Below are 52,514 nucleotides of genomic sequence, written 5' to 3' on the forward strand. Positions count from 1 at the left end.
ATGCATTCACTATTGTTACCCAAAATAAGCATATCATCAACATATAAACAGATAATAATAATTGAGCTACTATCTATTTTACTGTAGACACATTTGTCCACATCATGAATTTTAAAGCCATTATGTACCAGAGAACTATCAAATTTTTCATGCCATTGCTTAGGGGCTTGCTTTAATCCATATAAGGATTTCTTAAGTTTACAAACTTTGCGCTCTTGCCCTAGCACTACAAAACCTTCAGATTGCTCTATATATATCTCTTCATCTAATTCTCTATTCAAAAATGTCGTTTTCACGTCCATTTGATGAATTTGAAGCTTATATATGGCAGCCATGGCAATCAGAATTTTAATAGTAGATATTCTAGTTACAAGAGCAAAAATATCAAAATAATCAATACCTTCTTTTTGTTTAAAGCCTTTTGCAACCCAACGAGCTTTAAATTTATCAATTGTGCCATCAGCTTTTAATTTCTTTTTGAAAATCCATTTGCAGCCAATAGTTTTGCAACCAATAGGTAAATCCACTAATTTCCAAACATTGTTAGACATAATTGATTCTATTTCATCATTAATAGCTTCTCTCTAAAAGGCAGCATCTTGAGAAGACATTGCCTCTTGAAAAGACACAGGATCATTCTTAATTAAAAATGTATAAAAGTCAGAACCAAAATTAGTTGGTTTTCTAATGCGTTTACTGTGTCTAACTTCAGTTTCTGGTTCATCAGCACAATCATTAGAATATTCAATCATGTCATTAACAGGATAATCATCTACTATAATCCGGCTTCCATCAAGGAGAGAATCAAATGCATTTTTATGTTCTATGAAAGATGCATCTCTAGATTCTACAATAACATCATTAACAATGTCCAGAAATCTATATGCTTTACTATGTTCAACATACCCAACAAATGCACATTTAAATGCTTTAGGTCCAACCTTCTTCCTTTTATTTTCTGGAATTTTAACATATGCTAAACAACCCCAAACACGAAAATAACTAAGATTAGGTTTCTTACCAAAACACAATTCATAAGGTGATTTATCAGATTTGGAATAAGGAACTCGATTAAGAATATAACAAGCAGAAAGTATAGCCTCTCCCCATAAGTTGGAATGCAAACCCGTATTAAGCAGCATAGCATTCATCATTTCTAGAAGTGTTCTGTTTTTCCTTTCTGCTACTCCATTCTGTTCAGGAGTTCTAGGAGCTGACGTTTGATGGATAATACCATTATCTTCACAGAATTTATCAAATTCTTCACCTAAGTATTCACCTCCTCTATCTGTTCTTAAATGTACAATCTTTGTTTTAAATCTATTTTGTACTTCAGCTAGATGAAGAAGAAATTTGAAAAATGCTTCAGATTTATGTTTCAACAAATAAACATAACAAAATTTTGAGTAATCATCTATAAAGGTAATAAAGTACCTATTGCCACCACGACTCAAAACATTATCCATTGTACACACATCAGAATGCACTAATTCAAGCAATTTATAATTCTTTTCTACACTAGGAAACGAGAGTCTAGTTAGCTTAGTTTGAATGCATGTCTCACACTTATTTTTATGTTCTATTCTATCATGACACGGAAGAAGACCAAAGTTATTCATATTATGAATGCAACGAGATTTTATATATCCTAATCGTGAATGCCAAAGAAAATAGGAGTCAACCATATAAACAGAAGTAGTAGCTTCATTTACGCTCATCTTGAACATACCACCAGTGGCAAACCCTTTTCCTACAAAGATTTTTCCTTTGGTCACAGTTACAATCCCAGACTCAATAACAATCTTTAAACCATTTCGTGACAGGAGATCTGCAGAGATTAAATTTTTTCGAACTTCTGGAGCATAGTGGACATTCTCAAGTGTTAGGACTTTCCCGGAGGTGAACTTAATTTTCACACTCCCTTTTCCCAACACTTTAGTTGAGGAAGAGTTTCCCATAAAGAGATTGCATCCCTCCCCCACTACTTCATATGACTTGAACAAGTTCCTGTCGTTTGCCACATGAACAGTGCTTCCAGTATTTAGGTACCGGTCCTTATTTGCAGCCACCATAAAGGTTTCAGAGATTACAGCAACAAGCCTCTCTTTTGACTCATTTGGCTTAAGACCAGTCCTCTTCTGTTCTCTGCATTCTCTAGCAAAATGGCCAAACTTGCCACAAACATAGCAACTAATTTTCTTTTTATCAGTTGGCTTTTTCCCTTTCACAAAATTCTTTTTGATTTTCTGGGTTTTCATGATTTTGCCACCCTTGTTACTAACAAAATTCACTTTAGGATAACCTTCTTTAGGACTCAAATTCTTTTTGTCACGAAGACGAGTCTCTTCCTCAATTTGGATGTCCTTAAGAAGGCCATCTAAAGTATTTTTCTCATTTTTATGTTTTAGGTGATTCCTATATTCTTTCTAGGAATTCGGTAGCTTCCCAATGATGACAACAACTTAGAAGTCATCATCAAGATACATACCTTCTCCTTTAATCTTATAGGCCAGTATTTGCATCTCATGAATTTGAGCAAGTATAGGCTTATCATCAACAATAGAAAAATTAACATACTGATCTACGATAAACCTTTTGTTACCAGCATCTTCTGCATTGTACTTGATCTCGAGAGCATTCCACAACTCTCCAGCCGACTCCAATGGTGAATACAAGTCAAAGAACGAATTGACTAAACTGTTCAGGATATGCCCTTTGCATCGGTAGTTGTCAGTAAACCACTTCTCTCGCTCTTTCTTCTGTTATTCTGTCTCAACTTCTCCAGCAGCGACAGTGGGACAGAGCTTTTTGAGAACATAGTCAATATGCAACTCTGATAGCAAGAAAGAGACCTTTGATTGCCACAGCTTGAAGTTTGACCCATCAAATCGATCGAGTTTTTCAAGGTCACGGCTAAGCAGATTGATGGAGTTGGATGTCGAACCAGAGGTCATATTGAAGTTCTAAAATTGTTACTCCAACCTTGTGAAAATGGATTTCAGAAAAGAGATCTCAAGCCTAGAGGCACGTTCTTAAGATCGCTATCTTTAGAACTTCAATCGCCCCACTCCGGGAAGTCTGAAGATGCGAAAAGGGGTTTATGCGACTGAGTTCCTAGGATACAACTAGGCTTGAACCTCCAGAGAGTCACTGCTTCGCAAGAACAGATGATCTTTACCACACTTGTACTCTGCAAGCCAAATCGAGAAGAAGGAAGAAGAAGATTTTGGAGAGTCAGAAAATTCTTGTCTCTCAAAAGACGAAAATAGAAGATATTTATAAACTTTTAGAGAGGCCAAAACGTTTTGCGATAAATGAGATTAATGGCCATAAATCTGACGGTTTGAAAATAGGACGAAAAAGTACCTGAACGGTCACCCACCTTTGATTGTCAATCAAAGACCTCCAAAACCGTCCAACAGTCACAATGCAACATTAACTTGATATACATGCAACTTAAAGCTTTTCAAACGGCCAGATAACTCAAAACCGAAAAGTCAAAACGGATATTTGCACCTCAATCAAGTGCAAAGTGCGCCATTAAAATGCCACATTGCACCTCAAGCGCTCTTGCGCACGCACGCGCACGCGTGTGTGCGTGAACGTTGTGTCTGTTGCTGCACGATGCGCAGCAACGTCCGCAATCCACCTAAAAACTCAAGGCTTACCAAAGTAAAGAATAGATGACAAACTCTCTATTTAAACCTCTTGAAAAACTTTTCTCTCTTAGATATGAGACTAAACTTTTTCAAAACACTTTTTGGTAGTAATCATTAATATTTTAAAACTTTCCTAACACAAATTCCAAAAATTATAGGTTGGTAGTAAAAGAACCTGAACCTTTCGAAGGTTGATCTTTACCTGGCAACCGCATTCAGGAATTTTATGTCCTAGAGATTAAATCCAAAATAATTGGAGTCCACATTCAAGCCATCTCAATCATATTTTGTGTCATCCCTTGACAATTAAGGGGTATCCCTTAAAGTTTAGTGATCCATTCACTATGGCTACTTCAACTGCATATAGGTTTAATTTGTAGTAGGAATATGAGCTCCTGAATCATAGGGTTGGCAGATGATTCACTATATGAGAGAGAGAGAGAGAGAGAGAGAGAGAGAGAGAGAGAGAGAGATGGCAGCTTTCTTGTGATGTGATTCATGTCATATCACATCACGTCAGCCTCCTGGAGCTTCTTTCAATATCTACTTTTTGAGTCCTCCGAGGATCGGACAGTTTATTTTTAGTCCCCTTGGGCCTATAAGGGGTAATGCTCACGGGAGTAGAACCTTAACTGTTCGTCTGACAGCTGAGGCCCGCTTCAACTATGCAAAGTTGCAAACCCCATTGAGGTATACTTTTCATAGTTATTTACAAAAAAAAAAAAAAAAAAGAAGACAAACAGTGATTTTTCATAGCAGATTTTGGTAAGGAAAGCACTTCAACAAACTGCAATCTTATTATCATAATATCTCATAAGGACACTTGTGAGGTTAAACAACAGAAGCATCTCAAGCTTCTTTATGAGCTTATTATTATTCATGTGAACGTGGACCATTTATTTGCAGCATAGATGAACACGTGTTCCATCGTCGTCATCATTATTATGGAGTGAGAGCCGAAGGAGGTACTCGTTTGCAAAAGCATTTGCAGCATTTTCCTGGAGGAGGAGGTGCACAGCAGACGCATGCTGGGCAGATGAGCCTTGAATCTACATGTTCTGCATGATTTTTTAAACAAAAACAAATTATGGGTAAGGAAACCAATATTTTTCTACTTGATCAAATTTCAGAAACACACTACTTCCAATGTGTGGATCATGCATATATCATAAGCTCCAAAATTACATGTATATATTGTTATGACAAAGTTTTCAGACGAAGCAGGTAATCTCGGGGTGGGGTCACCGACACCAAGTCCTTACGGAGCTCATCCGTGAAAGGCACCCACACACCCGGCGGAAGTCGAACCTGAGACAATGGATACATATATATGCTGCAAGTGATTAGTTAAACTTTGAAGACTATATATATCTATATGTACCTTGGGTGAGGGTACGAGCAGCATCAGCAACAGGTAGAGGAGAGGCGATGAGACAGAAAAGCAAAGCTGAAAGCAGAGTGACAGAGGCAACCCTCTTTGCTGCCATCTTGCAGAATTTGCTTAGTTGGGCTCTTTTCTTGCCTTCTACTTCTTGCTTTTCCTTGTGATTTTTGTGCAAGATGAAGCGTGTATAAATAGGCCCCAAACACAGGTTCACAAGTGAGGTAAAGATGATGCGAATTCCTCAGATTCAGCCTTGTTTGAAGATGTGAGTGTCAACATCTCGCTTGGTGGGTGTTGACCGCCGGCCGTCCATGGCAGCCACACACACTCGAGATCTGATCCATCAATTTGGGATTGGTGAAGGCGGCTGGCGTGGCCGACTATGCTTGTTCTACCATCCGCTTTTCTACTTGGAAATACTGTTTCGGACTGACCAAATCTTCTCTTTAAATCCGACTGCAAACATCGTCATCAATTATCAGATGTACTGAACTGATTTAAACCCGACCCGACCTGACGTTAATTAATAGACTTGTGGGTTCAGGTGGAGTCTAAAAAATAGTCTCGACTCAGAAACGGGTTGGTTTTCACTAAGAAAATATTTGGATCCATTATATATTCACCACAGGAAAAAAAAAAAGTTTTACTGCGCAATAATATCGCCAGTGAAAATCTTTGCTGACGCAAACTTATGCCAGAAGTAGCGCCAGTAAAGATCTTACCGGTAATACAGGCACAGTTTTACATTTGCCAGTTAAATGGGTTTATACTGTCACAAATTATGCGCTAGTAAAAAGTTTTTCCTAGCGCAGATTTAAGCCAGTGAAGATTCTCTAAGGACCGCGGACCAGTTTTCACTGGCACATATTTGCACCAGTGAAAAGTTTTTACTGGCACGATTTGCACCAGTGAAAATATTGTTGAAAATGTTTTCATTGGCGAAGATTTGCACTAGTGAAAATTCACTTCATTGGTGCAGATTTGAAAGTGTGATGTACTTTTTATAGATTTTTCTCATCTCACATCTATAATTTCTAATACTCACCCCATCTCTCTTGAAGTTTGGAATATCATACTTTTGCTGCAGATGAAATCAAACAATTAAATCAATATTACATTCATGTTTAAATATTGTACAAAATCTAAGAAAATATAGAAAACAAACTAACACAAGATGCGACGCATCATCCTTGTAACCTTGAGGTAATGACTTTCAATTAAAAAAAATAAGTGGCATTTTTTCTAGGTTTCTTGACAATGTTTCCAGATAAGAAGTCAAAAATTGAGCCTCAAGACCTATGGGCTGCCCATATTGTTTTATGGAGACATGGTGTTTCATGCCTGGAGGCAACACTGTCGTCACAAGAGCACGAGTTGGGCTACTTTTACTTTTCCTAGGTTGAATTGTAATCAATTAACAAAAACATGTTATGCAATGGATAGACAATACAAACTTCAATTAGCATAAATGTATGGTGCACATAAATGATACATATTCATAAGCATTGGATCCTTTCACATTTCTTTGTTTAGAAGACATCTATTGTTTTATAATGATCTAGATAGGAAGATAAAAGTTATGACTAAATTAAGCTGCTTACCTATGTTATTTTCATTTTGTCATCGTGACTAGGGCAATGCGATAATTGTATCGTCAATAGATATTTCAGGCACATCTATCCTAACTTACAGTACATCAACATCAATATTTTCTAAAGTTTGAATGTTGTATGGCTTATTTTTAATATAATTATGACTAGTATCTCCATGTAGGATTAGCTTGTTGTTTACCAATCTCAAAAAAATCCCTAGGCCTTATCCTAATAACAATTTACCAGTCTTCATCGATGTAATCTTGCACATAAAAGACTTGTTCAACTTGAGATGCAAATATGAAAGGTTCATCTTTCATGCATCTATATTTAGAATTCATAAGTGTGAAATCAAAATCATCTTCTTTAATGCCCTTGGCACGTCAACTGAGGACATCAAACCATTCACATTTGAATAAAGAAAACCTTACGTCTACACAATATTCTGTTTTGATGATGTCTAAAACAGTTTCATAATATGTAACATCATCAACTACAGGAGTTCTATAATGGGCACTTGAATAACTAGATGTTTGTGCATTAACAACAACAACAATATTTTGAGTCCTCATTCCTTCTTCTCTTTGTTTTGTGCAAAAATGAAACCTATTTATCAAAAAGGTTTTATATTTTCTTAAATCCTTGTGAGAATACTAAGAAAGCCACATAAGCTCATTGATAATCTCTTTACTCTCACTGCCTTCATGTAGTTGATGAATGTATAACAACAACAACAACAACAACAACAACAACAACAACGCCTTGATCCCAAAATAATTGGGGTCGGCGATATGAACCAAAAAGGAAAATCATTATAAGTCTTCCACATGAATCCTTCTCCTCCAATCATTTCTATCCAATGCCATTTCCTTAGTAAGGTTCAAAGCATTCATATCCTTTCCTATCACCTTCATCCATGTCTTCCTAGGCCTACCCCGACCTCTTTTAACTAATATATTTTCCCATTTCTCCATCCTTCTATCTGGAGCATCATTAGGCCTTCGCCGAATATGTCCAAACCACCGTAAACGATTCTCTCTCATCTTATTTTCAATGGGTGCAATGCCTACCTTCTTACGTATCTCCTCTTTCTGAATCTTATCTTTTATTGTATTTCTACACATCCATCTCAGCATACGCATCTCAACTACACTCATTTTTTGAATATGATGTCTCTTGGCAGTCCAACATTCCGTACCATATAATAAAGCAGGCCTAATAGTCGCCCTATAAAACTTTCCCTTCAACCGCAATGGCATTCTACGATCACACAACACTCCAGTTGCACTTTTCCATTTCATCCACCCAACCTTTATCCTATGATTTACATCTCCATCAATTTCTCCATACTTTTGAATGATAGATCCCAAATATTTGAAACAATCATCCACCTGTATTTCTTGCTCACCAAGCTTCACTACACTCCCATCACTACTTCATTGCTTACTAAACTGACATTCCATGTATTCTGTCTTACTCTTACTCAACTTAAAACCTCTTGCTTCCAATGTCTGTCTCCATAATTCTAACTTAGCATTAACCCCAGCTCTAGACTCATCAATCAAAACAATATCATCAGCAAACAACATACACCACGAAACATTTTCTTGAATTGATCTCGTAAGCTCACCCATCACTATAGCAAATAGGAAAGGGCTTAAAGAGGATCCTTGATGTAACCCAACCGTTATAGGAAAATTGGTTGTCACCCCTCCACAAGTGCAGACATTGGTTACTATCGTACATATCTTTAATTATACTAATATACTTGAGAGAAACACCTTTCTTCATCATTGTCCACCAGATAACATCCCTAGGTACTCTATCGTATGCCTTCTCCAAATCAATAAAAACCATATGCAAATCTTTATTTCTCTCTCTATTTCTCTCGATAAGTTGTCTAAGAAGATGTATAGCTTTCATAGTTGATCTTCCAGGCATAAAACCAAATTGATTCTCCGATATCATGACAACCTTCGTCAAACTAGACTCAATCACCCTCTCCTAAAGTTTCATAGTATGACTCATGAGTTTTATACCACGATAGTTTGTGCAATCTTGTATATCACTCTTATTCCTATATAGAGGCACCAAAGTACTCTTCCTCCACTCATTAGGCATCTTATTTGTCCGCCAAATCTTGTTAAAAAGATTTGTCAACCATTCTAAACCTTTCTCTCCCAAGAATTTTCAAGCCTCGATAGGTATACCATATGGGCCAACTGCCCTCCTTGATTTCATTTTCTTCAAAGCCTCTGCAATTTCTTTCTTTTGAATCTTGCGCATGAAGTCACGATTCATCTCATGAAAAGGAATAGAGAAGTCTCCAAGATCTTGAGCATGACTTTCATTAAATAGCTTATCAAAATAATCTTTCCATCTCTCCTTAATCTCCTCATCATTCCCAAACAAGATGGATTTGGTGAATTCATGACCGGAATTTTAAAACGCTCCCAAACAGACAAGCTGGAAATGTCAATTCCATGATATTTGTGTATTTTGCAGTTGCCTAACCAACTGTCTCCGATTGCTGGCTCCCAAACAGAGCCTAAGCCGAATGAGAATTAAGTCTCTTTCGAATAGCTGCACTTTTGATTATGAAACTAGAATGTCACCAATCTCACAAATTCCATATAGCTTTTGATTGAGTTAGATTTTGGAATCTGGTTGAGAAAAGCTCAAACTGTAGACTTTAAATTGTTACTCCAACCTTGTGAAAATGGATTTCAGAAAAGAGATCTCAAGCCTAGAGGCACGTTCTTAAGATCGCTATCTTTAGAACTTCAATCGCCCCACTCCGGGAAGTCCGAAGATGTGAAAAGGGGTTTATGCAACTGAGTTCCCAGGATACAACTAGGCTTGAACCTCCAGAGAGTCACTGCTTCGCAAGAACAGATGATCTCTACCACACTTGTACTCTGCAAGCCAAATCGAGAAGAAGGAAGAAGAAGATTTTGGAAAGTCAGAAAATTCTTGTCTCTCAAAAGACGAAAATAGAAGATATTTATAAACTTTTAGAGAGGCCAAAACATTTTACGATAAATGAGATTAATGGCCATAAATCTGACGGTTTGAAAATAGGACGAAAAAGTACCTGAACGGTCACCCACCTTTGACTGTCAATCAAAGGCCTCCAAAACATTCCAACAGTCACAATACAACATTAACTCGATATACATGCAACTTAAAGCTTTTCAAACGACCAGATAACTCAAAATTGAAAAGTCAAAACAGATATTTGCACCTCGCACCGCTGCGAGTGTGCGAAGTGCAAAGTGCGCCATCAAAACGCCACATTGCGCCTCAAGCGCCCTTGCGCATGCACGTGCGCGTGCGTGTGCGCGAACGGCGTGTTCGTTGCTGCACGATGCGCAGCAACGTCCGCAATCCACCTAAAGACTCAAGGCTTACCAAAGTAAAGAATAGATGACAAACTCTCTATTTAAACCTCTTGAAAAACTTTTCTCTCATAGATATGGGACTAAACTTTTTCAAAACACTTTTGGTAGTAATCATTAATATTTTAGAACTTTCCTAACAATCCCCCACTAGTTTTAAAATATACTTGGCTTGCATAGAAACTTATGCATCAGTGAGAGTGTCTACATGACTTGAACCCCCACTATTTGAAAGAAAACCTAAATTAACCAAGGTGCTAAGTGGACTTACCTTGAACTTAGCTCCTTATATTGTTAACGGAGTTTTCAATCATACATAGGTTTCCAAAAGTTCGATTGTGTGGATTTCATGTTGGCACATTTAGAGCCTTGTGCTTTCCTGGATTCATGAGTACTCTAGAGAATTGCCAATTCTCATAAGAAATGACTCACATTTCTACACTCATATAGGTGAGTTTGTCTAAGTGTACTGTAACACACACCCTAGCCTTAAGGCCTACAAACTCATTAAGAGATATTAGCTCAACCTTCATATTAGTTACAACTCATGAGCACGCATGAGTAATGGGCTTACATAAATATGCTCAATATCTGTCATTCACCAATTTGTTTCCCATTGAACCTATGCATGTGGGATCTCCAACACTCTAGGTTGAGTATCCTTAGGTGATGACTTAATTAGCTTAATTCCCATTCCCCTCGATGTTTTATTGATGACATCTCTCGAAAGGCCTTTCGTAAATGGGTCTGCCAAATTTTGACATGACTCCACATATTTCAATGAAATAATATTGTCATTAATCATTTATCTTATAAAACTGTGTCTTAGACTAATATGTATAGACTTCCCATTGTATTTCATATTACCTGCTTTACATATAGCTGATTGGCTATCACAAAACATTGAAATAGCAGATATAGGCTTCTCACCTAGTGGAATATCTACTAGCATATTCTTAAGCCATTCAGCTTCTCTACAAGCAGATGCCAAAGCAATAAACTCATATTCCATTGTAGAATGAGTTATACAGGTCTGTTTCTTAGACCCCCATGCAACTGCTTCTCCACCCCATCCACTTATAGACTTGGAATCTTCAAAGTCGGTATTCCAACTTGCATCACTATACCCTTCAATAATAGCAGGAAACTCGGTATAGTGAATTCCATAGTCTAAAGTATGTTTTAGATATCTAAGAATCTTGTTCACTGCATTCCAATGTTGATGACCAGGATTATTAGTGTATCTACACACTTTACTCATTGCATAGGCAATATCAGGCCTTGTGCAGTTCATTGCATACATAAGGCTATCTACAATACTGGCATATTTTAATTGTTGAACACTTGCACCAACATTAGGGGTCAATTTCATATTTGGATCATATGGGGTGCATGCTGGTGAACTATTCATATATCCATACTTTGTGAGAATTTTCTCAATATAATGTGATTAACATAATACAATGCCATTTTTATTTCTTATAATTTTGATTTCTAAAATAACATCTGCAAAACCCAAGCCTTTCATACAAAACAAGGGAGATAAAAAACTTTTTGTTTGATTTATGCATTCACTATTGTTACCCAAAATAAGCATATCATCAACATATAAACAGATAATAATAATTGAGCTACTATCTATTTTACTGTAGACACATTTGTCCACATCATGAATTTTAAAGCCATTATGTACCAGAGAACTATCAAATTTTTCATGCCATTGCTTAGGGGCTTGCTTTAATCCATATAAGGATTTCTTAAGTTTACAAACTTTGCGCTCTTGCCCTAGCACTACAAAACCTTCAGATTGCTCTATATATATCTCTTCATCTAATTCTCTATTCAAAAATGTCGTTTTCACATCCATTTGATGAATTTGAAGCTTATATATGGCAGCCATGGCAATCAGAATTTTAATAGTAGATATTCTAGTTACAAGAGCAAAAATATCAAAATAATCAATACCTTCTTTTTGTTTAAAGCCTTTTGCAACCCAACGAGCTTTAAATTTATCAATTGTGCCATCAGCTTTTAATTTCTTTTTGAAAATCCATTTGCAGCCAATAGTTTTGCAACCAATAGGTAAATCCACTAATTTCCAAACATTGTTAGACATAATTGATTCTATTTCATCATTAATAGCTTCTCTCTAAAAGGCAGCATCTTGAGAAGACATTGCCTCTTGAAAAGACACAGGATCATTCTTAATTAAAAATGTATAAAAGTCAGAACCAAAATTAGTTGGTTTTCTAATGCGTTTACTGTGTCTAACTTCAGTTTCTGGTTCATCAGCACAATCATTAGAATATTCAATCATGTCATTAACAGGATAATCATCTACTATAATCCGGCTTCCATCAAGGAGAGAATCAAATGCATTTTTATGTTCTATGAAAGATGCATCTCTAGATTCTACAATAACATCATTAACAATGTCCAGAAATCTATATGCTTTACTATGTTCAACATACCCAACAAATGCACATTTAAATGCTTTAGGTCCAACCTTCTTCCTTTTATTTTCTGGAATTTTAACATATGCTAAACAACTCCAAACACGAAAATAACTAAGATTAGGTTTCTTACCAAAACACAATTCATAAGGTGATTTATCAGATTTGGAATAAGGAACTCGATTAAGAATATAACAAGCAGAAAGTATAGCCTCTCCCAATAAGTTGGAATGCAAACCCGTATTAAGCAGCATAGCATTCATCATTTCTAGAAGTGTTCTGTTTTTCCTTTCTGCTACTCCATTCTGTTCAGGAGTTGTAGGAGCTGACGTTTGATGGATAATACCATTATCTTCACAGAATTTATCAAATTCTTCACCTAAGTATTCACCTCCTCTATCTGTTCTTAAATGTACAATCTTTGTTTTAAATCTATTTTGTACTTCAGCTAGATGAAGAAGAAATTTGAAAAATGCTTCAGATTTATGTTTCAACAAATAAACATAACAAAATTTTGAGTAATCATCTATAAAGGTAATAAAGTACCTATTGCCACCACGACTCAAAACATTATCCATTGTACACACATCAGAATGCACTAATTCAAGCAATTTATAATTCTTTTCTACACTAGGAAACGAGAGTCTAGTTAGCTTAGTTTGAATGCATGTCTCACACTTATTTTTATGTTCTATTCTATCATGACACGGAAGAAGACCAAAGTTATTCATATTATGAATGCAACGAGATTTTATATATCCTAATCGTGAATGCCAAAGAAAATAGGAGTCAACCATATAAACAGAAGTAGTAGCTTCATTTACGCTCATCTTGAACATACCACCAGTGGCAAACCCTTTTCCTACAAAGATTTTTCCTTTGGTCACAGTTACAATCCCAGACTCAATAACAATCTTTAAACCATTTCGTGACAGGAGATCTGCAGAGATTAAATTTTTTCGAACTTCTGGAGCATAGTGGACATTCTCAAGTGTTAGGACTTTCCCGGAGGTGAACTTAATTTTCACACTCCCTTTTCCCAACACTTTAGTTGAGGAAGAGTTTCCCATAAAGAGATTGCATCCCTCCCCCACTACTTCATATGACTTGAACAAGTTCCTGTCGTTTGCCACATGAACAGTGCTTCCAGTATTTAGGTACCGGTCCTTATTTGCAGCCACCATAAAGGTTTCAGAGATTACAGCAACAAGCCTCTCTTTTGACTCATTTGGCTTAAGACCAGTCCTCTTCTGTTCTCTGCATTCTCTAGCAAAATGGCCAAACTTGCCACAAACATAGCAACTAATTTTCTTTTTATCAGTTGGCTTTTTCCCTTTCACAAAATTCTTTTTGATTTTTTGGGTTTTCATGATTTTGCCACCCTTGTTACTAACAAAATTCACTTTAGGATAACCTTCTTTAGGACTCAAATTCTTTTTGTCACGAAGACGAGTCTCTTCCTCAATTTGGATGTCCTTAAGAAGGCCATCTAAAGTATTTTTCTCATTTTTATGTTTTAGGTGATTCCTATATTCTTTCTAGGAATTCGGTAGCTTCCCAATGATGACAACAACTTAGAAGTCATCATCAAGATACATACCTTCTCCTTTAATCTTATAGGCCAGTATTTGCATCTCATGAATTTGAGCAAGTATAGGCTTATCATCAACAATAGAAAAATTAACATACTGATCTACGATAAACCTTTTGTTACCAGCATCTTCTGCATTGTACTTGATCTCGAGAGCATTCCACAACTCTCCAGCCGACTCCAATGGTGAATACAAGTCAAAGAACGAATTGACTAAACTGTTCAGGATATGCCCTTTGCATCGGTAGTTGTCAGTAAACCACTTCTCTCGCTCTTTCTTCTGTTATTCTGTCTCAACTTCTCCAGCAGCGACAGTGGGACAGAGCTTTTTGAGAACATAGTCAATATGCAACTCTGATAGCAAGAAAGAGACCTTTGATTGCCACAGCTTGAAGTTTGACCCATCAAATCGATCGAGTTTTTCAAGGTCACGGCTAAGCAGATTGATGGAGTTGGATGTCGAACCAGAGGTCATATTGAAGTTCTAAAATTGTTACTCCAACCTTGTGAAAATGGATTTCAGAAAAGAGATCTCAAGCCTAGAGGCACGTTCTTAAGATCGCTATCTTTAGAACTTCAATCGCCCCACTCCGGGAAGTCTGAAGATGCGAAAAGGGGTTTATGCGACTGAGTTCCTAGGATACAACTAGGCTTGAACCTCCAGAGAGTCACTGCTTCGCAAGAACAGATGATCTTTACCACACTTGTACTCTGCAAGCCAAATCGAGAAGAAGGAAGAAGAAGATTTTGGAGAGTCAGAAAATTCTTGTCTCTCAAAAGACGAAAATAGAAGATATTTATAAACTTTTAGAGAGGCCAAAACGTTTTGCGATAAATGAGATTAATGGCCATAAATCTGACGGTTTGAAAATAGGACGAAAAAGTACCTGAACGGTCACCCACCTTTGATTGTCAATCAAAGACCTCCAAAACCGTCCAACAGTCACAATGCAACATTAACTTGATATACATGCAACTTAAAGCTTTTCAAACGGCCAGATAACTCAAAACCGAAAAGTCAAAACGGATATTTGCACCTCAATCAAGTGCAAAGTGCGCCATTAAAATGCCACATTGCACCTCAAGCGCTCTTGCGCACGCACGCGCACGCGTGTGTGCGTGAACGTTGTGTCTGTTGCTGCACGATGCGCAGCAACGTCCGCAATCCACCTAAAAACTCAAGGCTTACCAAAGTAAAGAATAGATGACAAACTCTCTATTTAAACCTCTTGAAAAACTTTTCTCTCTTAGATATGAGACTAAACGTTTTCAAAACACTTTTTGGTAGTAATCATTAATATTTTAAAACTTTCCTAACACAAATTCCAAAAATTATAGGTTGGTAGTAAAAGAACCTGAACCTTTCGAAGGTTGATCTTTACCTGGCAACCGCATTCAGGAATTTTATGTCCTAGAGATTAAATCCAAAATAATTGGAGTCCACATTCAAGCCATCTCAATCATATTTTGTGTCATCCCTTGACAATTAAGGGGTATCCCTTAAAGTTTAGTGATCCATTCACTATGGCTACTTCAACTGCATATAGGTTTAATTTGTAGTAGGAATATGAGCTCCTGAATCATAGGGTTGGCAGATGATTCACTCTATGAGAGAGAGAGAGAGAGAGAGAGAGAGAGAGAGAGAGAGAGAGAGAGAGATGGCAGCTTTCTTGTGATGTGATTCATGTCATATCACATCACGTCAGCCTCCTGGAGCTTCTTTCAATATCTACTTTTTGAGTCCTCCGAGGATCGGACAGTTTATTTTTAGTCCCCTTGGGCCTATAAGGGGTAATGCTCACGGGAGTAGAACCTTAACTGTTCGTCTGACAGCTGAGGCCCGCTTCAACTATGCAAAGTTGCAAACCCCATTGAGGTATACTTTTCATAGTTATTTACAAAAAAAAAAAAAAAAAAAGAAGACAAACAGTGATTTTTCATAGCAGATTTTGGTAAGGAAAGCACTTCAACAAACTGCAATCTTATTATCATAATATCTCATAAGGACACTTGTGAGGTTAAACAACAGAAGCATCTCAAGCTTCTTTATGAGCTTATTATTATTCATGTGAACGTGGACCATTTATTTGCAGCATAGATGAACACGTGTTCCATCGTCGTCATCATTATTATGGAGTGAGAGCCGAAGGAGGTACTCGTTTGCAAAAGCATTTGCAGCATTTTCCTGGAGGAGGAGGTGCACAGCAGACGCATGCTGGGCAGATGAGCCTTGAATCTACATGTTCTGCATGATTTTTTAAACAAAAACAAATTATGGGTAAGGAAACCAATATTTTTCTACTTGATCAAATTTCAGAAACACACTACTTCCAATGTGTGGATCATGCATATATCATAAGCTCCAAAATTACATGTATATATTGTTATGACAAAGTTTTCAGACGAAGCAGGTAATCTCGGGGTGGGGTCACCGACACCAAGTCCTTACGGAGCTCATCCGTGAAAGGCACCCACACACCCGGCGGAAGTCGAACCTGAGACAATGGATACATATATATGCTGCAAGTGATTAGTTAAACTTTGAAGACTATATATATCTATATGTACCTTGGGTGAGGGTACGAGCAGCATCAGCAACAGGTAGAGGAGAGGCGATGAGACAGAAAAGCAAAGCTGAAAGCAGAGTGACAGAGGCAACCCTCTTTGCTGCCATCTTGCAGAATTTGCTTAGTTGGGCTCTTTTCTTGCCTTCTACTTCTTGCTTTTCCTTGTGATTTTTGTGCAAGATGAAGCGTGTATAAATAGGCCCCAAACACAGGTTCACAAGTGAGGTAAAGATGATGCGAATTCCTCAGATTCAGCCTTGTTTGAAGATGTGAGTGTCAACATCTCGCTTGGTGGGTGTTGACCGCCGGCCGTCCATGGCAGCCACACACACTCGAGATCTGATCCATCAATTTGGGATTGGTGAAGGCGGCTGGCGTGGCCGACTATGCTTGTTCTACCATCCGCTTTTCTACTTGGAAATACTGTTTCGGACTGACCAAATCTTCTCTTTAAATCCGACTGCAAACATCGTCATCAATTATCAGATGTACTGAACTGATTTAAACCCGACCCGACCTGACGTTAATTAATAGACTTGTGGGTTCAGGTGGAGTCTAAAAAATAGTCTCGACTCAGAAACGGGTTGGTTTTCACTAAGAAAATATTTGGATCCATTATATATTCACCACAGGAAAAAAAAAAAGTTTTACTGCGCAATAATATCGCCAGTGAAAACCTTTGCTGACGCAAACTTATGCCAGAAGTAGCGCCAGTAAAGATCTTACCGGTAATACAGGCACATTTTTACATTTGCCAGTTAAATGGGTTTATACTGTCACAAATTATGCGCTAGTAAAAAGTTTTTCCTAGCGCAGATTTAAGCCAGTGAAGATTCTCTAAGGACCGCGGACCAGTTTTCACTGGCACATATTTGCACCAGTGAAAAGTTTTTACTGGCACGATTTGCACCAGTGAAAATATTGTTGAAAATGTTTTCATTGGCGAAGATTTGCACTAGTGAAAATTCACTTCATTGGTGCAGATTTGAAAGTGTGATGTACTTTTTATAGATTTTTCTCATCTCACATCTATAATTTCTAATACTCACCCCATCTCTCTTGAAGTTTGGAATATCATACTTTTGCTGCAGATGAAATCAAACAATTAAATCAATATTACATTCATGTTTAAATATTGTACAAAATCTAAGAAAATATAGAAAACAAACTAACACAAGATGCGACGCATCATCCTTGTAACCCTGAGGTAATGACTTTCAATTAAAAAAAATAAGTGGCATTTTTTCTAGGTTTCTTGACAATGTTTCCAGATAAGAAGTCAAAAATTGAGCCTCAAGACCTATGGGCTGCCCATATTGTTTTATGGAGACATGGTGTTTCATGCCTGGAGGCAACACTGTCGTCACAAGAGCACGAGTTGGGCTACTTTTACTTTTCCTAGGTTGAATTGTAATCAATTAACAAAAACATGTTATGCAATGGATAGACAATACAAACTTCAATTAGCATAAATGTATGGTGCACATAAATGATACATATTCATAAGCATTGGATCCTTTCACATTTCTTTGTTTAGAAGACATCTATTGTTTTATAAAATTATTATAAGTAGTCACAATTAACATAAGAATAATAATCATAAACCAACTAATACATTAAAATTGCATGCATAATGATTTAGGATATAATATAGAAATAATACACTAACTTATATTATACCAAATAGTCATAAATTGTCACAATTAACATAAGAATAATAATCATAAACCAACTAATGATCTAGATATGAAGATAAAAGTTATGACTAAATTAAGCTACTTACTTATGTTATTTTCATTTTGTCATCGTGACTAGGGCAATGCGATAATTGTATCGTCAATAGATATTTCAGGCACATCTATCCTAACTTACAGTACATCAACATCAATATTTTTTAAAGTTTGAATGTTGTATGGCTCATTTTTAATATAATTATGACTAGTATCACCATGTAGGATTAGCTTGTTGTTTACCAATCTCAAAAAAATCCCTAGGCCTTATCCTAATAACAATTTACCAGTCTTCATCGATGTAATCTTGCATATAAAAGACTTGTTCAACTTGAGATGCAAATATGAAAGGTTCATCTTTCATGCATCTATATTTAGAATTCATAAGTGTGAAATCAAAATCATCTTGTTTAATCCCCTTGGTACGTCAACTAAGGACATCAAACCATTCACATTTGAATAAAAAAAACCTTACGTCTACATGATATTCTGTTTTGATGATGTCTAAAATAGTTTCATAATATGTAACATCATCAACTACAGGTCTTCTATAATGGGCACTTGAATAACTAGATGTTTGTGCATTAACAACAACAACAACAATATTTTGAGTCCTCATTCCTTCTTCTCTTTGTTTTGTGCAAAAATGAAACCCATTTATCAAAAAGTTTTATATTTTCTTGCATCCTTGTGAGAATACTAAGAAAACCACATAAGCTCATTGATAATCTCTTTACTCTCACTCTGTTATCATCGCAAAATTTTCTCCTCTCTTGCAAGAGAGAAACGAATTTCGCGAGTCAAACTCGACCAAAGTTTTGAAAATGGTTTTGAAAATTACTCGCCTCCGTTTTGAAAATTTGCGGAAAAATTTCGTGGAATGGGATCCGCCTGTCGGTACGAGGTCCAACCGTTCTGACACCTTTACCAGGGGTAATCTAACCAAGGATCAAATGTGTGCTTTGACTAAGTTAAATTATCTAAATCATTCTCTATTTTCCTAGAATGCATGGAGAATCAGGCTTGTGCTATGAGATTTTGAAAAGATGCAAGTTTAAGAAATATGATGTTTGCTTGAAAAATTGAGATGCATTTGAAAAATGATTGGAAAAGTGCTTGAAAATAGAATTCCTTTGAAAATCATTGAACTTCATTGGAAATCAGAAATTTGTATTGGAAAATAAATTCTGAATGATTGATGGATTCTCAGGAAAAACTTAAACTTTTGAGAAAATTGATTTTGAGATTTGGATTACTTTTCTGAGAAGATGGATTTGAGAATTCTGAGAAAGTCAGGAAAGCTCATTGGAAAATGATTTTGGAAAATGGATTCTCTGGAAAATGGGAACTCCGAGAAAGTCGATTTCTGAAAACATGGGATTTTAAAATTTGAGAATGTTAAAACATTGGAAAATCTTGATTTGAACTTGAGAAATGTTTTGAAATGTCATTTGAAAACTCAGGATTCTGAGAAAATCCAATCATGAGAAAGACTTGGTAAATCCTTGAGAAAATTGATTTTTTTTAAATTGAAATTGGAAAATAAATTTGAAAATAATGTAATTTGAATGATATGAATGAATGATAATGAATTTGAAAGGGAATTTCATTGAAGAATTGGGAAATCCTTTTCAAACTTTGAGAAATGCAATGCATTTTGATGTTAGCCTAAGAGTGTAGGCTGAATGTGGCTAATATGAAGATCATAAATCTTGGTTTTCTTCGTATTCTGACTATGGCCATAAATACGAATCCCACCGAGTTTATAAACTTCATAAGAGCTTGTGCATGTGCCATTCAAGTCAACCATAGTGAATTTGAAATAAATGCACATGAATCATACATCAAATATTGGAATTTGCAGAATTTAAACTATATGCAATGCAACCCTATCCTAAGCAGATATATAAATTCTTATTTTAAATATTACATTGCTTTTTTACATTGAATTGAATAAAACATATAAATAAAATGGCTAAGTCTTCCTCTTGAATGTTCTTGCAAAACTAGAAAACAATGTTAGCACAAAAATGTAGGTTTTTCTGAATTTATCCGAAAATATTGGAAATTATCGAATATTATTCAGATATAAACCCAAATTCATACCCCCTTTGATATAAAAATGATAAATAATGAATAAATTTTGAAAATAAACTTAAAAATTCGAAATTTGGGTCAAAATAACCAAAATGCCCCTGATGACCTTAAAATCAGGGTTTTCTGAAAGATTTTTTGTAAATTTTGGAATTTTGAAAATCAAATGAAATAAATCAAACATAATATGATGAAATATGATAATATGCATGAAAATTTATGGAATTAGAAATTGGAATTTCGAAATTTAGGTCAAAATGACCAAAATACCCTTGATAACAAGACTACAGCCTTGAAACCAGGGTTTTCTGAAATAAATTTTGTAAAAATGAAAAATTGAAATGCAAATGAGATTAAAATTAACCCTAATATGATATGACATGCTTATTTACATGAATAAAACCTTAAAATGGCGAAAATATCATAAAATATCAATTTTAACTTGATTTTCGCTTGATTTTTGCTTCTGAATTTAAAGATAAACTAACACATAAAGCAAATGAACTTAGAATTGAGCCAAATTTGGCACAAACACCTATGCTAACCCTAAAAACAGAATGAAGCTCAAAAATCTAATTTTTTGTATTTTTTTAATATAGAAAATAGCTAAAATTTTAAGAAAATCAAAATTTTGCCTAAAATGCTTATTCTAAATGGAATTTCAGATATCAAACTTCCATAAAAATGTCCCAAATTTTATAGGGTGACAGAGGACAGTAAGGCAGGATTGTTTCCGTTTACACTTTCTAGTTTTGACCTATGGTCAGAGCTGCACAGCTCCGGCAAGTCGGATCGGAATCCAGTGACTCTAGGATTTAGGGCAAAGAGACAGGTTTCAAGAGAAAATGTGGGAAAAATAGCAGACAGATGAGAAAATGGCTGAAATTATGGGAAAATGTTTCTGACAAACATAGAAAAAATTGATATTTTTATACCATTGGGATTTGGGTTACGGTTTGGAAAAGGGCACACTGTTAACAGAGACCCAAATCTCTGGAATTTCTGGATATTAGAATAAGTCAGACAGAAAAAAAAATTTCAGGAAAAATATTGAGACAATTCCAAAAATTTTTAAATTTTGTAAAATGACAGGAAAATGGGTTAGGAACAACTTTCGTGTTGAAAGTTTTTGCAGACGAGCTACGGGTTGAGCGAACTCAGTACATTAGAGTCTGTCTATATCCTGACAAGGAAAAATCAAGGTTTTCCCAATAGTCTGGGAAGATCGATTTTTAACAAAGGTCAAATCTACTTGTAAAGATATCAAAATTTTCAGATAATTAGTAGATTTCTCCGTGAATCTACTGTAATTTTTAAGGGATATTCGAATCTCCCATGGGGGTGATTTCAGAGGTTTTTGTCTGCTAAAACTGGACTTGAAATTTCAGGAAATAAGAAATCCCAGTTTGGGATTTGATTTATTAGAAAGGGTTACAAAATCCAAACGAATCTAGGTTTTTGGTATAGAATCACAGACGAGTAAATATAACTATTCTATTTTTTTTAAAATTTTATGAATAAAAAATCATGCATGAAACAATGATGGGACTCTGCACAAAATCAAGACCTATCTAATTGAACATGCATTACGATACTAAAGTGATAATATATACTAAATATAAAACCTAAAACTTGTATCTAGCATGGAAATCAATAAAATAAAAGAGAACCGAAGAAGGATGAACCTTATTTTAATGTGGCTAAAGGAATGAGAGATCTTACTCATGTATCAGGTGGATCCTCTTTCCTATATAGCTTGGATCATGAGATGCAAATGCTTTCAACCATGTAAAAAAAATAATAATAACAATATTATTTCAACTAAATCTACATAGCCTAATGGAGTAACTTGGGCTTACCTTCAATTAACTTGTGTTGGCTGGGGCTGGAGAGGGGATTTGAAGGAAGAAGGATGACTGGAGCTAGACACCGGTAGGAAGTGGCTACAAAAGGGGCGCCGACTGGTGGAGCTTGGATGCACCGACTGGAAGGTATTGCTGCTGCCTATTTGGAGTAGCCGGAAGGATGAAGTCGCAATAGTTGAAGGAAGGAATGCTGTGGAGGTGGTTGAAGATTGCAGTTGTAGCTGTCACCAAGGAGAAGCTTCTCCAAGGCTGCAATGGTGATGGAGCAAGGAAGAAACCACTGCTATGCTGGAGGTTGGTGATGAAGGGGCTGCAAGAGGGAGCCGGTACCTTGCTGGAGGGTGAAGGTAGCTGCTGAAAACTTGGTTGAAGGCTGCTGTGTAGAAGAGGTGGAGAGAGAGAGAGAGAGATCATCCACCGTCAAAAGCCCCTTTTTCCTTTTTTTTTGTTTTGTTTTATAACTTAGGTTTCAATTGGCCTCTACCTAGTGTTTAATGAGACAATGAAAGAGGAAGAGAAGCCTTTACGTGAATGGCTGGGCAAGAGGGAAAGGAAGGAAGGAAGGAAGGAAGGAAGGGAAGAAGGAAAGAAAAGGAAGAAAAGAAAGGAAAGAAAAGAAAAAAAGGAAAAAGGAAAGGAAAGAAAGGAAGAAGAAAGGGAAAGAGAAAGGGAAAAAAGAAAAAGGAAAAAAAGGAAGGGAGAGGGGGCTGGAGGTTTGGGCGACCACCTTGTGGGTCCCACCTCGCAAAATAAAATAAAAAATAAAAAACAAACAAATAAAAGAAAAATTGAAAAGAAACACACATTTTTTTAATAAAAGGGAAATGTAAATGAATAAGTCATCTCAGAGCGGGCTTATTTTTCAAATTTGAAATTCATTTTGACGATTAGAGAGGTAAAATAGTCTTTTTAGAAAATTTTCAGACGAAACGAGCTATTTTTGGCAGTTTTTGAAATGAGCTCGGATTTTGAAGTTCAATACCCCATTGCGAAGCAAATCCAGTGTAGAATTTGAAAATTTGAGTTTGAAATAAATCCAGATTTTTTTTCTTGAAAAATATTTCCAAATTTAGAATTTCGGGGGTAAAAATGTTAATTTTGGAAACTCGGGGTTTGAAATTGATTTCTGAAAGCTTTTAAACTCAATCTGAATTGAAATTTATAAAACTGGAGTTTTGGACTTCGAAAATGAAATGAAATGTGATGAAATGTTATGAAATGCTGAGAAATGATATGAAATGATGAGAAATGACATGAAATGCTATGCGAAATGCAGACCCTGAATGACGAATTTTGGATGTTAGACCATGATTGACAATTGTACAGTTTAAAAAGCATAAAAACTGATAAAATTAGCAAAATGGTTGAAGAAATGGTTTTTGGACTCTACTGGGTTAGAGTGACACTGAAAATCGGGGTTTGAGCTGGATTGAACTGAAATGAATCGGATTGAGCTGGGTTTTAGAGTCTCAGAACTCAAATGAACTGACAATGCACTAACTCAACTAACCTTTCCGATTAAATTTTCAAGAAAAGCTGTCATTTTTAGAGAAATGGTACAGAATGGTCACTGGAGTGAAGTGAATTACGAACTTGAGCTGGGTTTGAGCTAAAACAAAGGTCAGTAATACTGAGATGAACTAAAATAAAGCTCGAACACTAGCTCAATTGAGTAAACTCAGCTCAATTTCAGCTGAAAGAGCTGAAATGGACTAAAATGGGCTCTTGGACACTTGGAAATGGTTTTGAACTAAAACTGGAACACTTGAGCTCCTCGTGAGCTCAGGCTAGACTCAGGGGAGTATGACTGACTCAGAGACAATTAGCTTGGATTTGAGTGAGAAATGAGGCAACTAAAATATAAAACCCCTAAAATCTAAATCATATATGAGACAAAAATATATATTTAGCTTAAATTTAATAAATAAATTATAAAATAGATAATTAAAATATAAAACCTATAAAATCTAAATCATATATAAAAAAATACATTTGGCTTGCATTTGATAAATAAATCATAAAATAGGTAATTAGTTATAAAACTCTTAAAATCAAAATCATATATAAATATTACATTTAACACGCATTCAATAAATAAATCATAAAATAAGAAAGTAAAATATAAAACCTCTAAAATCAAAATCATATATGAGAAAAAACTATATTTAGCATGTATTCAATAAATAAATCACAAAATAGGGAATTAAAATGTAAAACCGAAAAACTCTAAATCATATATGAAAAAAAAATTAGCATGCATTCAATAAATAAATCAAAAAATAGGCAATTCAAATATAAAATGACTAAAATCTAAATTATATATGAAAAATTATATTTATCATGCATTAAATAAATAAATTACAAAATATTTAATTAAAATATAAAACCTTTAAAATCCAAATAATATATGAAAAAAATATATCTAGCATACATTCTATAAATAAATCACAAAATAGGTAATTAAAATATAAAATCCCTAAAATTTAAACCATATATGCTAAAAAAAAATATTTTACATCCATTCAATAAATAAATCATAAAAGAGGTAATTAAAATGTAAATCATGTAAATCATATATGAGAAAAATCATATTTAGCATGCATTCAATAAATAAATCAATAAATAGGCAACTAAAATACAAAACCCTTAAAATCCAAATTATATATAAGAAAAAATATAAATTTAACATGCATTTAATGAATAAATCATAAAATAGGTAATTAAAATATAAAACTCCTAAAATTTGAATCATATATGAAAAAAATACACTTAGCATGCATTCAATAAATAAATCACAAAATATGCAGTTAAAATGTAAAACCCCCTAAAATCTCAATCATATATGAAAAAAATAAATAAATTTAGCATGAATTCAATAAATAAATCACTAAATAGATAATTAAAATATAAAACCCATAAAATCTAAATCATATATGATAAAAAAAATCATATTTATCATGCATTCAATAAATAAATTATAAAATAAGCAATTAAAATGTAAAACCCCTAAAATCTAAATCATATATGAAAAATAATACATTTATCATGCATTAAAAAATAAATTATAAAATAAGCAGTTAAAATATAAAACTCCTAAAATTTAAATCATATATGAGAAAAAAAATAAAGTTATCATGCATTCATTAAATAAATCATAAAATAGATAATTAAAATATAAAATTCTTAAAATCTAAATCATATATGATAAAAAACCACATTTAGCATGCATTCAATAAATAAATCATAAAATAAGAAATTAAAATATAAAACTCCTAAAATCTAAATAATATATGAAAAATATATATTTAACATGCATTTAATAAATAAATCATAAAATAGACAATTAAAATATAAAACCCCTAAAATCTAAATCATATATGAAAAAAAATATTTAGCATGCATTCAATAAATAAATTAAAAATGAAACAATTAAAATGCACAAACCTTGAAATTAATAATAAAAAAATATACCTTGTCGATGAAGGCAAGAGGGGGTGAGAGAGAGAGAGAGAGGGCAAGAGGTCGAGGGGGTGGGGGAGAGAGAGAGAGAGAAGGAGAGGGAGAGGGGTCTTTTTTTTTTAATCACTTTACTAGTGCCAGTTTTTTCTTTACTGTCATATTTCGCATCAGTAAAGATATTTACTTCGGTGGCGTGAAATATAATCATGCTAAAGATACTTTGGTTGAGGCACGCATAATTACTAGTAAAAATGCAAATTCTTCTAGTGTTTCTTTTAAAAAACAACTGAACCTCATTGTTATTAAGCCCTATGATGGTTTCCGGCATCATCCCATTGATCATAGAATCATAGATCCAATCGCCACAAGGTGAAGATTGGAAAACATATATGGATAGCCCAATTAAAGAACGGGAATCCCACAAAAAAATGAAAGGGTGTACCATGAGGAAGATGACCAGCAAGCAAACAGAGAGGAGGGACAGAAAAAAGTGGCAGCATGCTCAGGACGTGGGGTGTCAGGTTATGCAGAAGGAAACAACATCTCTGGGCCGGGGGCATCGCATGGTGGGTAACTGAGTTTGGCATCAGAAAATGAAGCAGGAAGGTGAAGGCCATGGTCACCGAAAAATTCAGATATCCAGCCAGGTGGACAGTTTCCAGTGCGAGGTAGAGCTGTGGTCTCTTCATAAGTAGCCATTTTGGGAATGAGGGAGGCTACGTTCAACAGGGGGAAACAGTCACTAAGGGGAAGGGGAAGGGGAAGGGGAAGGAGAAGGACAACTTTAAATGGTAAATGGAGGTGGTGGTGTTGATGTATTGGGTGAAGGGGAATTGTAGTGGGGAGAGAGCCACGACGATGGGGCTCCTTAAAATGGAGGAGGGGGCGTTTATGATTGGATGGAGGAATGGAATTGGGGACCCGGGTCCAGATCCAATGGTTCGATTAATACATGGACACGGGTATAGTTTGTGAAATTTTATACCAGACCTGGACCTGACCCGAGTTCCAATTAAGACCCGCAATTTTTCAATGTAAAAATGATAAAAAATTATGGGTTTACCGGGTATGGTCCAGGTAGTTTTTATCCGATGTAGGTATGGTTTTCCTTATAGTGGAACCGATTAGACCCGAGTCCGAACCCGATACCATACCCGAAAATCTGGTTCAAGTCTGGGTTTCACCTTGATCCGAACGAAACCCGATGGTTCCCATCCATGTGTTGAAAACGTTAGAGTGGTAGCCCAACTTGCATGTGAGACTGCACATTCAAATTTGAGGGGCCATGTGAGAGAGCAACTGTAGTGACATCGTGAAGATTTTTCTATCATTACATAGCCAACCATGATGTTTTGCAACCACCATTTATTTTCCTTCTTAATGGAAAAGGATGGCGAGGTAATTCTTTTGATGCACAAAAGGACAGGTAAATGCCATGAAATTATCGGTGAAATCGTGATGCAATTGCTGTGCTCGTGTGTGACTATGGCCTATTTTATCTTCATACGGTGCAAATTGAGGGATTATTATAGATAATTCCTCAAACTTTATCTCAAACATCTAATTAAAAAAATATATATCCACACCATATGAGGAAAAAAAAGTAGGGAAACATTAACTGCACGTTCCATATACTCCAAAATAACTCACAACTAACATAAAAAAAAAAGTTCTATACCATCCCTTAATGGACAACAATAGGAAAAAATAAAAATAAAAACATTAGTAAATATTCCACCTCCCAAGTATATGAGAGAGAGAGAGAGAGATTGTCTGTGGAACATGTGAAGCGGCCTGGTATGCATCGCTGTCCCTCCTTGCACCTTTTTCTTCTTTTTTTTTTTTGCAAGAAGCCCAGTTGGTGGTTCAATGACTTCAATCCCGCGCACAACACTGCTGATCATTGAGAGCGTGAAGGAAACTCTGAGAAAACATAGGGTTTTTTCTTTTTTGATTACCAAACTGGGGGATTCAGGCTCTCCTCCTATGCAAAGCACTTACAAATTTAAGGTATCCCCCAACCCCACAGGATGCTGTCATCATCGTGCCCTCTACAGAAAAAAAAAAGTTAGCAATTGAAGTTGGGTGATAACCTGCACATAACTAGCTTCTCTGATAAGCTGTTGCAGTTGGGTGGGAGCAAAACAAACCCAGTAGCAGCAGCTTCCATACGACGGTTGATCCACCATAGTTGCGTACTAGTTCCAATCTTTGACCCTGAAAACTATCTAGTTTGAAAATTTGGCCTAATTCTAGTTCCAATTTACTACCATGTTAAGATCCATACCCACATCAAATAATCAGCTCTAGTTTAATTCCAACATAAACTGTTCTCAAAAAACCTTTCTAGCCAAGCTCATGTTAATGCTAAGTTTGGACCATATTTGGCCCAAATTAAACATAGTCCAAACTCAAAATTACCAGAGTACGGTTTTTTGTCCATTTGGGAACTGGGGAGGAAATTACAAAGTCCACATCATTCCCAAACAAGATGGATTTGGTGAATTCATGACCGGAATTTTAAAACGCTCCCAAACAGACAAGCTGGAAATGTCAATTCCATGATATTTGTGTATTTCGCAGTTGCCTAACCAACTGTCTCCGATTGCTGGCTCCCAAACAGAGCCTAAGCCGAATGAGAATTAAGTCTCTTTCGAATAGCTGCACTTTTGATTATGAAACTAGAACATCACCAATCTCGCAAATTCCATATAGCTTTTGATTGAGTTAGATTTTGGAATCTGGTTGAGAAAAGCTCAAACTGTAGGCTTTAAATTCCAAAAATTATAGGTTGGTAGTAAAAGAACCTGAACCTTTCGAAGGTTGATCTTTACCTGGCAACCGCATTCAGGAATTTTATGTCCTAGAGATTAAATCCAAAATAATTGGAGTCCACATTCAAGCCATCTCAATCATATTTTGTGTCATCCCTTGACAATTAAGGGGTATCCCTTAAAGTTTAGTGATCCATTCACTATGGCTACTTCAACTGCATATAGGTTTAATTTGTAGTAGGAATATGAGCTCCTGAATCATAGGGTTGGCAGATGATTCACTCTATGAGAGAGAGAGAGATATGGCAGCTTTCTTGTGATGTGATTCATGTCATATCACATCATGTCAGCCTCCTGGAGCTTCTTTCAATATCTACTTTTTGAGTCCTCCGAGGATCGGACAGTTTATTTTTAATCCCCTTGGGCCTATAAGGGGTAATGCTCACGGGAGTAGAACCTTAACTGTTCGTCTGACAGCTGAGGCCCGCTCCAACTATGCAAAGTTGCAAACCCCATTGAGGTATACTTTTCATAGTTATTTACAAAAAAGAAAGAAAGAAGACAAACAGTGATTTTTCATAGCAGATTTTGGTAAGGAAAGCACTTCAACAAACTGCAATCTTATTATCATAATATCTCATAAAGACACTTGTGAGGTTAAACAACAGAAGCATCTCAAGCTTCTTTATGAGCTTATTGTTATTCATGTGAACGTGGACCAGCATAGATGAACACGTGTTCCATCGTCGTCATCATTATTATGGGGTGAGAGCCGAAGGAGGTACTCGTTTGCAAAAGCATTTGCAGCATTTTCCTGGAGGAGGAGGTGCACAGCAGACGCATGCTGGGCAGATGAGCCTTGAATCTACATGTTCTGCATGATTTTTTAAACAAAAACAAATTATGGGTAAGGAAACCAATATTTTTCTACTTGATCAAATTTCAGAAACACACTACTTCCAATGTGTGGATCATGCATATCATAAGCTGCAAAATTACATGTATATATTTTTATGACAAAGTTTTCAGACTAAGCAGGTAATCTCGGGGTGGGGTCACCGACACCAAGTCCTTACGGAGCTCATCCGTGAAAGGCACCCACACACCCGGTGGAAGTCGAACCTGAGACAATGGATACATATATATGATGCAAGTGATTAGTTAAACTTTGAAGACTATATATATCTATATGTACCTTGGGTGAGGGTACGAGCAGCATCAGCAACAGGTAGAGGAGAGGCGATGAGACAGAAAAGCAAAGCTGAAAGCAGAGTGACAGAGGCAACCCTCTTTGCTGCCATCTTGCAGAATTTGCTTAGTTGGGCTCTTTTCTTGCCTTCTACTTCTTGCTTTTCCTTGTGATTTTTGTGCAAGATGAAGCGTGTATAAATAGGCCCCAAACACAGGTTCACAAGTGAGGTAAAGATGATGCAAATTCCTCAGATTCAGCCTTGTTTGAAGATGTGTCAACATCTCGCTTGGTGGGTGTTGACCGCCGGCCGTCCATGGCAGCCACACACACACTCGAGATCTGATCCATCAATTTGGGATTGGTGAAGGCGGCTGGCGTGGCCGACTATGCTTGTTCTACCATCCGCTTTTCTACTTGGAAATACTGTTTCGGACTGACCAAATCTTCTCTTTAAATCCGACTGCAAACATCGTCATCAATTGTCAGATGTTCTGAACTGATTTAAACCCGACCCGACCCGACCTGACGTTAATTAATAGACTTGTTGTGGGTTCAGGTGGAGTGTAAAAAATAGTCTCGACTCATAAACGGGTTGGTTTTCACTAAGAAAATATTTGGATCCATTATATATTCACCACAGGAAAAAAAAAATTTTACTGCGCAATAATATCGCCAGTGAAAATCTTTACTGACGCAAACTTATGCCAGAAGTAGCGCCAGTAAAGGTCTTACCGGTAATACAGTCGCAGTTTTACATTTGCCAGTTAAATGGGTTTTTACTGTCACAAATTATGCGCTAGTAAAAAGTTTTTCCTAGCGCAGATTTAAGCCAGTGAAGATTCTCTAAGAACCGCGGACCAGTTTTCACTGGCACATATTTGCACCAGTGAAAAGTTTTTACTGGCACGATTTGCACCAGTGAAAATATTGTTGAAAATGTTTTCATTGGCGAAGATTTGCACTAGTGAAAATTCACTTCATTGGTGCAGATTTGAAAGTGTGATGTACTTTTTATAGATTTTTCTCATCTCACATCTATAATTTCTAATACTCACCCCATCTCGCATGAAGTTTGGAATATCATACTTTTGCTGCAGATGAAATCAAACAATTAAATCAATATTACGTTCATGTTTAAATATTGTACAAAATCTAAGAAAATATAGAAAACATACTAACACAAGATGCGACACATCATCCTTGTAACCCTGAGGTAATGACTTTCAATTAAAAAAAAATAAGTGGCATTTTTTCTAGGTTTCTTGACAATGTTTCCAGATAAGAAGTCAAAAATTGAGCCTCAAGACCTATGGGCTGCCCATATTGTTTTATGGAGAGATGGTGTTTCATGCCTGGAGGCAACACTGTCGTCACAAGAGCACGAGTTGGGCCACTTTTCCTCCCCCCCCCCCCTCTGAATTGTAATCAATTAACAAAAACATGTTATGCAATGGATAGATAATACAAACTTCAATTAGCAAAAATGTATGGTGCACATAAATGATACGTATTCATAAGCATTGGATCCTTTCACATTTCTTTGTTTGGAAGACATCTATTGTTTATAAAATAATTATAAATAGTCACAATTAACATAAGAATAATAATCATAAACCAACTAATACATTAAAAATGCATGCATAATGATTTAGGATATAATATAGAAATAATACACTATCTTATATTATACAAAATATTCATAAATAGTCACAATTAACATAAGAATAATAATCATAAACCAACTAATGATCTAGATATGAAGATAAAAGTTATGACTTAATTAAGCTACTTACCTATGTTATTTTCATTTTCTATCATCGCGACTAGGTCAATGCAATAATTGTATCGTCAATAGATATTTCAGGCATATCTATCCTAACTTACAGTACATCAACATCAATATTTTCTAAAGTTTGAATGTTGTATGGCTTATTTTTAATATAATTATGACTAGTATCTCCATGTAGGATTAGCTTGTTGTTTACCAATCTCAAAAAAATCCCTAGGCCTTATCCTAATAACAATTTACCAGTTTTCATCGATGTAATCTTGCACCTAAAAGACTTGTTTAACTTGAGATGCAAATATGAAAGGTTCATCTTTCATGCATCTATATTTAGAATTCATAAGTGTGAAATCAAAATCATCTTCTTTAATGCCCTTGGCACGTCAACTGAGGAGATCAAACCATTCACATTTGAATAAAAAAACCTTACGTCTACACGATATTCTGTTTTGATGATGTCTAAAACAGTTTCATAATATGTAACATCATCAACTACATACTTTCTATAATGGGCACTTGAATAACTAGATGTTTGTGCATTAACAACAACAATATTTTGAGTCCTCATTCCTTCTTCTCTTTGTTTTATGCAAAAATGAAACCTATTTATCAAAAAAGTTTTATATTTTCTTAAATCCTTGTGAGAATACTAAGAAAGCCACATAAGCTCATTGATAATCTCTTTACTCTCACTGCCTTCACGTAGTTGATGAATGTATAACAACAACAACAACAACTACAATGCCTTGATCCCAAAATAATAGGGGTCGGCGATACGAACCAGAAAAGAAAATCATTATAAGTCTTCCACATGAATCCTTCTCCTCCAATCATTTCTATCCAATGCCATGTCCTCAGTAAGGTTCAAAGCATTCATATCATTTTCTATCACCTTCATCCATGTCTTCCTAGGCCTACCCCGACCTCTTTTAACTAATATATTTTCCCATTTCTCCATCCTTCTATCTGGAGCATCATTAGGCCTTCGCTGAATATGTCCAAACCACCGTAAATGATTCTCTCTCATCTTATTTTCAATGGGTGCAACGCCTACCTTCTTACGTATCTCCTCATTCTGAATCTTATCTTTTATTGTATTTCTACACATCCATCTCAACATACGCATCTCAGCTACACTCATTTTTTGAATATGATGTCTCTTGGCAGTCCAACATTCCGTACCATATAATAAAGCAGGCCTAATAGTCGCCCTATAAAACTTTCCCTTCAACCGCAATGGCATTCTACGATCACACAACACTCCAGTTGCACTTTTCCATTTCATCCACCCAACCTTTATCCTATGATTTACATCTCCATCAATTTCTCCATACTTTTGAATGATAGATCCCAAATATTTGAAACAATCATCCACCTGTATTTCTTGCTCACCAAGCTTCACTACACTCCCATCACTACTTCATTGCTTACTAAACTGACATTCCATGTATTCTGTCTTACTCTTACTCAACTTAAAACCTCTTGCTTCCAATGTCTGTCTCCATAATTCTAACTTAGCATTAACCCCAGCTCTAGACTCATCAATCAAAACAATATCATCAGCAAACAACATACACCACGAAACATTTTCTTGAATTGATCTCGTAAGCTCACCCATCACTATAGCAAATAGGAAAGGGCTTAAAGAGGATCCTTGATGTAACCCAACCGTTATAGGAAAATTGGTTGTCACCCCTCCACAAGTGCAGACATTGGTTACTATCGTACATATCTTTAATTATACTAATATACTTGAGAGAAACACCTTTCTTCATCATTGTCCACCAGATAACATCCCTAGGTACTCTATCGTATGCCTTCTCCAAATCAATAAAAACCATATGCAAATCTTTATTTCTCTCTCTATTTCTCTCGATAAGTTGTCTAAGAAGATGTATAGCTTTCATAGTTGATCTTCCAGGCATAAAACCAAATTGATTCTCCGATATCATGACAACCTTCGTCAAACTAGACTCAATCACCCTCTCCTAAAGTTTCATAGTATGACTCATGAGTTTTATACCACGATAGTTTGTGCAATCTTGTATATCACTCTTATTCCTATATAGAGGCACCAAAGTACTCTTCCTCCACTCATTAGGCATCTTATTTGTCCGCCAAATCTTGTTAAAAAGATTTGTCAACCATTCTAAACCTTTCTCTCCCAAGAATTTTCAAGCCTCGATAGGTATACCATATGGGCCAACTGCCCTCCTTGATTTCATTTTCTTCAAAGCCTCTGCAATTTCTTTCTTTTGAATCTTGCGCATGAAGTCACGATTCATCTCATGAAAAGGAATAGAGAAGTCTCCAAGATCTTGAGCATGACTTTCATTAAATAGCTTATCAAAATAATCTTTCCATCTCTCCTTAATCTCCTCATCATTCCCAAACAAGATGGATTTGGTGAATTCATGACCGGAATTTTAAAACGCTCCCAAACAGACAAGCTGGAAATGTCAATTCCATGATATTTGTGTATTTTGCAGTTGCCTAACCAACTGTCTCCGATTGCTGGCTCCCAAACAGAGCCTAAGCCGAATGAGAATTAAGTCTCTTTCGAATAGCTGCACTTTTGATTATGAAACTAGAATGTCACCAATCTCACAAATTCCATATAGCTTTTGATTGAGTTAGATTTTGGAATCTGGTTGAGAAAAGCTCAAACTGTAGACTTTAAATTGTTACTCCAACCTTGTGAAAATGGATTTCAGAAAAGAGATCTCAAGCCTAGAGGCACGTTCTTAAGATCGCTATCTTTAGAACTTCAATCGCCCCACTCCGGGAAGTCCGAAGATGTGAAAAGGGGTTTATGCAACTGAGTTCCCAGGATACAACTAGGCTTGAACCTCCAGAGAGTCACTGCTTCGCAAGAACAGATGATCTCTACCACACTTGTACTCTGCAAGCCAAATCGAGAAGAAGGAAGAAGAAGATTTTGGAAAGTCAGAAAATTCTTGTCTCTCAAAAGACGAAAATAGAAGATATTTATAAACTTTTAGAGAGGCCAAAACATTTTACGATAAATGAGATTAATGGCCATAAATCTGACGGTTTGAAAATAGGACGAAAAAGTACCTGAACGGTCACCCACCTTTGACTGTCAATCAAAGGCCTCCAAAACATTCCAACAGTCACAATACAACATTAACTCGATATACATGCAACTTAAAGCTTTTCAAACGACCAGATAACTCAAAATTGAAAAGTCAAAACAGATATTTGCACCTCGCACCGCTGCGAGCGTGCGAAGTGCAAAGTGCGCCATCAAAACGCCACATTGCGCCTCAAGCGCCCTTGCGCATGCACGTGCGCGTGCGTGTGCGCGAACGGCGTGTTCGTTGCTGCACGATGCGCAGCAACGTCCGCAATCCACCTAAAGACTCAAGGCTTACCAAAGTAAAGAATAGATGACAAACTCTCTATTTAAACCTCTTGAAAAACTTTTCTCTCATAGATATGGGACTAAACTTTTTCAAAACACTTTTGGTAGTAATCATTAATATTTTAGAACTTTCCTAACAATCCCCCACTAGTTTTAAAATATACTTGGCTTGCATAGAAACTTATGCATCAGTGAGAGTGTCTACATGACTTGAACCCCCACTATTTGAAAGAAAACCTAAATTAACCAAGGGGCTAAGTGGACTTACCTTGAACTTAGCTCCTTATATTGTTAACGGAGTTTTCAATCATACATAGGTTTCCAAAAGTTCGATTGTGTGGATTTCATGTTGGCACATTTAGAGCCTTGTGCTTTCCTGGATTCATGAGTACTCTAGAGAATTGCCAATTCTCATAAGAAATGACTCACATTTCTACACTCATATAGGTGAGTTTGTCTAAGTGTACTGTAACACACACCCTAGCCTTAAGGCCTACAAACTCATTAAGAGATATTAGCTCAACCTTCATATTAGTTACAACTCATGAGCACGCATGAGTAATGGGCTTACATAAATATGCTCAATATCTGTCATTCACCAATTTGTTTCCCATTGAACCTATGCATGTGGGATCTCCAACACTCTAGGTTGAGTATCCTTAGGTGATGACTTAATTAGCTTAATTCCCATTCCCCTCGATGTTTTATTGATGACATCTCTCGAAAGGCCTTTCGTAAATGGGTCTGCCAAATTTTGACATGACTCCACATATTTCAATGAAATAATATTGTCATTAATCATTTATCTTATAAAACTGTGTCTTAGACTAATATGTATAGACTTCCCATTGTATTTCATATTACCTGCTTTACATATAGCTGATTGGCTATCACAAAACATTGAAATAGCAGATATAGGCTTCTCACCTAGTGGAATATCTACTAGCATATTCTTAAGCCATTCAGCTTCTCTACAAGCAGATGCCAAAGCAATAAACTCATATTCCATTGTAGAATGAGTTATACAGGTCTGTTTCTTAGACCCCCATGCAACTGCTTCTCCACCCCATCCACTTATAGACTTGGAATCTTCAAAGTCGGTATTCCAACTTGCATCACTATACCCTTCAATAATAGCAGGAAACTCGGTATAGTGAATTCCATAGTCTAAAGTATGTTTTAGATATCTAAGAATCTTGTTCACTGCATTCCAATGTTGATGACCAGGATTATTAGTGTATCTACACACTTTACTCATTGCATAGGCAATATCAGGCCTTGTGCAGTTCATTGCATACATAAGGCTATCTACAATACTGACATATTTTAATTGTTGAACACTTGCACCAACATTAGGGGTCAATTTCATATTTGGATCATATGGGGTGCATGCTGGTGAACTATTCATATATCCATACTTTGTGAGAATTTTCTCAATATAATGTGATTAACATAATACAATGCCATTTTTATTTCTTATAATTTTGATTCCTAAAATAACATCTGCAAAACCCAAGCCTTTCATACAAAACAAGGGAGATAAAAAACTTTTTGTTTGATTTATGCATTCACTATTGTTACCCAAAATAAGCATATCATCAACATATAAACAGATAATAATAATTGAGCTACTATCTATTTTACTGTAGACACATTTGTCCACATCATGAATTTTAAAGCCATTATGTACCAGAGAACTATCAAATTTTTCATGCCATTGCTTAGGGGCTTGCTTTAATCCATATAAGGATTTCTTAAGTTTACAAACTTTGCGCTCTTGCCCTAGCACTACAAAACCTTCAGATTGCTCTATATATATCTCTTCATCTAATTCTCTATTCAAAAATGTCGTTTTCACGTCCATTTGATGAATTTGAAGCTTATATATGGCAGCCATGGCAATCAGAATTTTAATAGTAGATATTCTAGTTACAAGAGCAAAAATATCAAAATAATCAATACCTTCTTTTTGTTTAAAGCCTTTTGCAACCCAACGAGCTTTAAATTTATCAATTGTGCCATCAGCTTTTAATTTCTTTTTGAAAATCCATTTGCAGCCAATAGTTTTGCAACCAATAGGTAAATCCACTAATTTCCAAACATTGTTAGACATAATTGATTCTATTTCATCATTAATAGCTTCTCTCTAAAAGGCAGCATCTTGAGAAGACATTGCCTCTTGAAAAGACACAGGATCATTCTTAATTAAAAATGTATAAAAGTCAGAACCAAAATTAGTTGGTTTTCTAATGCGTTTACTGTGTCTAACTTCAGTTTCTGGTTCATCAGCACAATCATTAGAATATTCAATCATGTCATTAACAGGATAATCATCTACTATAATCCGGCTTCCATCAAGGAGAGAATCAAATGCATTTTTATGTTCTATGAAAGATGCATCTCTAGATTCTACAATAACATCATTAACAATGTCCAGAAATCTATATGCTTTACTATGTTCAACATACCCAACAAATGCACATTTAAATGCTTTAGGTCCAACCTTCTTCCTTTTATTTTCTGGAATTTTAACATATGCTAAACAACCCCAAACACGAAAATAACTAAGATTAGGTTTCTTACCAAAACACAATTCATAAGGTGATTTATCAGATTTGGAATAAGGAACTCGATTAAGAATATAACAAGCAGAAAGTATAGCCTCTCCCCATAAGTTGGAATGCAAACCCGTATTAAGCAGCATAGCATTCATCATTTCTAGAAGTGTTCTGTTTTTCCTTTCTGCTACTCCATTCTGTTCAGGAGTTCTAGGAGCTGACGTTTGATGGATAATACCATTATCTTCACAGAATTTATCAAATTCTTCACCTAAGTATTCACCTCCTCTATCTGTTCTTAAATGTACAATCTTTGTTTTAAATCTATTTTGTACTTCAGCTAGATGAAGAAGAAATTTGAAAAATGCTTCAGATTTATGTTTCAACAAATAAACATAACAAAATTTTGAGTAATCATCTATAAAGGTAATAAAGTACCTATTGCCACCACGACTCAAAACATTATCCATTGTACACACATCAGAATGCACTAATTCAAGCAATTTATAATTCTTTTCTACACTAGGAAACGAGAGTCTAGTTAGCTTAGTTTGAATGCATGTCTCACACTTATTTTTATGTTCTATTCTATCATGACACGGAAGAAGACCAAAGTTATTCATATTATGAATGCAACGAGATTTTATATATCCTAATCGTGAATGCCAAAGAAAATAGGAGTCAACCATATAAACAGAAGTAGTAGCTTCATTTACGCTCATCTTGAACATACCACCAGTGGCAAACCCTTTTCCTACAAAGATTTTTCCTTTGGTCACAGTTACAATCCCAGACTCAATAACAATCTTTAAACCATTTCGTGACAGGAGATCTGCAGAGATTAAATTTTTTCGAACTTCTGGAGCATAGTGGACATTCTCAAGTGTTAGGACTTTCCCGGAGGTGAACTTAATTTTCACACTCCCTTTTCCCAACACTTTAGTTGAGGAAGAGTTTCCCATAAAGAGATTGCATCCCTCCCCCACTACTTCATATGACTTGAACAAGTTCCTGTCGTTTGCCACATGAACAGTGCTTCCAGTATTTAGGTACCGGTCCTTATTTGCAGCCACCATAAAGGTTTCAGAGATTACAGCAACAAGCCTCTCTTTTGACTCATTTGGCTTAAGACCAGTCCTCTTCTGTTCTCTGCATTCTCTAGCAAAATGGCCAAACTTGCCACAAACATAGCAACTAATTTTCTTTTTATCAGTTGGCTTTTTCCCTTTCACAAAATTCTTTTTGATTTTCTGGGTTTTCATGATTTTGCCACCCTTGTTACTAACAAAATTCACTTTAGGATAACCTTCTTTAGGACTCAAATTCTTTTTGTCACGAAGACGAGTCTCTTCCTCAATTTGGATGTCCTTAAGAAGGCCATCTAAAGTATTTTTCTCATTTTTATGTTTTAGGTGATTCCTATATTCTTTCTAGGAATTCGGTAGCTTCCCAATGATGACAACAACTTAGAAGTCATCATCAAGATACATACCTTCTCCTTTAATCTTATAGGCCAGTATTTGCATCTCATGAATTTGAGCAAGTATAGGCTTATCATCAACAATAGAAAAATTAACATACTGATCTACGATAAACCTTTTGTTACCAGCATCTTCTGCATTGTACTTGATCTCGAGAGCATTCCACAACTCTCCAGCCGACTCCAATGGTGAATACAAGTCAAAGAACGAATTGACTAAACTGTTCAGGATATGCCCTTTGCATCGGTAGTTGTCAGTAAACCACTTCTCTCGCTCTTTCTTCTGTTATTCTGTCTCAACTTCTCCAGCAGCGACAGTGGGACAGAGCTTTTTGAGAACATAGTCAATATGCAACTCTGATAGCAAGAAAGAGACCTTTGATTGCCACAGCTTGAAGTTTGACCCATCAAATCGATCGAGTTTTTCAAGGTCACGGCTAAGCAGATTGATGGAGTTGGATGTCGAACCAGAGGTCATATTGAAGTTCTAAAATTGTTACTCCAACCTTGTGAAAATGGATTTCAGAAAAGAGATCTCAAGCCTAGAGGCACGTTCTTAAGATCGCTATCTTTAGAACTTCAATCGCCCCACTCCGGGAAGTCTGAAGATGCGAAAAGGGGTTTATGCGACTGAGTTCCTAGGATACAACTAGGCTTGAACCTCCAGAGAGTCACTGCTTCGCAAGAACAGATGATCTTTACCACACTTGTACTCTGCAAGCCAAATCGAGAAGAAGGAAGAAGAAGATTTTGGAGAGTCAGAAAATTCTTGTCTCTCAAAAGACGAAAATAGAAGATATTTATAAACTTTTAGAGAGGCCAAAACGTTTTGCGATAAATGAGATTAATGGCCATAAATCTGACGGTTTGAAAATAGGACGAAAAAGTACCTGAACGGTCACCCACCTTTGATTGTCAATCAAAGACCTCCAAAACCGTCCAACAGTCACAATGCAACATTAACTTGATATACATGCAACTTAAAGCTTTTCAAACGGCCAGATAACTCAAAACCGAAAAGTCAAAACGGATATTTGCACCTCAATCAAGTGCAAAGTGCGCCATTAAAATGCCACATTGCACCTCAAGCGCTCTTGCGCACGCACGCGCACGCGTGTGTGCGTGAACGTTGTGTCTGTTGCTGCACGATGCGCAGCAACGTCCGCAATCCACCTAAAAACTCAAGGCTTACCAAAGTAAAGAATAGATGACAAACTCTCTATTTAAACCTCTTGAAAAACTTTTCTCTCTTAGATATGAGACTAAACTTTTTCAAAACACTTTTTGGTAGTAATCATTAATATTTTAAAACTTTCCTAACACAAATTCCAAAAATTATAGGTTGGTAGTAAAAGAACCTGAACCTTTCGAAGGTTGATCTTTACCTGGCAACCGCATTCAGGAATTTTATGTCCTAGAGATTAAATCCAAAATAATTGGAGTCCACATTCAAGCCATCTCAATCATATTTTGTGTCATCCCTTGACAATTAAGGGGTATCCCTTAAAGTTTAGTGATCCATTCACTATGGCTACTTCAACTGCATATAGGTTTAATTTGTAGTAGGAATATGAGCTCCTGAATCATAGGGTTGGCAGATGATTCACTATATGAGAGAGAGAGAGAGAGAGAGAGAGAGAGAGAGAGAGAGAGAGATGGCAGCTTTCTTGTGATGTGATTCATGTCATATCACATCACGTCAGCCTCCTGGAGCTTCTTTCAATATCTACTTTTTGAGTCCTCCGAGGATCGGACAGTTTATTTTTAGTCCCCTTGGGCCTATAAGGGGTAATGCTCACGGGAGTAGAACCTTAACTGTTCGTCTGACAGCTGAGGCCCGCTTCAACTATGCAAAGTTGCAAACCCCATTGAGGTATACTTTTCATAGTTATTTACAAAAAAAAAAAAAAAAAAGAAGACAAACAGTGATTTTTCATAGCAGATTTTGGTAAGGAAAGCACTTCAACAAACTGCAATCTTATTATCATAATATCTCATAAGGACACTTGTGAGGTTAAACAACAGAAGCATCTCAAGCTTCTTTATGAGCTTATTATTATTCATGTGAACGTGGACCATTTATTTGCAGCATAGATGAACACGTGTTCCATCGTCGTCATCATTATTATGGAGTGAGAGCCGAAGGAGGTACTCGTTTGCAAAAGCATTTGCAGCATTTTCCTGGAGGAGGAGGTGCACAGCAGACGCATGCTGGGCAGATGAGCCTTGAATCTACATGTTCTGCATGATTTTTTAAACAAAAACAAATTATGGGTAAGGAAACCAATATTTTTCTACTTGATCAAATTTCAGAAACACACTACTTCCAATGTGTGGATCATGCATATATCATAAGCTCCAAAATTACATGTATATATTGTTATGACAAAGTTTTCAGACGAAGCAGGTAATCTCGGGGTGGGGTCACCGACACCAAGTCCTTACGGAGCTCATCCGTGAAAGGCACCCACACACCCGGCGGAAGTCGAACCTGAGACAATGGATACATATATATGCTGCAAGTGATTAGTTAAACTTTGAAGACTATATATATCTATATGTACCTTGGGTGAGGGTACGAGCAGCATCAGCAACAGGTAGAGGAGAGGCGATGAGACAGAAAAGCAAAGCTGAAAGCAGAGTGACAGAGGCAACCCTCTTTGCTGCCATCTTGCAGAATTTGCTTAGTTGGGCTCTTTTCTTGCCTTCTACTTCTTGCTTTTCCTTGTGATTTTTGTGCAAGATGAAGCGTGTATAAATAGGCCCCAAACACAGGTTCACAAGTGAGGTAAAGATGATGCGAATTCCTCAGATTCAGCCTTGTTTGAAGATGTGAGTGTCAACATCTCGCTTGGTGGGTGTTGACCGCCGGCCGTCCATGGCAGCCACACACACTCGAGATCTGATCCATCAATTTGGGATTGGTGAAGGCGGCTGGCGTGGCCGACTATGCTTGTTCTACCATCCGCTTTTCTACTTGGAAATACTGTTTCGGACTGACCAAATCTTCTCTTTAAATCCGACTGCAAACATCGTCATCAATTATCAGATGTACTGAACTGATTTAAACCCGACCCGACCTGACGTTAATTAATAGACTTGTGGGTTCAGGTGGAGTCTAAAAAATAGTCTCGACTCAGAAACGGGTTGGTTTTCACTAAGAAAATATTTGGATCCATTATATATTCACCACAGGAAAAAAAAAAAGTTTTACTGCGCAATAATATCGCCAGTGAAAATCTTTGCTGACGCAAACTTATGCCAGAAGTAGCGCCAGTAAAGATCTTACCGGTAATACAGGCACAGTTTTACATTTGCCAGTTAAATGGGTTTATACTGTCACAAATTATGCGCTAGTAAAAAGTTTTTCCTAGCGCAGATTTAAGCCAGTGAAGATTCTCTAAGGACCGCGGACCAGTTTTCACTGGCACATATTTGCACCAGTGAAAAGTTTTTACTGGCACGATTTGCACCAGTGAAAATATTGTTGAAAATGTTTTCATTGGCGAAGATTTGCACTAGTGAAAATTCACTTCATTGGTGCAGATTTGAAAGTGTGATGTACTTTTTATAGATTTTTCTCATCTCACATCTATAATTTCTAATACTCACCCCATCTCTCTTGAAGTTTGGAATATCATACTTTTGCTGCAGATGAAATCAAACAATTAAATCAATATTACATTCATGTTTAAATATTGTACAAAATCTAAGAAAATATAGAAAACAAACTAACACAAGATGCGACGCATCATCCTTGTAACCTTGAGGTAATGACTTTCAATTAAAAAAAATAAGTGGCATTTTTTCTAGGTTTCTTGACAATGTTTCCAGATAAGAAGTCAAAAATTGAGCCTCAAGACCTATGGGCTGCCCATATTGTTTTATGGAGACATGGTGTTTCATGCCTGGAGGCAACACTGTCGTCACAAGAGCACGAGTTGGGCTACTTTTACTTTTCCTAGGTTGAATTGTAATCAATTAACAAAAACATGTTATGCAATGGATAGACAATACAAACTTCAATTAGCATAAATGTATGGTGCACATAAATGATACATATTCATAAGCATTGGATCCTTTCACATTTCTTTGTTTAGAAGACATCTATTGTTTTATAATGATCTAGATAGGAAGATAAAAGTTATGACTAAATTAAGCTGCTTACCTATGTTATTTTCATTTTGTCATCGTGACTAGGGCAATGCGATAATTGTATCGTCAATAGATATTTCAGGCACATCTATCCTAACTTACAGTACATCAACATCAATATTTTCTAAAGTTTGAATGTTGTATGGCTTATTTTTAATATAATTATGACTAGTATCTCCATGTAGGATTAGCTTGTTGTTTACCAATCTCAAAAAAATCCCTAGGCCTTATCCTAATAACAATTTACCAGTCTTCATCGATGTAATCTTGCACATAAAAGACTTGTTCAACTTGAGATGCAAATATGAAAGGTTCATCTTTCATGCATCTATATTTAGAATTCATAAGTGTGAAATCAAAATCATCTTCTTTAATGCCCTTGGCACGTCAACTGAGGACATCAAACCATTCACATTTGAATAAAGAAAACCTTACGTCTACACAATATTCTGTTTTGATGATGTCTAAAACAGTTTCATAATATGTAACATCATCAACTACAGGAGTTCTATAATGGGCACTTGAATAACTAGATGTTTGTGCATTAACAACAACAACAATATTTTGAGTCCTCATTCCTTCTTCTCTTTGTTTTGTGCAAAAATGAAACCTATTTATCAAAAAGGTTTTATATTTTCTTAAATCCTTGTGAGAATACTAAGAAAGCCACATAAGCTCATTGATAATCTCTTTACTCTCACTGCCTTCATGTAGTTGATGAATGTATAACAACAACAACAACAACAACAACAACAACAACAACGCCTTGATCCCAAAATAATTGGGGTCGGCGATATGAACCAAAAAGGAAAATCATTATAAGTCTTCCACATGAATCCTTCTCCTCCAATCATTTCTATCCAATGCCATTTCCTTAGTAAGGTTCAAAGCATTCATATCCTTTCCTATCACCTTCATCCATGTCTTCCTAGGCCTACCCCGACCTCTTTTAACTAATATATTTTCCCATTTCTCCATCCTTCTATCTGGAGCATCATTAGGCCTTCGCCGAATATGTCCAAACCACCGTAAACGATTCTCTCTCATCTTATTTTCAATGGGTGCAATGCCTACCTTCTTACGTATCTCCTCTTTCTGAATCTTATCTTTTATTGTATTTCTACACATCCATCTCAGCATACGCATCTCAACTACACTCATTTTTTGAATATGATGTCTCTTGGCAGTCCAACATTCCGTACCATATAATAAAGCAGGCCTAATAGTCGCCCTATAAAACTTTCCCTTCAACCGCAATGGCATTCTACGATCACACAACACTCCAGTTGCACTTTTCCATTTCATCCACCCAACCTTTATCCTATGATTTACATCTCCATCAATTTCTCCATACTTTTGAATGATAGATCCCAAATATTTGAAACAATCATCCACCTGTATTTCTTGCTCACCAAGCTTCACTACACTCCCATCACTACTTCATTGCTTACTAAACTGACATTCCATGTATTCTGTCTTACTCTTACTCAACTTAAAACCTCTTGCTTCCAATGTCTGTCTCCATAATTCTAACTTAGCATTAACCCCAGCTCTAGACTCATCAATCAAAACAATATCATCAGCAAACAACATACACCACGAAACATTTTCTTGAATTGATCTCGTAAGCTCACCCATCACTATAGCAAATAGGAAAGGGCTTAAAGAGGATCCTTGATGTAACCCAACCGTTATAGGAAAATTGGTTGTCACCCCTCCACAAGTGCAGACATTGGTTACTATCGTACATATCTTTAATTATACTAATATACTTGAGAGAAACACCTTTCTTCATCATTGTCCACCAGATAACATCCCTAGGTACTCTATCGTATGCCTTCTCCAAATCAATAAAAACCATATGCAAATCTTTATTTCTCTCTCTATTTCTCTCGATAAGTTGTCTAAGAAGATGTATAGCTTTCATAGTTGATCTTCCAGGCATAAAACCAAATTGATTCTCCGATATCATGACAACCTTCGTCAAACTAGACTCAATCACCCTCTCCTAAAGTTTCATAGTATGACTCATGAGTTTTATACCACGATAGTTTGTGCAATCTTGTATATCACTCTTATTCCTATATAGAGGCACCAAAGTACTCTTCCTCCACTCATTAGGCATCTTATTTGTCCGCCAAATCTTGTTAAAAAGATTTGTCAACCATTCTAAACCTTTCTCTCCCAAGAATTTTCAAGCCTCGATAGGTATACCATATGGGCCAACTGCCCTCCTTGATTTCATTTTCTTCAAAGCCTCTGCAATTTCTTTCTTTTGAATCTTGCGCATGAAGTCACGATTCATCTCATGAAAAGGAATAGAGAAGTCTCCAAGATCTTGAGCATGACTTTCATTAAATAGCTTATCAAAATAATCTTTCCATCTCTCCTTAATCTCCTCATCATTCCCAAACAAGATGGATTTGGTGAATTCATGACCGGAATTTTAAAACGCTCCCAAACAGACAAGCTGGAAATGTCAATTCCATGATATTTGTGTATTTTGCAGTTGCCTAACCAACTGTCTCCGATTGCTGGCTCCCAAACAGAGCCTAAGCCGAATGAGAATTAAGTCTCTTTCGAATAGCTGCACTTTTGATTATGAAACTAGAATGTCACCAATCTCACAAATTCCATATAGCTTTTGATTGAGTTAGATTTTGGAATCTGGTTGAGAAAAGCTCAAACTGTAGACTTTAAATTGTTACTCCAACCTTGTGAAAATGGATTTCAGAAAAGAGATCTCAAGCCTAGAGGCACGTTCTTAAGATCGCTATCTTTAGAACTTCAATCGCCCCACTCCGGGAAGTCCGAAGATGTGAAAAGGGGTTTATGCAACTGAGTTCCCAGGATACAACTAGGCTTGAACCTCCAGAGAGTCACTGCTTCGCAAGAACAGATGATCTCTACCACACTTGTACTCTGCAAGCCAAATCGAGAAGAAGGAAGAAGAAGATTTTGGAAAGTCAGAAAATTCTTGTCTCTCAAAAGACGAAAATAGAAGATATTTATAAACTTTTAGAGAGGCCAAAACATTTTACGATAAATGAGATTAATGGCCATAAATCTGACGGTTTGAAAATAGGACGAAAAAGTACCTGAACGGTCACCCACCTTTGACTGTCAATCAAAGGCCTCCAAAACATTCCAACAGTCACAATACAACATTAACTCGATATACATGCAACTTAAAGCTTTTCAAACGACCAGATAACTCAAAATTGAAAAGTCAAAACAGATATTTGCACCTCGCACCGCTGCGAGTGTGCGAAGTGCAAAGTGCGCCATCAAAACGCCACATTGCGCCTCAAGCGCCCTTGCGCATGCACGTGCGCGTGCGTGTGCGCGAACGGCGTGTTCGTTGCTGCACGATGCGCAGCAACGTCCGCAATCCACCTAAAGACTCAAGGCTTACCAAAGTAAAGAATAGATGACAAACTCTCTATTTAAACCTCTTGAAAAACTTTTCTCTCATAGATATGGGACTAAACTTTTTCAAAACACTTTTGGTAGTAATCATTAATATTTTAGAACTTTCCTAACAATCCCCCACTAGTTTTAAAATATACTTGGCTTGCATAGAAACTTATGCATCAGTGAGAGTGTCTACATGACTTGAACCCCCACTATTTGAAAGAAAACCTAAATTAACCAAGGTGCTAAGTGGACTTACCTTGAACTTAGCTCCTTATATTGTTAACGGAGTTTTCAATCATACATAGGTTTCCAAAAGTTCGATTGTGTGGATTTCATGTTGGCACATTTAGAGCCTTGTGCTTTCCTGGATTCATGAGTACTCTAGAGAATTGCCAATTCTCATAAGAAATGACTCACATTTCTACACTCATATAGGTGAGTTTGTCTAAGTGTACTGTAACACACACCCTAGCCTTAAGGCCTACAAACTCATTAAGAGATATTAGCTCAACCTTCATATTAGTTACAACTCATGAGCACGCATGAGTAATGGGCTTACATAAATATGCTCAATATCTGTCATTCACCAATTTGTTTCCCATTGAACCTATGCATGTGGGATCTCCAACACTCTAGGTTGAGTATCCTTAGGTGATGACTTAATTAGCTTAATTCCCATTCCCCTCGATGTTTTATTGATGACATCTCTCGAAAGGCCTTTCGTAAATGGGTCTGCCAAATTTTGACATGACTCCACATATTTCAATGAAATAATATTGTCATTAATCATTTATCTTATAAAACTGTGTCTTAGACTAATATGTATAGACTTCCCATTGTATTTCATATTACCTGCTTTACATATAGCTGATTGGCTATCACAAAACATTGAAATAGCAGATATAGGCTTCTCACCTAGTGGAATATCTACTAGCATATTCTTAAGCCATTCAGCTTCTCTACAAGCAGATGCCAAAGCAATAAACTCATATTCCATTGTAGAATGAGTTATACAGGTCTGTTTCTTAGACCCCCATGCAACTGCTTCTCCACCCCATCCACTTATAGACTTGGAATCTTCAAAGTCGGTATTCCAACTTGCATCACTATACCCTTCAATAATAGCAGGAAACTCGGTATAGTGAATTCCATAGTCTAAAGTATGTTTTAGATATCTAAGAATCTTGTTCACTGCATTCCAATGTTGATGACCAGGATTATTAGTGTATCTACACACTTTACTCATTGCATAGGCAATATCAGGCCTTGTGCAGTTCATTGCATACATAAGGCTATCTACAATACTGGCATATTTTAATTGTTGAACACTTGCACCAACATTAGGGGTCAATTTCATATTTGGATCATATGGGGTGCATGCTGGTGAACTATTCATATATCCATACTTTGTGAGAATTTTCTCAATATAATGTGATTAACATAATACAATGCCATTTTTATTTCTTATAATTTTGATTTCTAAAATAACATCTGCAAAACCCAAGCCTTTCATACAAAACAAGGGAGATAAAAAACTTTTTGTTTGATTTATGCATTCACTATTGTTACCCAAAATAAGCATATCATCAACATATAAACAGATAATAATAATTGAGCTACTATCTATTTTACTGTAGACACATTTGTCCACATCATGAATTTTAAAGCCATTATGTACCAGAGAACTATCAAATTTTTCATGCCATTGCTTAGGGGCTTGCTTTAATCCATATAAGGATTTCTTAAGTTTACAAACTTTGCGCTCTTGCCCTAGCACTACAAAACCTTCAGATTGCTCTATATATATCTCTTCATCTAATTCTCTATTCAAAAATGTCGTTTTCACATCCATTTGATGAATTTGAAGCTTATATATGGCAGCCATGGCAATCAGAATTTTAATAGTAGATATTCTAGTTACAAGAGCAAAAATATCAAAATAATCAATACCTTCTTTTTGTTTAAAGCCTTTTGCAACCCAACGAGCTTTAAATTTATCAATTGTGCCATCAGCTTTTAATTTCTTTTTGAAAATCCATTTGCAGCCAATAGTTTTGCAACCAATAGGTAAATCCACTAATTTCCAAACATTGTTAGACATAATTGATTCTATTTCATCATTAATAGCTTCTCTCTAAAAGGCAGCATCTTGAGAAGACATTGCCTCTTGAAAAGACACAGGATCATTCTTAATTAAAAATGTATAAAAGTCAGAACCAAAATTAGTTGGTTTTCTAATGCGTTTACTGTGTCTAACTTCAGTTTCTGGTTCATCAGCACAATCATTAGAATATTCAATCATGTCATTAACAGGATAATCATCTACTATAATCCGGCTTCCATCAAGGAGAGAATCAAATGCATTTTTATGTTCTATGAAAGATGCATCTCTAGATTCTACAATAACATCATTAACAATGTCCAGAAATCTATATGCTTTACTATGTTCAACATACCCAACAAATGCACATTTAAATGCTTTAGGTCCAACCTTCTTCCTTTTATTTTCTGGAATTTTAACATATGCTAAACAACTCCAAACACGAAAATAACTAAGATTAGGTTTCTTACCAAAACACAATTCATAAGGTGATTTATCAGATTTGGAATAAGGAACTCGATTAAGAATATAACAAGCAGAAAGTATAGCCTCTCCCAATAAGTTGGAATGCAAACCCGTATTAAGCAGCATAGCATTCATCATTTCTAGAAGTGTTCTGTTTTTCCTTTCTGCTACTCCATTCTGTTCAGGAGTTGTAGGAGCTGACGTTTGATGGATAATACCATTATCTTCACAGAATTTATCAAATTCTTCACCTAAGTATTCACCTCCTCTATCTGTTCTTAAATGTACAATCTTTGTTTTAAATCTATTTTGTACTTCAGCTAGATGAAGAAGAAATTTGAAAAATGCTTCAGATTTATGTTTCAACAAATAAACATAACAAAATTTTGAGTAATCATCTATAAAGGTAATAAAGTACCTATTGCCACCACGACTCAAAACATTATCCATTGTACACACATCAGAATGCACTAATTCAAGCAATTTATAATTCTTTTCTACACTAGGAAACGAGAGTCTAGTTAGCTTAGTTTGAATGCATGTCTCACACTTATTTTTATGTTCTATTCTATCATGACACGGAAGAAGACCAAAGTTATTCATATTATGAATGCAACGAGATTTTATATATCCTAATCGTGAATGCCAAAGAAAATAGGAGTCAACCATATAAACAGAAGTAGTAGCTTCATTTACGCTCATCTTGAACATACCACCAGTGGCAAACCCTTTTCCTACAAAGATTTTTCCTTTGGTCACAGTTACAATCCCAGACTCAATAACAATCTTTAAACCATTTCGTGACAGGAGATCTGCAGAGATTAAATTTTTTCGAACTTCTGGAGCATAGTGGACATTCTCAAGTGTTAGGACTTTCCCGGAGGTGAACTTAATTTTCACACTCCCTTTTCCCAACACTTTAGTTGAGGAAGAGTTTCCCATAAAGAGATTGCATCCCTCCCCCACTACTTCATATGACTTGAACAAGTTCCTGTCGTTTGCCACATGAACAGTGCTTCCAGTATTTAGGTACCGGTCCTTATTTGCAGCCACCATAAAGGTTTCAGAGATTACAGCAACAAGCCTCTCTTTTGACTCATTTGGCTTAAGACCAGTCCTCTTCTGTTCTCTGCATTCTCTAGCAAAATGGCCAAACTTGCCACAAACATAGCAACTAATTTTCTTTTTATCAGTTGGCTTTTTCCCTTTCACAAAATTCTTTTTGATTTTTTGGGTTTTCATGATTTTGCCACCCTTGTTACTAACAAAATTCACTTTAGGATAACCTTCTTTAGGACTCAAATTCTTTTTGTCACGAAGACGAGTCTCTTCCTCAATTTGGATGTCCTTAAGAAGGCCATCTAAAGTATTTTTCTCATTTTTATGTTTTAGGTGATTCCTATATTCTTTCTAGGAATTCGGTAGCTTCCCAATGATGACAACAACTTAGAAGTCATCATCAAGATACATACCTTCTCCTTTAATCTTATAGGCCAGTATTTGCATCTCATGAATTTGAGCAAGTATAGGCTTATCATCAACAATAGAAAAATTAACATACTGATCTACGATAAACCTTTTGTTACCAGCATCTTCTGCATTGTACTTGATCTCGAGAGCATTCCACAACTCTCCAGCCGACTCCAATGGTGAATACAAGTCAAAGAACGAATTGACTAAACTGTTCAGGATATGCCCTTTGCATCGGTAGTTGTCAGTAAACCACTTCTCTCGCTCTTTCTTCTGTTATTCTGTCTCAACTTCTCCAGCAGCGACAGTGGGACAGAGCTTTTTGAGAACATAGTCAATATGCAACTCTGATAGCAAGAAAGAGACCTTTGATTGCCACAGCTTGAAGTTTGACCCATCAAATCGATCGAGTTTTTCAAGGTCACGGCTAAGCAGATTGATGGAGTTGGATGTCGAACCAGAGGTCATATTGAAGTTCTAAAATTGTTACTCCAACCTTGTGAAAATGGATTTCAGAAAAGAGATCTCAAGCCTAGAGGCACGTTCTTAAGATCGCTATCTTTAGAACTTCAATCGCCCCACTCCGGGAAGTCTGAAGATGCGAAAAGGGGTTTATGCGACTGAGTTCCTAGGATACAACTAGGCTTGAACCTCCAGAGAGTCACTGCTTCGCAAGAACAGATGATCTTTACCACACTTGTACTCTGCAAGCCAAATCGAGAAGAAGGAAGAAGAAGATTTTGGAGAGTCAGAAAATTCTTGTCTCTCAAAAGACGAAAATAGAAGATATTTATAAACTTTTAGAGAGGCCAAAACGTTTTGCGATAAATGAGATTAATGGCCATAAATCTGACGGTTTGAAAATAGGACGAAAAAGTACCTGAACGGTCACCCACCTTTGATTGTCAATCAAAGACCTCCAAAACCGTCCAACAGTCACAATGCAACATTAACTTGATATACATGCAACTTAAAGCTTTTCAAACGGCCAGATAACTCAAAACCGAAAAGTCAAAACGGATATTTGCACCTCAATCAAGTGCAAAGTGCGCCATTAAAATGCCACATTGCACCTCAAGCGCTCTTGCGCACGCACGCGCACGCGTGTGTGCGTGAACGTTGTGTCTGTTGCTGCACGATGCGCAGCAACGTCCGCAATCCACCTAAAAACTCAAGGCTTACCAAAGTAAAGAATAGATGACAAACTCTCTATTTAAACCTCTTGAAAAACTTTTCTCTCTTAGATATGAGACTAAACGTTTTCAAAACACTTTTTGGTAGTAATCATTAATATTTTAAAACTTTCCTAACACAAATTCCAAAAATTATAGGTTGGTAGTAAAAGAACCTGAACCTTTCGAAGGTTGATCTTTACCTGGCAACCGCATTCAGGAATTTTATGTCCTAGAGATTAAATCCAAAATAATTGGAGTCCACATTCAAGCCATCTCAATCATATTTTGTGTCATCCCTTGACAATTAAGGGGTATCCCTTAAAGTTTAGTGATCCATTCACTATGGCTACTTCAACTGCATATAGGTTTAATTTGTAGTAGGAATATGAGCTCCTGAATCATAGGGTTGGCAGATGATTCACTCTATGAGAGAGAGAGAGAGAGAGAGAGAGAGAGAGAGAGAGAGAGAGAGAGAGAGAGATGGCAGCTTTCTTGTGATGTGATTCATGTCATATCACATCACGTCAGCCTCCTGGAGCTTCTTTCAATATCTACTTTTTGAGTCCTCCGAGGATCGGACAGTTTATTTTTAGTCCCCTTGGGCCTATAAGGGGTAATGCTCACGGGAGTAGAACCTTAACTGTTCGTCTGACAGCTGAGGCCCGCTTCAACTATGCAAAGTTGCAAACCCCATTGAGGTATACTTTTCATAGTTATTTACAAAAAAAAAAAAAAAAAAAGAAGACAAACAGTGATTTTTCATA

At 36.2% G+C, this 52,514-nt stretch overlaps 3 long non-coding RNA genes across 3 annotated transcripts; all 3 read right to left on the minus strand.

The window, feature by feature from the left end:
* Positions 1-4,437: 4,437 nt before the first annotated feature.
* Positions 4,438-5,471, minus strand: LOC149810075 (uncharacterized). Its single transcript, XR_016429429.1, has 2 exons — positions 5,041-5,471; positions 4,438-4,717 (listed from the first exon to the last, which is right to left on the minus strand). It is a non-coding gene; the product is annotated as an uncharacterized LOC149810075 (long non-coding RNA).
* A 10,571-nt stretch (positions 5,472-16,042) lies between these two features.
* Positions 16,043-17,076, minus strand: LOC149810076 (uncharacterized). The gene is made up of 2 exons (XR_016429428.1): positions 16,646-17,076; positions 16,043-16,322 (listed from the first exon to the last, which is right to left on the minus strand). It is a non-coding gene; the product is annotated as an uncharacterized LOC149810076 (long non-coding RNA).
* A 23,852-nt stretch (positions 17,077-40,928) lies between these two features.
* On the minus strand, positions 40,929-41,931 carry LOC149810077 (uncharacterized). Its single transcript, XR_016429430.1, has 2 exons — positions 41,532-41,931; positions 40,929-41,208 (listed from the first exon to the last, which is right to left on the minus strand). It is a non-coding gene; the product is annotated as an uncharacterized LOC149810077 (long non-coding RNA).
* Between the last annotated feature and the right edge of the window lie 10,583 nt (positions 41,932-52,514).

This window comes from Nuphar pumila, unplaced genomic scaffold (assembly GCF_984573655.1).
Source record: "Nuphar pumila unplaced genomic scaffold, dmNupPumi1.hap1.1 HAP1_SCAFFOLD_558, whole genome shotgun sequence".
Classification (NCBI taxonomy): Eukaryota; Viridiplantae; Streptophyta; class Magnoliopsida; order Nymphaeales; family Nymphaeaceae; genus Nuphar; species Nuphar pumila.